This window comes from Salarias fasciatus, chromosome 23 (genome assembly GCF_902148845.1).
Source record: "Salarias fasciatus chromosome 23, fSalaFa1.1, whole genome shotgun sequence".
Lineage (NCBI taxonomy): Eukaryota > Metazoa > Chordata > Actinopteri > Blenniiformes > Blenniidae > Salarias > Salarias fasciatus.
In genome coordinates, this window is record NC_043766.1 from 2,568,161 (window position 1) to 2,640,249 (window position 72,089).

Below are 72,089 nucleotides of genomic sequence, written 5' to 3' on the forward strand. Positions count from 1 at the left end.
AAGGGAATGTTGTCAGCAGATGCTGGGATGGCCTTCTGGCTGTATGTATCTGGGAGGGTCAGAAAATCATTACAACCTAAGCTGCTTACTTCCAGATCGGCCACTATGTGACTACTAACAATTTTTTTCTCTCCCATGGTCTTCAGTAAGATGTTTGTTTTTCTGCCTGTGACACTAAGCTCTCTCATTAAGTCCTCAGTGGAGAAGCATGCAGTGCTTCCAGGGTCGAGAAAGGCATAGGTGGTTGTGACTGCTTGGTCCTTTTTGGTCTTGACTTGAACTGGAGCTATTGCCAAGATGCTCTCTGAATTCTTTGTACTACAAGTTGTCGTAGTCATACCTATGAAACCACTCACAATGGACTCAGGCAGTTTTTCTTCGTCATCACATGATTGTATTTCAGATTTTACTTCTATGTTTGCAGCATTGGTCTTTGACTTTATGTGTAAAACTGTAGGATGTAATTGTGCACAAACTTGGCAACTCAGTTTCTCCTTACATGAATTACTCATGTGACCCTGTTTTAGACAACTGAAACACAGACCTTTTGCTCGCAAGAAGTCAATCTTCTCCTTGTGAAGACATTTCTTCATCTTCTTGCATTGTTCCATTGTGTGTTCACTCCCATAACAGAAAAACAGGGTTTTGAAAATGCACATAGTTGATTACCATTGATTGTCATTTCTGACCTGGGCTTTGGAGACACCTGCTGGTGACTAGTGATAATTGCAGCTGTGGTGAAGCCTCTGCTGCTGACACTTCTTCTGTGCGACTTTTCATCTGGCTGACCTTTAGTCTGACCTTTGTAAACAATATCCTTTATGTCACCAAACAGTGGGTGCAAGGCTTCCTTCGCTTGCTTGTTGATGAAGTCCACGAGGTCGTTAAACTTGGCTCTACGATTTTCTCTGTCCTGGATTCCACAGACAAAAGTCCTCCACCTTTCCCTCAGTTTGTACGGCAGCTTTGCAATAATAGCACGCATGTTGACTGTATTGTCCAGCTCATCCATGTACTCCATATCAGTCATAGCATTGTGACATCCTGTTAGATAGAGCCCAAATGAATGGAAAGCCTCCCCATCATCAGATTTGATTGTTGGCCAGTTCAGAGCCTTGTTGATATACGCCACAGAAATCTTGTAGGTATTTCCGAAATGTTCCTCCAGAAGTCTTTTGGCTTCATAATATCCATACTCAGGCTCCATATGAAGACAACTCCTGATCAGTTCCCTTGGCTGTCCACTAGTGTACTGTTCCATATAGTACAATCTGTCTTTGCTGCTCTCTGTCTTGTCTTCTACTCCATGCTCAAATGCTCTGATGAACAGTCGATATTCCAGGGGATCTCCCTTGAACACTGGAATGCTCTGAGGTGGAAGGGTTGCCACTTTCTGTTGCTTAGTTAACATTTCAGCGACACCCTGTAAGGTGACTGTAGCTTCTGCTGTCTGGGTGCATCAGGCGATGTCTGGTTAATTTGTGTCATGTCACTGATGTGCAGAGCCTTTTGTCCATTTGTGGTGAGCACAGGAGTCTTTGTTTGCTTGGGTGCCAGTACATCTCTGGTCTTGTTCGAAGCCAAATAGGAGTTCATTCCGTCACGAGGTGATGTTTTGGATGCAAGCTCTTCAAACTCGTTCAAGATCTTAATCTTAGCATCAGTTTCTGCTAAAGCAGTTTGCATCTCAAGCTCTTCCTTTTCTCTTTTGAGTTTAGCTTCCTTTTCTTCCAATATTTGTTTCTGTTTTAGAGCAGATGCTTTAACCAACAACGCAGCTCGTTCCAATTCTGTTTTGAGCCGAGTAGATGAAGCAGAGGATGACCTCTGAGAGGATCGTCCAGAAAGTGCTTTGGAACCACGCTTTGATAATGAAACACATGCATTCGATACACTGTCTGATGGCTGCACCTCCTCATTACATTTTGCAGCTTCTGCAACACGTACATTGGCCTTTTCAATCCAACTCTTAGCTCTCTCAGAAAAATCCTTAAAAGCATCAGCCTTAGGTTCAAACCAGCTCACCTGGTCTCTGTTCATTTCCTCCTCAGAAATCACTTGGAAAAGCTCTTTAACTTTGGTGTGCAATTCACAGAACTCTCCAAACAGCTTGTTGAAATCCACCATTAACACAGTCTGAACTTTTGTGACATTATTATCATCTCCACTGTCCATTAATTGACATATCTGATTCATTTTGCCTGTTAACTTTCCAAGTTTAGCCTTGCGTATACTTACAGCACGATTTAACTTTTCCTCTATTGCCTTAGGTGTGACTTTAACCTCTCTAGCATCTACAATTGTAGCTGTTTCTTCCTCTTCAGCCTCCATGATTTCATGTGATAATAAGCACTGTATTCCAAAGCTTTATCATTTTCATCCACAAAGCAGCTTGTTTAACAGAAACGCCATGGACATCCAGCTGATTGATGCATAGAGTGGTAAATTTCCATTGTACTCACGACCACTTACACTTGAATCAGATGAAATCCGTTCCTTGTGGCGTAAAAGTCCATCCATGAACATCCATACATGTGAAAGGAGCTGGGTTTTCTTACAAATATGTTGGGTTCAGAATCCAATAGCCTTGGCTTACTCGTGAATATTTTATATGGGTAGGAAAAAACTTCCACAGTACTCCGGTGTAAAAATGAAAAAACAAAGTCTTTAATCCACAGTTCGTTATTTCTTCTTACAGGAGTATTCCAATCTAAGTCTTCCTAAACACGAAACAATTCTACGGTAAGAAAACCATGTTCCAACTTCCTCAATTCTCTTCTATGCCTGCTCTCTGCATGCAGCGTTTTTTTCATCCTTCTTAAAGCGACAGTAACCTATTTTACTACAACCAAAATACAATAACAAAACACTGTCTTTTAAATGTAATTATCTTTCAAATAAACATGAATTAAACCAAATCAATCTTAAACAGCATTTTAACAATATTTTCTTAAATTATTTATTCAATGAACTTAACTCTCAAACAAAAATGTGAATTGTGCTTACTTATTAACTTAAAACATGAATTTACATAACTTGGCTCCCACACATGCTGCCACATACCTACTCCACCCCAGAGGTGCCAAGGAGATGGACGCACATCCGCCCTGAATTTATCCCCTCCCACAAGACAGCCCAGCTGGTCACTGATTCCTGCCACAGCTGTGATGGAATTACCATAAGATTTAGTTTAGTTTAGTTTAGTTTAGCGTATTTGTTTCTTTCATTTAAAACACAAAAACAAAAAATGATGAAAATACATCAATCTCATCAGTTTGGACACAAAACAAATGAAAGAAAAGGAGCAGAAAGAAGAACAATCTTATTATATCTGCCCCTTTACATACAAATTATTTAAACTGATACTTAAGGTCCGTTAGGTCCTATTGGACCGTTAGGTCCAAACAGCCAATCCACCATTGTGGTGCTGATTATCAGTGTGTCACTGTATTAATAAGTCCAAGGCACTGTCCATGGTGCTGAAATAGCCAATCCACCATTTTTGTGAAGTTTATCAGTTGGTCATTGTATGATTAAAAATCCAAGGCGCTGTCCATGTTACTGAATCTGCTAATTCATCCTCTGGAACTCACTGAACCAACCTCTCTGTGACTGCTCCGACTTCCCCAACTTCAAGAAAGAACTCAAAACCCACCTGTTCAAAATTGCTTTTAATGTTTAATGTTATTTACTGTGGTTGATTTTATGCTGTTGTTTTTAATTTATTTTTCTGTATTGTGAAGCGCCTTTGAGTGACTTGAAAAGCACTATACAAATAAAATGTATTATTATTATTTTTTTATTTTTATTTTTTTTATTTTTTTTTTTTTGGTGCAGATTTTTAGTGGTTTGCTGTAATGATAACTTCAAGGCGCTGTCCACTGTACTGAAGTAGCCAAATGATAATTGTGATCATCAGTCAGTCAATGTTGATTGACAAATCGTACAAGCGCTGTTTTAGTAAGTGAAAGGCGCTGTCCATGGTGCTGAAATAGCCAATCCACTACTGTGGTGAAGATTATCAGTTGGTCATTGCTTTAAAGGGGCTGTATCATGCTTTTTTAGCTCGTCCAAACCCTAGAAATGGCATTAACATGGTAATAGTTTATTTTTGGCGCAAAGGAAAAGTCATTTTGTGTGAAATAAAAGATTTTCTGGGGCTAATTCTGAAACCCGGAAGAGAAAACGCTCAGTTTCACTGAAAATCCCGCCTCTCCCCCTGTGGACTTTGACTGACAGCTACTTCAACCAATCAGCGCTTCGTTAGCGTCTCTAAGGGTTAGCTTTAGCTCTTTAGCTCTAGCTTCTCTACACGGAAATACACGCGAAAATGTCTTTTCCTGTTAGAAACTCACCAAGCGCAGACCCTTCAGACCCTTCAGACCCTTCAGAGTCTTGCTCTTGCTTGACTGTTGCTTTCAGACGATGGTTAAAGTTTATCTCCGTAATCAGAGTTAGAAAAAAGCGGCAACGCTGATTACTGAGGGCCTGCAGGAGGGGGGCTCAGGGGAGCCATCTTCTCCGTGTGACGTGACCATGGGAAAACAGAGCGTTTTCACGGGTGCGGGAGGGGCTGCCTCTCTGAGCAGCACAACAACAAGGAAAGCTCAAACACACAGGCACGAAGGAAAAAAAACGCTTTGGGGGAGTTTTTGGTGAGTACATAACTATATAACAAGGTTAAAACATACAAAAAGTAAATTTTGCATTATACAGCCCCTTTAATAAGACAAAGGCGCTGTCCTTGGTGCTGAAATTGCCAATCCATCATTGCTCAGGCAGAAGGAAACATGATGAGGAGCTCCAGCAGTTATGCGTAAACAGTCACTCCTCCACCGGTTCAAACAATCAACTCTTACCCGTTACAGGAAGGTACCGTCAGTGTCTGCTCTATTTGGGATGCATTCTCCAAATATGGAATAAACCAGACATACTACTCAGTCAAAGTCATCAGATTTTGTTCTTACCTCACTATCTTTTCACTTTTCACAAGGTAAAATAAAAATTAAAAAAAAAAAAAATGCCAGCAGAGGAGCTGCACTTTTCTTTCATTTTTCCTCAAAAAAAGATAGACAGTCCTATTACTTTCCTGAGGTGTGAGTGTCAGGATGTACTCACACTCTGCTTCAGTGTGTAGCCGCTCTCACACCTGATGACAAAGCTGATCAGAGGGTGCCCAGGGACAATTCAGGGGCTCAGGCTCCCAAAATAGTGTTGGCACCCTGCGGACTTCTGCACTTGTGTGGGTTTTCACTGGGCAGTCCAGTTTCCCACGTTCATTAGAGGCATGGGTTTCAAACTGGCCGCCTCACCGGGAAACCTCAGCATCTCCGCCGGGCGGCCGCTCTGTTTCAGCGCCTGGACCAGCTTGCTGCACTGCGTGGTTTTCCCGACTTTGTCCACCCCTTCCAGGACGATGAGGGCTCCTCGTTTACCCGCCATGGCTCCGCCCGGCGCTCGGGACAGTTGCGCTACGGTGTACAGAGAAATAATGTTCAGAGAGGTTCTATCCGGGGGCAAACATCCCGCTGGCCGCCAGACGGGACGGGCTTTGCCCGCCTTTTCCTGAAATAGGTCGACATGAGGAAGTATTCATGACGTGTTTCCAGTTCCGGGTTCTCCACGCCATGGACGTGAAACTACTACTGCTGTCAGTTTTAATCGCATTGATCGCAATTTAATCGCATTGATCGCAATTAATCGTGATTAATTCATGGAGAACTGTCAACAATTAACTTTTTTAAAGTTGAGATTAATTGCAATGAAGAATCTAATCCTCATAAATCAGTCCCAATATCAGGAAAAAACACTATTATCCTCTAGTTCTTTTCTTTGACCCAATTGGCAGACCTCAATGGATTAATCGCAATTAAAATTGACAGCACTAGAAACTACACATATTACTTGAAGAAATGTACCTAATTTACGTAGATGTATCCATACAGCTTTATAAAAATTAAAGCTCTATTTTCAACCTTTTTTTGATCCAAGGTACATTTTTTTAATTGATATAATCACAAGGCACACCACCACCTGAAAATGTGGAAAAATGACACTCTGCAGCCTGTATTAACAGTATGAAGTCAGTATTGATGCACGATCGTGTCCATACAGATCATGTGCCCAGCTCTCAGCAGTATGTACTCACATACAACTGCTATTACATTTTAAAAAAAGAAAAACATCATCTGTCTGTTTGAAATACAAATCAAAACAAACTGACTAAATATGCAACATACCCTCTTGCAAAACACTTCCAACCCACTGCGCAAAGACAGGTTGAAACAACGCCTTTTTAGGGTCATTTTTGTACGTCCAGTATTGGTCCACTGAGGGTGCAGACTGTAACGCCAGATCACGTATTTTTCCCAACGTCTTCGGGAGTACAGCAGCAAATTATAAATTAAATTGAAATTGACTGCACTCTAACCACTGGGCTTGCAGTCTGAGGTTCAGGCATATTCTTTCAGTCAGTTCAGCATTTCATTACAGACGGGTGAAACATGGGATTCGAACTTATGACTTACTGTTCAGGGATCCTCAGCCTTACCTATTGAGCTATTAGCTTACAGCGTATGTCATCTGTAAACGGGAGGGTGACCACTAGTTTGCAGAAAACTGCTTATCCTGAAATACAGTGCAATATACACGAGACAAAGTGGTGGTTTTAAAAATGTTTTGTGTTTCACCAAAGTTAACAATTTGATGAAATTACATCCTAAATTTAACCACTTGGGCGGCTCTTTTATTAGACATAATTCTATCTTTACGAGACAATGAAAACAAACAGACTCAAAGAAAAAGAAATACAAGGTGGGGATTAAGATTCACATAAACACTTTTTCAATGGTAAATTTATCAACGTGTCTGGATGTTGAAATAACGTTTTTCAACTGAAATATTTCAGCAAAATTTTTAGAAGTCATGATTTTAAAAATACTGACGATTACATATACATCTAAAAAATGCTGATATTTCAATGCTGATTCCACAGTGAGTTCACGACATAACTTCAACCATTTAGTGTCAACCTTTTTTTGATGTTGAATTAATGTTTTTCATCAACTGACATTATTTCAACTAAATGTCAACATTTAAGGTCGGTTGAATGCCAGCTCGGTCATTATGACGTCAAAAAAAAGGTCCAATAAATCTTGGTCTGAATCTTGGACCTATTTTGTACGTTCTGCTGACATCTAGATTTGGTCCTTCACAGGTGTCCAGATCAGGTACAAATGTGAATGTCAGAATTACGTCTAAATGAGGTCCAATAATGACGTCTAAATTGGACCTGTTTTGTATGTTATGCTGACGTCTAAGTTTGGTCCTTCACAGTTGTCCAGATCAGGTACAAATGTGAACGTAGCTGTCATGCCTAAATGAGGTTCAATGATGACGTCTGAATCTTGGAGCTATTTTGTACGTTTTGCTGACGTCTAGATTTGGTCTTTGGATGACGTCCAAATTCTGAACTTCATTATGACGTCAAAAATAGTCCAATAATGACGTCTGAATTATGGATCCATTTTGTACGTTCTGCGGATGTTTAGATATGGTCTTTGACTGACAGAACCAAAAATGACCTGATCTGCACGTCTTCCTGACGTCAGATGTTTGGTGGGAAGTTTTACTTGGATTACCAATAGCACACATTTCTTTGATTGTGCTTGTATAAAATACCTTCCTTGAAAGCACATTTATAAATCAAATAATGTACATGAAAGTTACAGACATTCGAAAATCACGCAGGAATTAATATTAACAGTTCAAAGAACAAAGTCATTGAGTCCAAAATAAAGCTCAAAATGTTTTGTTCATACAAATTGTGAAAAGTAGTTAATCAGGTTGTAGGCTGTGAATTGTTCCTCAATAAAATTAAAATGACACACTGGAGAAAAGTAGTCCCAAAATAAAAGTAGCCCAAAATCCACATATTAACGATCTGATGTTTATTTGGAATTACTTAGTTAAACCTGGAGCACACACATCTCACTTCGATGGACAAGCAAATGTACTGTACTGTCAACACTTTACTTTCTCAGGAAGTTCAAACAGGCTGGTCTCCCTCGCCACCTGCTTTCCAGCTTCTTCCAGTTCCTTATTCAGAGCATTTTGATACCCTGCTGCTGAAAAATGACCAGATGTGGGATGAGGGTGGCAGAGCTCAATATTGGCTCCTCACTGCTGTCACAGACATTTAAACTAACAGACTGGAAAAGAAAGCCAGTCGCATTCCGAAAGACGCTACACATCTCCTCCAGACTGTTACAACTCCACTGTCACAAGGACAGAGACAGGAAATCCTCCCTGCCACAGGCCATCACTCTTTACAGTCACTCACACCTGGCTGACAGAGGAAACTCACACCGGTGTGCTGCATAGGTCCATTTTTCTGGATAGCACTCGTATTTATTAACCTTATTACCCAAGCATTCTTTATTTTTCTTTTCTCCTGCTCAGCACACTTCTCATATCTTCTATGCAGCAACATTTCTCATGTCCTTAATCTTTGACTCATTCGGCTGGACTCATTGTATATGTAAGTACTTTTGCTGGCTCTTGAAGGAGGCGGGCGCTTTTTCTATCGCTCCCTACTTGCTTCTCCCTCCCTCTTGTCTCTGCTTGCTGCACTCTTGTCTCGTCTGTTTTACTGGAGGAATCACTTGACATGGTTTTTCGAACTAACCAAATATCAACCGTGGAATTGATCAGCTGGTCTCTCTACGCAATTGATACGAGTTTTTCAAAAAAGAGCACAGGAGCGGGGATCCTGCCTGTCCGGACGGGACTCGGCATGCTGGGTATGTGATGGACGCCTGGGAGAAGTGGAGGGGTGTCACATGCCTGGCACCCCTGTCCGTCGAGGTCATTGTGGATGATTACATTTTCGGATTTATGATGATCGGTCTGCTGCTGATTGGCCGGTGCTGCGACCTGATCCTCTGGAGGATTAAGAAGACCGTCACCACAAAAGACGTCCAAGGGAGGACGGTCTTTTCAAATCAACGGGCAAAAGCTGAGGCTGAACTCTTTCGAAAGGTGGACAATTTGGGTTATGGACGATTGAGAAGCAAGTTGGATGTCACCATCACCAAGAGGGTTAAGTCAGCTTCTGTCTGAAATGTGGAGAACCGAGCAAAGGAAGGTCAAACGGCTCCTTCCACACCAAAACAAGATAACTTCTGATTATGTCTGGCGCCCCTGGAAGACTAAACAAATCTCCCTGAAGATTCAAGGACAGATTGATTGCTTTCTCTATTTTTCCCTCTCTCTCTCTCCCAGCTGCAACTCAAGTTAACTTTTGGACTGCTTCATTCAAGGCCATCCTGGCAACTACCATCCAAGCTGGAGCGCAAAGGGGAGGCGGGCCAAACCACACACACTACATGGACTGATGAACTGAAATGCCACATACATGCCACACACACTCCCTCTCCCACTTTCAACGTCTCCACCACACCTCTCTGCTGACAACTAGTGGTGACGACGTGTTGTGCTGACGTTATAGTTGTGACCACTGATCCGTTAGTCTGGTAGCAACTCGCATCACATGTCTTTTTATGTATGTGCGCAGGTTGGCTTTTTTTGGTCTCTCACTTCTAATCACGACTCCCTTCGGAACCGTGACCTGAATTGACGTATCTTTTTTTTACCACCACTCCTCCCCCCTACCCCCAATTTCTGTCTGAATTCCTTTAAACTCTGTTTCCTTTTCAAGACGGAGCGCTGTAATTGGCTGCCTGGGCGTCTTTAAAACCCAAGCAATTTTGTTGTAACTTGTAACTTCGGTAACTTGTTGCGATGACAATAAAGACTATTCTGATTCTGATTCTGATTCTGAAGTATGTGCGGGTGTGTATGTATGTGTACGTGTGTATATTACATATACTGTGTAAATTACCTATATAATTTCATTTTTTGTTTGCTTTCTGCAACACTGGAATTTCCCATGTTGGGATTAATAAAGTAATAAAGTACTTTACATCCTCCTCATTCCCTGTTCTCAGCCGGTACGATCAGGAAAAAGCCATGGGACACTAAAGACAAACGAAGTGAAGCACACCACAGCTTCTAACCTCCATCACTCCCTGCATCCACAGTCTCCTGACTTCACTGTCTTACACGACCTGTGACTGACCTACACTACATATATGTTGATGGTGTTTGGAAATGCAGCCATAAACTCTTCAATGTGTGTATTTCCATATCTGTTTTTAGAACAATGTTGTCGGGAATATGTTGACTTGTTGTCTTAACTGTGCTTACTGCTGTTGAAAACTTGATTTGCTCATTTGAGTTTCATTTTTTTCAAGTGGTGACAGACAGTAAAGAACTTCAATTTGACCTTCAATTAAAGCCCCACTTTCTACACATATCAGGTTGCAGGCAATAAGTAATTCTAGAGAGACCAAAACCCAGCCCAGGCCCAGATACAACATTACTGAAGGAGGATTACATGTTGATATATTAACATTAATTTCATTACCATTCATTTCCTGATACCTGTAGTTCTTCACAATGTGCACTAGACAGAGCCACAGCTGAAGTTTTACTTTGATAGACAATGTTGAATTTAGTGCAATCTCTGACTAAACGGAATGTGCCACGAGATTATGTCTTCTTCTTCTTGTCGTTTTATGGCGGGTGGCACTCAGCTTAAGAGGTGCATTTCTGCCACCTTCTGTGTCGGAGTGTGAACCAGAGTATCTACCCTGAATCTTCTCTACCTTCTTTCCACTAATAATAAACCTACAAAATAATGATCGGAGAGAAAAAAAAAAAAAAACACATACTATATTCTTAACATTATTCCAGCGTCATGCAGGAACTTAATTCACGTTTTCTGCTTCACGATAGTCATTGCATTTTTAAAATTAAACTCTCCTTGCCCCTGTCTTTGCAACTCTTGAATCACGAGATTATGTTCCGCCCGGTGGACATTAAATTCTAATTCCTAGTCGGACCGGTTTCAGTGACGGAGCAGTCGTATAAGAGCGTGAAAATCTCTAGCTGTGTCCGAAATCACTCACTCATTCCTTATTCCCTACTCACTACATAGGGAATAGTATGTAGTGGACTATATAGTGGACTATATAGTGAACGGTTTCGGACACTACTTCGCCCCACAGTTAATTACGTCATTAGTGTCACACGATTCTAACGTGCCGCGACTGCAGTGCTTTATGGGATATATTGCATCGTCTACTGACCATCGGCTGTCCACTAGATTTCACGGTGAATTGTGAGATACATTGAGTACAGTATGTAGGGAACATCGATGCTCACTAGACATTTGGACATCCCTACAAAATGGCGTATTCCCTATATAGTGCACTATATAGGGAATAGGGGGTGATTTCGGACACAGCCTCCGTCTGCAAGTAATTCCAAGTTGATGTATTGCATTCTGTGGTCCGTTTGTTGACCTGGCTGTGTCTGACCACCACTGTGTGTTTTTTAACATCACCAGTTTTAACCAGCGGGAAGCCCCGGTGAGAACAGTGAGGAGACGCTATCTTACTCCTGAAGTGGCTGCAGATTTTAAAGAGATCTTACAGAGCACTCCTGCAGTGATTTTACCTGCACCCTGTGATTTTATCGTTGACGATTTTAACAGTAAACTGAAGTCCAGTCTGGACTCAGTCGCTCCACTGTGGTGTGTTAGGAATCACCCACGGAAACGGAATATCCATTTTGATGGTCTTTATTCAACACACTTTTTCGGCTCCAACATGCTTCCGGATTTTCTCTTCTAATCTCGCGAGTGTCGCTACTCTAGTCTCGCGATAGACTGTATTATTTATCAGAACACTACATCTTCCCTCTTTTTAACAATGAACTTCCTGAAGGCAGACTTAAAAGAAAATAAATCATATCTACATCACTGTAGCTATACTATGTTGAAAGGTAACTTATCTCCACAAGTTAACATTGAGTATTCTCTTCTCTTAAATCACAATGCAAAAATAAACTTCTGCTGTATGTACTGTAAATTCAAAAATAATTAAAAAATAATTCACCCTTCCCTCTTTTTAAACAACAAAATCACCCCGTTCCCCGGAAATCAAAGTCAAGAGTTCAGGTAGACATCACATAGTCCTTCTGCCACACAGGTGGAGACCTGACGCGAGTCGACTTCACGGGAACATCAGGTGATGGCACTGCTGCCATGGGCTCTGGACCTGTGGGACGGGGGAAATGGGTGGTTATGGGAGCGGTGACTGGGACAGACACAGCCACCACCAGACTCGAATTTGGATTGGAGGGGGCGCTGAGGCTGACATCCCCAGTGAACTTCTTCACATGAGCGGCATTTCTCATTTTGGGTGGGCTGTAGGGCTGTTGGATTATGACTGCATTTCCTTTTTTACTGATGACTTCGTATGGCTGTGACTCAAAGTTTGGGTCTAGCTTGTTGGACTTGTGTTGGTTCTTGCAAAGAACGGTGTCTCCTGGTTTTATTTCCTGATCTTTGGCTCCTCTTCTCTGATCAGCAGCAATGTTGCGTTTCAACTTATTCAGAGCATCCTTGTCATGAATTTCTTCTGAAGCTGCGGCATGACGTTCCTCACTGTCAGCAGGCATACCCGTGAAGCTGGGCAGTTTGTCACGGACCTCTCTGTTCATCAACAGCTTTGCCGGGGACACTCCAGTGACAGTGTGAGGAGTGGTGCGGTAGTGAAACAGAAAACTCTTCAGTGTGACCCTCCAGTCTTTCTTTTCAATCTTGGCTATCTTCACTGATTTCAGAATTGTCCTGTTTAACCTTTCCACTTCCCCATTTGACTGAGGCCAGTATGGCACTTCTTTCAGTTGCTGGATGCCATGCGCAGTGAGGTAATCATGGAACTCTCAGGATGCAAATGGCTGTCCGTTATCACTTCTCAGATGCTTGGGGTAGCCATGAATCTGGAACATCATTTCGAGGGCATTAATCACATTGGTGGCGTTTGTGACTCTCATGTAAGCAACCTCAGGCCATCTGGAGTAATAATCAATGACAACAAGCAGGTAGTTACCTTCAGAGATGCTCAGTAGATCAACTGCTAGGTAAGTCCAGGGTTGGTCTGGTAAGGGTGTGCGCTCTAACTCTTCTGGTGGAGCGTTCTTGCCAATCACTTGACATGGGTAGCACTGCTTTACTTTCTTCTCGACCATTTTGTCCATCTCGGGCCACCAGACTTTAGTTTGCAGTCGGTTCTTTGTTCTTACAATCCCTTGATGTCCTTCATGTCCTAGCTCTAGAACATGTTCTTGCAGGCCCTCGGGAATCACAATCCTACTTCCTCGCATGACCAGCTGTCCAGCCGTCCAAAGTTCATCTTTGACCGCCTGGTATGCTGTGCCTTTAAAGTAGGTCCAGTCATTTTCCTGTATTGCTTGACGTAGCTTGGAGATGTTTGGATCATCTTTTGAAACCTGCTCGATCTCACGAGGTGTTAGAGCATGAGGTGTGGAATCTTTGATGACGCTGTAGATGTATTCATCTGTTTCTCTTTCCTCAGCTCTGTCGGAGCAGCCAACGGGTTGACGACTCAGGGGGTCGGCCTTGTTGGTTCGGCCGGGAATGTGGACTACCTGGTAGGTGAACTGCTGCAAGTACAGCAACCACCGTTCCACTCTGGCTGATGGAGGCAGTGAGTTTGGTGATAGCACTTTCACCAGCGCTTTGTGATCTGTGAGGATCTTGAATTCACATCCGATGAGGTACAAGCTGAACTTTCGACAGGCCCAGAATACTCCGAGAGCTTCTCTTTCGAACTGAGAGTAGCGTGTCTCAGTGGGTGTGAGTTTCCTGCTGGCGTAATACACTGGCTTCCAGACCCCATCTGTCTGTTGTTGCTCTAGAATAGCGTCTACGCCGATGGGGGAAGCATCACAGGTGATTCGGGTCGGTCTTCCAACTGAGTAGTATGCCATGACAGGGGCATCGATCAAAGCATCTTTAAGCCTGTCAAACGCACACTGTTCCTCCTCTTCCCATTTCCACTCAGCATCTTGCTTAGTGAGCTCCCAGAGAGACGCAGTTATTGTGGCGAACTGTGGGACGAACTTTGCACAGAACTGGGCCAATCCGAGGAAGCTGCGCATTTGTGACGCGTCAGTTGGTGGGGGAGCATGCGCGACTTTTTCACCTGACACTTTCAGGCCTTCTTGTGATAGGACATGACCCATGTAGTTGATGGATGTCAGTTTGATCTGGCACTTCTTCTCATTGACTGTCAGTCCTCTCTCAGCTAGCCGCTGCACCACGGTAGCCAGCCTTGTGTCATGTTCTGTTTCGGTGCTGCCAACTACAACTATGTCGTCCGACATGTTGTACGCGCCTGGGCAGTCTTTGATAACCTGGCTGATTATCTGTTGGAATTTTTCAGAGGCCATGTTCACTCCGAACAAAAGCCTTTTGTATCTGTAGAGTCCCCCAGGTGCAGCGAATGTGGTGATTTCTCTGGAGTCGGGGTGGAGCTCTACTTGGTGATAAGCCATGTTGAGGTCAATTTTGGAGAAGTACTTTCCACCGGCCATTTCCTGGATGGTCTCGTCGATGGTGGGCACTGGATGACGTTCACGGACGATGGCCGCATTGGCCCTCCTCATGTCAATGCAGATTCGCACATCTCCATGTTTGTGATCATTTTCTGGTTTTTTCTCCACAGTGACTAGTGGATTCACCCAATGAGCTGGTTCTGTCACTCGCTCAATGACGTCCAAGTCCACTAGCTCTTGTAATTTTTCAATGACGCGCTGTCGTCTGTTGAATGGAATCCTCCGCACGGGCTGAATCACAGGAGTGACTTTTGGGTCAATTTTAAGTCTGAGCTGGTAGTTCTTGAGTTTCCCCAGTCCAGTAAAGACCTGAGGGTACTTTGTACGTAGGCTTGACCATATGTCAGTTCCAGAACAGCTCAGGATGTTGGCGTCGATGCCGACTCTCAACAGTCCTAACTCTTTGCTGGTCCTGCTGCTTAAGAGTGATGCTTGTGCTTGTGGCACCACGAAGAATGACGCACTGGCATGTCGTGTTGTGTTTGGGACTTCAACTTCAAGTGTGCATTTTCCTAAGAGCGTGAGGGCTTGCTTGCTGGCATACGGATATAGTTTTGTAGAAGCAGGTTGCAGGCTGATTTCAGGCCTGGCCTTCTGTAGCCTTTTGAAGTCATGCACAGACAGCGTGTTGTGGTGAGCACCAGAGTCTATCACCATGGGTAAGATGTAACCGTTCAGGCGCAAATCTATGGTGTCCTCAGCTTTAGATATCTTGAATAGGTAGAGGTCTTCAGAGTCACTCCGTGAGCCGTTGCTTTCTCCTTCTTCTACCCTATGTTGGCCCTTTTTACTTCGGCATTTGCTTTGCTTTGGATCATCCTTGCTGCGACCTGAGTCTCTGCGGTGACCTTGTGCGCTTGGCTTGTCATTCTGGTTTGATTTGAATTTATCTTTGTGAAAACAGAGATCATCAAAGTGTCCCTTTTTCCCACAGTGGCTGCACTTGTGGTTCTTGGATCGGATGCATTCACAACCTATGTGTCCTTGCGCCCCACACTTGTAGCACCCAGACTGTGATGGTGCCTTGGGCTTAGGTTTGGGCTTTGCTCTGCCTGAGACATGGTTTGTGTTTGCTGGAGAACTGAGAATTAGTGCCTCCTTGTGGTGGTATGAGCCAATTACTTGAATAAGGCGTTCCAGTGTTAGATTTTCCTCTCTGTATAATTTGGCTTTTAACTCAGAACTTTTAATGTGCAAAAGTACCTTATCTCTTACATGGTTATCAGCTTCAGCGTCGAAGTTGCATGTTTTCACTTGTACTTTTAGACGTGTGATGAAATTATTTATTGTCTCACCAGCATTTGGCTCTGTTTCCCAGAACTTTGTACGGGCTTTTGGTATGTTCTCCCTCAATTCAAATGTGTTGTTGAACAGCTGGATGGCTACTTGAAATACATCTCGTGCAGGTTGCTGATCATGTTCGGGTTGGTGGGCTTTCTGCTCATCAGTGAAATTTTTCCATATCTCACGCAGTCCCTCTCCCCCTGTTAACAATAACACAGCTCTCTTCTGTTCAGCATTCACAACTCCTGATGCTGTGATGTATATCTCAAGTTCATCTTTCCACATTTGCCATCTTTGATGTAAAGTTTCAGGCTCGCCGACAGTATCTAATGGCTTCGGTGGTGTGAGCCCACCCAGCGCGACAGCCTGAGCCATATTCACTTCCGGGTTCAAACGAGGCTTCTAATGGGTTTTGTGAGCAGTAATTTTGGCATATGCACGCTCAATTCCGATGATTAAACGTTATGGCATCACACAGAAAACATGCTCCACTTCCCTGAAAGAATGCCGCCGCAGTTTCCAGTGAAGATCCGGAATTGAGGCTCCGACGTTCGGCGCACTGTCCCTGCACGGCCGTGAGCAGCAGATTTTTTTTTTCTGCCTTTTCATCCGACGACAGCTGAGAGGGCTTTTATTTCCGTCCTGCTATGCTGTCGGGCACATCCTCGTCGCCAGTTGTGGTGTGTTAGGAATCACCCATGGAAACGGAATATCCATTTTGATGGTCTTTATTCAACACACTTTTTCGGCTCCAACATGCTTCCGGATTTTCTCTTCTAATCTCGCGAGTGTCGCTACTCTAGTCTCGCGATAGACTGTATTATTTATCAGAACACTACATCCACTTTTAACCAAAACAGTCAAGGGCCATCCCAAACCCCCGTGGAGGAAAAACGATGCAATCATCAAACTGAAAAGAAACTGCAGGAGTGCTGAAAGAAGGTGGAGGAACTCCAATTTGACTGTACATCACCAGATTCTACGTCAACAACTCAAAATTTACAATAATGCTGCTAAACAGACCTGAACTTCCCACCTCTCTCAACTTATTTCAGACAATAAAGACAACCCCCGCTTCCTCTTCTCCACCTTCAACATTTTAACTGGCACTAATTTTAATAAAGCTTTTAAAGGGATACTTCAACATTTTGGCAAATTGGCCCATTTAGCACAACTCCTTAGTCATTTCGAACAGCATACTTACTCTTTTGGTGAGGGCGAGCTGTTGTTTATTCAGAGGTGAGTCGGGGAAGGTTTTCGGGACGGACACAATGGAAGTGAATGGTATTTTTGGTTCCTCTCATCAAACTCATCAAATGCACAATCCAACAACCCCAAAACACTTTGGTGGACACGTTATAATCCACACATTCACTACGCTGTGGAACACCAACAAATAATATTGTAGCGTTACGACATTGAAGCAAATACTGGGAAATACTTTTTCTTTTGCGATCACTACGCCCAGACGCCATGTTTAGTAAGTAGTTCCATCTTCGCATAAACCACTCAGTCTCGTAATTTTGCATTAATATTTCACAGCGTAGTGAATATGCGGATTAAAACGTGTCCACCAAAGTGTTTTGCGTTGTTTTTTTTTATTATCATGAAAAGTGCTATACAAATAAAGTTTGATTGATTGATTGATTGATTGATTGATTGATTGATTGATTACCTTGTCACGTTTGTAGTTATGGTTTATCGACCGAGTTATGTCTGTGGGAGAAGCATTTTTTTTTTTTTTTGCTGATTGCAATGCTGAATCTGTCCAGCAGAGGGCCCCAAGGCTGCACTTCAGGTTAATGAGAGGATTTGTTTACATCTCTTCTGTCACATGTAGTGTTTTTTACCTGTGTGATTGTTGGCTGCTGAGCTTTTTGAATGTTTGTTTTTGTCTCCGGTTTCCCATAGACATCATATAAGTAGACACCACGCTGAGGGTGGAGATCCTGGCATGGTGGATGGAGGGGCAGCGGTGCAGATACGGAGGGAAGAGGCTTTCTTTCATCTAAAAGTGGAATTATTCACTGAATTTTCCGCCGATTTCCAAACGGTTTGATTTGTTAAAAACGTCACGTATAGCTCTGACACAGGATGCTTGGATGTCTTAAAAACAAAATCCAACATAATATAACTGGAAAAGATGCCGGATAATTTGTCTCTCTTACGGATGTTCTAATGAAACCAGATACTAGAATCACTTTTCACTGGCAAAGTATATATAAAGAATAACATGGAGACAGCTGGTTTGTAAATAGTGAAATAAACCCAGACGGGGCAGATTGAATTTCTTCACTCCGGCTCCAGGTTCTTCTTATAAAATAAAGCTTGCTTTACATGTTACTGGTGCTTACAGCTTCTTACTGGAGAAATAACTAACCTGAGACCCTCTTTTGGCTGAAATACATTTATGCTGTTCTCACTAAAGCGCGTTTACTTCAGCTCAACAGCGAGCTAAACTCCACTCCAAAAATGACAGAGTCGTGTAGTAAAGTTGAACATTTACTGAAGGCTCTTCATTTCAACATGGACATGGAGTAAAAACTGAAATACACAAAATAAAACAATGTTACATGCCATCAGTCTCGAGTATTGCAGGCCAGAATTGGAAACACAAATACTTTTTATATGATGCAGAAACAATCACTTTTTACCACATTTTATCATCTGTTTTATCTTTCTGTAACTTATTAAACATGAAATATTACTCACGGCATTGCTTGAACGGAGTTGAGAGATGTTTTGAAAGAAGAGAGAGCTGAAAACATGGAGATTTTTACATCTTCTCTGTGAGTGTCTGAACACTTGCTATTTCTCTGAGAAAACGGCCCTTCAAAATAAGAACACTTCCGGAAAACCCGCATTTTCAAAATAAAAGTCAGATAAAGAAACATCTCTGAATAACAAGTAACAACACAACATTAAATACACAAATTTCGTAGTTCTCCTGATCATGTCTTCTAACAAACCATGAAAATTATCGATCTAAAAGCTGACATGAAATCATCACATTATTCATTCTGATACATTTTGAGCTTTAAGATATTTTATTTTCTCTGTTTTATTTTTTTTGGGGGGTTGAAATTTAAAAGATTGCATTTTTTATTTTTCCCAAAGGTGGCTGACTTCAGTGAACGCTAAACCTGACCTAAAGAAGGTGTTGAGAAGAAGATTGGAGGAAGATCAGACTGAATCTGGATGAGAGACACTGATGCTGGACGCCATGGCCAGAACTAAACATCATCAATAAACCAGTATTTTATAGTTCTAGTAGTTTATAGTAGTTTGTAGATGTGCAGATGGTTTTTATGAGACAGATGTTGCATCCAAGGCTTTACTGTTTATGGCATTTATCATGTTGAAACTCAGTATGAAACAAAATAAAACTTAATATAATTAATATGTTTGAGTTCATTTCATTCTGTTTATGTCTGTGTCCTCCATGGCTGATGTTTATAATAAACTACAACAGAATTTGAAAACTGATCGATTTATGACCACGTTTATAACGAGACATATCATTCCTTAATGTGCTGTGGAAGCGAGGTCCACCGTGCCAAGATGGCCGCCACGCAGGCACGTCGGCTCCAGTTCTCAGCAGTGTGAATGGGCCGTCTACGTATATGCCGTCTGTGTGTGGGACGACCTGAGATCCATCTCAATGACCCCAGCGGCTTGTCGGGACTCGGTCTGTGGGGTTTGGGCCCAAGTTGTGATGTTGTCCCACCCTGAGTCAGAGCGATCTCAATTATCTGTTATTTAAACAAGAAAATTCCAATAGACATTTTGACTTTGTGCCTGCAAGCTACTGCTGAATCTGTGTGTGTGTGTGTGTGTGTGTGTGTGTGTGTGATTGTATGACATACATGATCGTTGCCATGGAAGCCAATAGTTCCATTCAGCAGGCTGTGATGGAAATTTTTATGTATTTGATGTATGTGATGGTTATCAACTTTAAGTAGTCTTCCGCAGCAGACGGCCCCCTGGGATCCTCACACAACTATAGCTGAGAAGGGGGGAATGTCATTCCTGTCTGTCCTGTTATATGCTAAACAGATGTGTCTCCCCCTGACCGGGCGTAATCTCCAAAAGGTGTCTGTGGTCTGTATGCTGTTCTTCTCTGATGCATCGGCAGCCACACGGGGTTGAAGTGGGTTGGGTTGTTGGGGTTTTCTGTTCCTTTGTCACTTCATATGTTAAATATGTGTCCCTTCCTGACTGAAGGCAGCCTCGAAGACATGTTAATGACATTAACATGTCTGCCCCTGGCCACAGGGGTTCAGGGTGGCAGGACAGGGTATAAATATCAGCCTGTATCTCAGAATGGCAGAACTCACACTGACTGAGCAGCCCTGACTTCTCTCCTGTTGCAACTGGAATTAAAGGAATCATTAAGGAACTCATCGTTGGTGCATTTATTAATAGAATTTCCACAACAAGGCTCATTGCCGGTTTTTGACCATTTTCTCGGCTATGTTTCACCGAAACGCTGAGAAAAGTCATAACACACCATTCCTGGTATTTACACACGTTTTGATGTGACTTTTGTGGTGCGGATCCAAACAGTCTGAGACGTGCAGACACAAAGAAAAATGGGCAGTTATTGGTTAAAAGCAAAACTAACTTTATTTCACAGTCCTAAAACAATAGCTTGAAAAACATACCCGTCCTACAGCTATGTGGAAGTCGCTCAATAACTGAAATAACAGTCAAGGCGTTTGCCGTCAGGACAATCCACTGCACACCATTACCTCTGTCACAAATGGAGGGACAAGGTGAGCGGACTTTTCCTGAAAGAGAAGTAACATATCACTAACGCTGTGTTGTGATGAAATTTAATTAACTAATCGAAGCAGCAGCCTACCTCTCCAGCATGGGCTACAAAGTTTCCCCCCAAACTGGCTCCATCTGCTGTCATGCCTAAATCTCCCTCAGCTGCATGCCGCAGTCAGACCATGTCTCTACGCAGCCTCAAACCGAGGAGCACTCGTTGCTCACACCTGTAGTTAAACGGGAGCTGCTGTTCTCAAACATCACCTCAGTGGAAGCTGGTCTCAGGGCTGTGTCCCCATTGGCTGGGACTCAATTCCTGATGGGATTCAGCTGGTCTCACTCCACCAGGCAGCTTAAAGCCAGTGTGGCACAGCAACTCCAGCAGATCGCTGTAGGATCTACTTGAGGTGTGTTGTTTCACATGGTGCCTCCCAAAAAGATGCCACTGGACTGTAAAGAAGTGCCGAAGCCTCTAAAAAGTGACGCACCAGCAGAGAAGAAAGAGGAGACGAAGTCAGGTAAATGACGATCAACCAGTGTGATTACATGAAGCTCTGCAGTGTTTGTAGACTTTTAACCTCACAAAATGTTTTTCTTTTGAGATGCTGCAGCAGTGCGCAAACCTCCGGCTCATCCCTCCAGAGTGCTTATGATCAAGGAGGCAATTAAATCACTGGACTCGCGCAAAGGCGGTTCTTCCCAAGCGATTCAGTTACATCAAGCAGACGTACCCCTCGCTGGACCCGGTCCAGCTGAAGCACTTGGTGCGCAACAGCTTAAAAAAAGGACTAGAAAAAGACTCTTCAGTGAGGCCTGCTGACTCCACTGTCACTGCAGGAGCCATGGCGAAATTTAGGGTGAGATATCAGATCTGTAGCTACTTCCAGAGGCGTGCAACTTCTACTTAAATATTTGCTTTTTATCTTTCATGTCTTTCAGCTGGGCCCGGAAGTCAAGAAGTCCAAAGTGGAGAACACTGACCCAAATGTGAAAAAGGCTCCAAAAGCTGCCGAAGACGAACCAAAACCCAAGAAAGGAGGTATAGTTTCAATGCTAGAGATCAGTCTGCAGTGACAAGCTTGGGAAGTGTGTTGAAAGAAATCTTGTAAAATATTAAAAGGTGCCGTGAAGAAAAAGATGGAAGAAACTGTAAGTGAACAGACGACTTCATCTGAGGTGAGTGGTCTTCATCAGTGTTTTCTCTCATTTTATCTGCCAAGCCCGTTTTATCCAAAGAGTCAGAAGGGGGTAAAGGTCCTCTTTCGGACCGACCAGGCCTCAGCCGACAATCCAACTCGGGTTTTCTTCCTGCGTTGACCACGTCATTTCACTACACTCTCTTTTTTTTTTTTTTTTTAATTCTGGGAATAGATCAGATTAATGAAGTTTATGTCTCAATTGTGCTGAAGTTTGGATGGGCTTTCCTTCATTTAGGACTTGAGTTCTGCCAAATCTGAAGATGAACGTGTTCCCATTTCAAATGTGAAGAAAGCGCCGCAGAAGACTGCTGAGGGAGGGAGTGCTGCTGCCACCTTTGCCACCGCCGCCGCTTAAGCACCTGGGAGACGAAAGAAGAATCAGAAGAAAGAGGAATGGTCCCCAAAGTGTGCTGTTCAAGGCCCATTTGCAATCTGAAGCAGCATCCATACTTTGGAAATATGTAGTAATTTTGAAAGTTTAATTTAAATTTTTTTTTTATTACCTTTTTGTTATGTTATCAAGATACTGACATAAGGATGGGATCAGGGTTTAAGTTGATATATCTTTGTCTTAACAGGATCAGCTCATTCAAGTTTGTTTAAGACGTAAGAGTATAAAACTGCTACAGGAAATAAAGATTCTCAACAGTGGCTGACTATAATGGAGTCTGTGTATAATTTGTGTGACTTGTGGACACTGGATGCAAATAAGTTACACTTTTGATGTTCACCTTTGAAACGGCTAATTTATTTATTCCTAAAAAAAAAAAAACCTAAAAATGATTTCATTGTGACTAATAGAAACTGTGTGGAAGCACTGAGTCTTTTGAGCACTTAAGCTGCTCCTCAAGCATTTGTTCAGTTCATAGATTATTCTTCTGCAGTGGAAACGCCACGGGGACAGCAGGATGCAGTTGGCAGGTCGAAACGCCAATGTTTCTGATAAAACAATCCCATTTGCAGCAGGACCAGTGCTGTTGACTTCACATAATGTCCTCTAAATGAATGATTCAATACACCATTGTGCCAGACACTGTCCGGAAGTGTTAGGTTAGAACAAGTCCATGTTTCTATCAGTTTTTTTCCATTGGTAGGAAACCTTGACATAAGTTTTGGGAAGTTTAAAGGTTTGCTGAAAAAACAAAGTGTGAGATACGGGCCAGAGAGACCTCTCATCTGATCACGGTCCCCGAGCAGGTTCCCCAGCCTCGTCTCACACCCGGTACAGTGGTCGTCCTGTCTGCCGCACCACGTCCAGCACGAACAGACAGACTGGACCGCTGTACATTGGTGTAATGGCACAGATCCACTCCGGTTCCGGTCACACTGCAACCGATTCTTCAGGTGCATGATGGGAAATATGCAAATCAAAGTGATGTCAGAGAAAGCTGATTGGACAATTGAAAAAAAGCTCACTTCTTGCTCTTCACCGCATCTTCTATTGTTTTTTTTTTTTGTTTGTTTTTTTTTTTGGGGGGGGGGGTTATCCCGTCAATGTGTTCCGTATATATATTCCAGTACGGGGCCACATATTGAACTGTGAAGACATCTGTTTTAAACAGTATACTGGCTGTAAGACGTTGAGACACACCACCTCATTTAGTTAGCACTGTGATGCGCAAACAACAGCTGAGGACAGCATGCAAACAGAAAGAGATGGAGAGAAGTAAGCTGAAGACGTTAATATTGCTCGAACAGTGGATACAGATGCTGTACGGCACTTTCAATGTTCCTCTCCAAAACTGCTCGCGAAGTTCTTGTGTTCGTTGGTCCACACTGACAGTAAAATCGCACATTTGCTTTTATGTTTGTCCTCAATACAAATGTCCAGTCAAGGTTGTTGGCAGCACTCTGAATGTTCAATCAGACACAACTTTCAGAATAGATTTAGATTAGATTTTTATTTGTCGCACATACAAGTATGGCAGTGGCTCAGCATCTGTCAACCAGGCTCTACAAACACAAAATATTTTGTTTTAGACATCACATCAAATTGGTTGGATTTAAAGGCGTTCTGCCATTTCCACCCCATAAGGTGGCATTTCAGTTGCTTTTGCTTCATACTTGGAAATACTTCCACAGTGCTCACACTACAGCCACTGTGTGCTGCTGCTGCTTCCATGCACAAACACAACAGAACTGATGTGAAATAACGAGGCCAAAACATCTACAGTTATGTATACTTTGGGGGTTTAATGTGGTGGTCAGTGTGGGGGAAAAAAAACAAACCAACAAGAGAAAACACTGAAAAAGTAACATTGAAAACTAGGACTTCCTGAAACATCTGAGGAAAGGCACTATCAGTATCTGCCTGCTTAGAAAAACAAACCCTGTAATCACCCATGTTAGTTGCTCTTGATAATCTTCTCTCTTGTGCTTCTTTTAAACAGCTTTTTGTCACTAAAGGTGCAACATTTTGATCATTAAAATATTTTTGTGAAGCGTTAAAACACATGGAGACATTTCCAGTGAGCAGGTACTTCAGGATATCCGCCCCCCCCCCCCCCCCCCCCCCTAATTTGGTCCGAAAAACGTTCACTGCATATCACTATGGAATGTACAAATGCACCAATGTTAACCTACAAAATGCAAATAAGTACAGTTGCATCTCAAATCTAGTGTGAAGTGTGAAAAAATGACACAAACCAAACTCAGCTATGCCCCTTTTCCCTGGAAAATTCAACTCAAAAACAAGTTATACCTTGTAATATTGCTATTTCTGATGGTCCATTGTGTTTGGACTCAATAAGGACGAAATGTTAAACTACCACAACAGCAGCAGAAATTCAAGATTTAAAAGAAACCCTGGTGAAGATTCCTTTGTACAGTCCAACAGCCACTTTCTGTGAAAGGTCTCCTTATAAACACTGCGTCTCTTACAGTCTTGTTCTCCCAGTGTAGTTGACTTGAAATTCCTCTGAGCGCCCCCCATGCAGCTTCTTCAGTTTGCTTTGGGGTGAATCTTTTCATAGAAGAAGCTCTGGGCCAGGATGTAAAGTTCTCCATCTTTTTTTCTGACAGCATGTGCACGCACAAACTGAAAGTACTTCAGTACAAACTCGTAAAACTCATTTTCCAGTTTCCAGACGTCAGACTGCCGCAGCTTCTCCATCGTCTCTTTGGTAAGGGGTTTCTTGTCATTGGTCTTCCGAAGATGGGACTTGTTACCTGGAAGGACACCAAAAAGGTTGTTGATAAGATAACCAACAAACTGAGCACAGCTGGAGGCAGATACATTTCTGGGACGATTGTACTGGAAAACACTGAACTCTGGAGTCAAACCAGCTGTATGGAATCTAACAGCAAGCCAAGCAGCCTGACTTCACAGGTATTTGTTCTGGAGAATCTCTGAATCCTACTCTGACAGGATGCCTCCACTGAAACAGATCAATCAGCCAAATGACGACCCTGCAGGATATCGGAGCACGACGAGAATGTGGCAACACGTCAGGCTCAGAGAGAAATCTCCATCTGAGCCGGCAGGTTTTCCTCACTCCTCTCCGCAGTTTGGAGATTCTATTAAAATAAATGAAAATGATGTAAGACAGACTACAAATGCAGTCAGTACTCAGACACCTCCTGCTTAAAAGCCACATTCAGGGGGATGGCGAGGCTCCACTTTCACGGCCTGCGTTCATCCTGAAGGTCCTGATCAGGCGAGCTTTTCGCTCTTCTGTTCTGTCTGAGGGTTCTGTTCTCTCTGAGCTCGGCTCGGCGGTATACTCAGGATCGGTGCGTCCCCACTGCATGTGTCTCTACCTGTTCTGTAGAGTTCAGTGGCTCCCTTGAAGAATCGTGGCAGCGCTGCCTCCAGGATCATGACGAAGTCCTCCAGCTCCTCGGTCACTCCTACTAACAGGTACTGGTTCATCAGGTTGTATTTGGCCTGTTCCAAAGCCCAGCGGCTGCCGACATTCCTGAACAAACAAAACCCCCAAAAACCAAACAGCAAAAAGTAAAAATAAGTGTAGGAAATCATGTTTTTAATCAACTGCTGAAGGTATCTTCACAAAGAACAGTGACTGCTCCAACCACAGAAAATGGACAGAAACAATAAGATCAGAGGGTGTTTAAGATTGTGGTTACGAGTGTCATTCAGTGTTCAGTGAACCTTCACAAGCCATAAGGAAGCAGCCATGAGCAGTCAGTCCCGCTCTCTCACCAGCACTCTGAAACATGTCCGCAGAAAAAAGGGATCTGCATCCAGAGCTTCTCAGGTTTACAGTCAGGCCCTCCTGAAGACACGCACTCATCAAAGGTCTGAAACACAAAGGAAACGCCCGCTGTAAGTAAAGCACATCGCCACACAGTCACTGGTTCAGAAGGAAGAGCTGCTGATCGTCACCTGCTTGTCTCCCTGTTTCCTCCGTCGAAGGCCTCGCCTGTAGTCGTCACCAGAGCGGAGGAAGTAGTAGTACGACACCAGGCGCTCGATGGGATCCCGCACCACGTTTATATACAGCGGCTTATCCTTCACACCGTACCTGAACGAATAAGGCAAACCGGTCCCCAAACTGCAGCCTTTTATTTATCTATTGATTTAAACTTTTTCTTTCCCAGATCTGTGAGGCGAGTCTGCACAGCTGCATCATGGCAGCGAGAGTCGGGAGAAAGCTCTGGATTATTCTGAGTATGACTGTGTGTAAATACAAGACCAAGAGGCCTGTGGTGGAACCCGGTGAAATATGTGACGCATTTCTGAAAGGTGAAAACCCGACGACTGCTAAAGGATGGTGGCGTCCAGAAGGGCGTTTGACAGAAAGGAAAGTTTCTTGTGAGTATTGTTGCTTTGTTGTCTCTCTGAGCTGCGATTACTGTGGGTCGTGGCCACAAATGGCATCAATCAGTGGACCATATTACAAAAAGAAAAACAGAACTAATAAAAACTAAACTAGCAAATGTGCAGAATAAAATCATTTGAACTCAACTGAAATGGAAAGTGACCTTTTGTGGTTTTCTCTGACAAAAGGAAAATGTAATTTTCCACCATCACATACAGCAAAACTGGAGACCCGACATGGCCTGAACCACTGCAGGAAGTGATCATGTTCCTGTAACCTGTTCCATCAGTAAAACTGCAGCGTTATTAAGGAGGAGTGACAGTGGAGCAGAGCTGGACGACTCTCTCTGATCAGAGCTGACAATATATGAAGTGTATCCTCCAGACAAATACAAACTGACCATTTCTAAGTACTGTGAATACTATCACCACCAGCGGAGGTGAAAGATCTTACTTTGCGAAGTCCAGATAAGCCATGTGGCCGTGGTAGAAGCCGGGCTTCTTCTCTTTCCATGAGGTGATGTTTTTCACAAAACGAATCTGGAGATGACAGATTAAAACAAGCTCAATATGGAAAAGAGTAGCTGCAGTTTGGTGCTTGAGATGAATGTTAAAGTTCTGAAGTCACTGAAAGCTTCTACCAGATTGACATTTCAGTGAGACCGAGTCAGCTCAGCTGTCTTTCCCCAAATGAAACAGAAAGCAATGTGGGCCCAACAGTGACTGAGGAGGACTTCTGTAGACAAATTCAAGTTTTCCAGATTAGTGATGTTCAAAACCAGAGAGTTGAGCGCTGTGTATCCAGGCAGTGAAGTTTAAGACTAATAATACTGGCTCACAGTCGCATATCTCAACAAACCAGTCCAAGCTAAAAACAAAAATGAGGGGTTATTTGATTGTCATTAAAAAATTAAAAAAATGAAAATTCAAAGTTCTCTCTCTCAGGGTCAAGAAGGGATAAAAGCTGGCTGAATTTCAGCTTCTGTTTCTCGAGTTTTGGGAGATTGGTTGGCATCGCTGGGCGGAGTGCGGTCGCAGCTTCCTGGACGGTGGAGGGAAGACTGGAGCACAGTGAGAGCAGGACAGGTCGTCCCCCCACTGCTGGGGTCCACGGCTGCAGCAGGCCGGCTGCTCCTCGGCATGGCTCTATTCCAGACACATGATCGGTTCAGCAGGGAGCAGCTCTTTGTCATTATCGGTCAAACCATTGAAATATGGAATCTATCCAAAAGCTTATTGGCCGTGTTTCATATGTCTACGGAGGAAAAGTTATTTAGTGATCAATATCTATATAGTTTTATTACCCAGCCCTGCTCAGGGCGTGGTTAAAGCTTTGTCATCTGAAAGCAGAACTTTTCTGAAGCAGCACAGCAGCGTGCAGCCACGCCAGAGAAAGTGTGATTGAACCCTTTGTCTCTGCTGCATCAGAAGCACCAGGGTGAATGGAAACCAGCTGGTGTGGGAGCTGGAGTCCTACTTGTCCTGCTCGCTCACCTGGTCCTGCAGAGAGAGGACAGGGTTGTTTCGGGAGATGTTGACGTGCAGGACGTGGAACTGGTTTTTCCTGCAGAGGTCGTAGGCGATGTTGGTGAAGGACGTGCTGGCCGTCTTGGGCACTCTGTTGTAAATGATGACCGTGTTGTCTCCTCTGGCCGGCGGCGGCTGGTCCTCACCGACACGCCGCTCAGTCTCAGCCACCTCTCGCTTGAGGAGGACGCTCTCTGAGAGGGACGGAGAGCAGGACATGTGAGGACTCCTCAGAGACTGATGGCGGACACCATTATATTCTTGAAGAAAGTTGTGACCAGCGTTTTGAAATGGTAACACATTTAGCAGGAAGGTTATTATTCATGAACCGCCTCCCCCTATAGCGCTGCTGGCCAGTTAGCTGTTAATCATGTCAGTAAAAAGTTGAATTGATGTTTGTCTCATGGTACATGGCAGAAGCGGTCCCCCCTGGGAGATGTCTGCCTGGATCTACTGAGAAGCTCCCGGGAGGCCCAGAATCAGACTCCTCGCTGCGATCAGGTGTGGTGAAGCAGGACTGAAGTTCTCCAGACCGAACACCACCCGCTGTGTTTCTGCGACGCCTGTCAGGATGACTGCTCCACGGCCGGGAGCGTCTCACCGAGCTTCGCTCTCGACTCGTCCAGTTTCTGGATCTGATTCTCGATCAGCATCACGGCCACCCCGAACACCAGGACCGCCAGGAGCTGGATCTTCTGCGGCATCATGATCTTCCAGAGCCCCATCACACAGCCGGGGCGGCACCGTCTGCACCAGGATCCCCTGTTAACGACGCTGGACCGGCGAGAAACAGTCTGCTGTTAGCGCCTAATCCCCATTCTACTCGGATTAAGTCGAGCATGGCACATGTAGCGTGTTGTTGTTGTTAGCATAACAAAACAACATCAACCAGCATGCTACACCAACGCTGTTTGTGTCCATATGGGAAGAGCACCTGAGGCCGAGTCTGCATATCCGCCCGCGGACAATCAATCCCTGAAGTCCTGCATGGAGGCAGAGACGGAAAAAATAATCCGGACTAAGAAGTTTTCATCAGTTTGCTGCAGCACTTCCGCTTCTTCTCTGGCCGGACTCTACGGCCGTACACCAGTGATGAAGCTGAAAGGCTGCCACCTGCTGGACGCATCGCAGTACAACACGGGTGTTTCCACACGGATGCTTGTCAAGCGCGCACCTCAAATGGCAGTTCTCCACCAAAACAGATGGTGGCGCTAATTAATTCTAATTAGGTGTTGCAGTAGGATGACTGTACCTGCTGTCAGAAACCTGCACAAAGGTGAAGTACACTAAACTTTTAATTTCTTTTTCTGTATCTGTTTCTTGAACAGTTGTGTATTGTGACAGCAATAAAAAAAAACAGAATAATAGAAAAAAAATAAATTGATAATAATATAATAATAATAATAATAATAATAATAATAATAATAATAATAATAATAACAATAATAATAATAATAATAATAATAATAATAATAATAATAATAATAGAAAAAAGCTATTTTCAACAACTTCAACAGTTCAGTTGAAGTTGTTGAAAATTGCTTCCTGCCTAATTTAGTATTTAGTAAAAGCTCCAGGGATGAGAGGAGGGATGACAGTATTGAGACAGAGTCAGACCATGAAGGAGAGGTTCCACCAGCTGCTGGTATTGGAAGTGAAAATGGTCCACCACCTGACTCCTACATTTAACTTAACATTTAACTTTAACTTCCTAGGATTCGGTTATTTACTCACTCATTGAGTGGCTTTTTTTTACCTTCACCAACTGAGGATCATTTGATTAGTGACAGTGGAGATGAGGCAGTTCCACCAGAGATGCTCTGGATGCTCATAGTTTCTAACAATCTGCCAATCACGGTCCACGCAATTCCTGAAGTGCTACTTTTTAGATTTATTAGCTTTAAATGATTACAGTTTAACACAATTTCTCAATATCAGCACTGTATTTTTCTGAGATATCAAATCTTATTAGTGTCATAGTTTTATCATTTCTCTCTCTAAACTGACAGGTGAAAATAATAATGCAGCTCACAGACACAGCAGTGAAGCCAGGACTACCAGGTGATTTACATCCATACCCTCACAAACAAGAAGAAAGCACAGCCACAGCTGGCCATGTTTCCTGGAACTACGAGGGAAACTACAAGTGCGGGTGTCCAGGCGCCATCATTGCCACTTAGTGACTGTGGTCCAGATCAGCGGCATCAGGTCTGCATCAAGGCCTCCACCGTGTGGAGCTGGAGGCTGGCTGAGGCGCAGGACCAGCGTTGATGGTGAGGGGTCCACAGACATCCAGCGTGCTGATTTTCAAACCTGTCCTACAGGTGCTGCTCCTCTCTGTCTTAAACCCCATGTCTTGATCAGAGGGCTGTCTTTCCGTGGCTGCTGAGGAGGGTTGAGCCTCTGAACCAGGATCTCCATCCTCTATGGGTGGATGTACTGTCATCTGTTATTTCCTGACAGGGTCCCTCATGCATTCTGCTCAACACTTATGCAGCTGAAGCCAAGGTCCAAAAATCTGATTTAGAAAAAACAAAAAAAAAAAGCTGAAGTAAAGCAAAAGTAATCCTCCGCCAAGTAGACATCCGTCTGAGGAACAGTGTCAACACGTCCAGCCATTGGTCCTCCTGCTTCACTCTTCTGTCCTGTGCAGGGCGGTGCAGCAAATCTCTGAAGACTATGATATGGACAGGACACCAGTCCATCACTAGACACACACACACGCACACATGCACGCACACACACACACACACACACACACACACACATACACAAATCTTATTTATGTTCTAGATATTGAACACGCACTTCAGTAAAATAGGCTTATATATATATATATATATATATATATATATATATATATATATATATATATATATATATATATATATATATATATATATATATATATATATATATATATAAGAAGGATAAGAAGGAGGAAGGATGCTGCACCAACACCCATCCTCTCCCTGCCCTGACAGGCTGCTGCTGCTGCTGCTGGTGGTGGTGTTGCAGAAGTTGGCCAGTAGATGACGCCATAGTTCAGATAATGATACTAACACCTATTTGTTGAAGGAATGGCTGCGTTTTCATGAGTGAAAGTCCAAGTGAAAGGTTTAGAGCTACAAAAGCGATGGCTTCTCTCTGCAGGTGATATCTTTGGACAGTTGAATGAGAAACTTACATTTATTCCTGGAATAAAAGCTCTAATAGTTTGAAGTCCTGTGAGTTGCTGGGATCATAAATACCTGACTGAAAATGAAAAACAAGATAAGAAATTATGGCGTATTCTCAATAATATGTTGGGACGTAAAGAAAAATCTACTCCATCATTTCTCGACTCAGGAGGCCTCTTTCTAACAAAGCCAATGGAAATTGCCAATCACATAAATAATTATTTTTGTGATAAAATTATTGTTTTCAGAAGCAAAATTGGACAAACTGGTAATATAAAAGCAGAAACGCTTATAACAAATACTATTATGACAGGGAAAAATTGTACATTTGAACTTACTAGTGTAACCATTGAAGAAGTGAGGAAAATACTGCTGGAGTGTAAAGAAAAGCCAGCTGGAATAGACAATATTGCCTCAAAATTATTGAAAGTGGTTGCTAATACAGTTGCTGTCCCAATAGTGCACATTATAAATTTAAGTTTCAGGAGGCATGTTTATCCTTGTGTGTGGAAGACAGCTAAAATTGTGCCTCTGCCTAAAAGCTCAACTGCACCATTCTGTGGTCCTAACAGCAGACCGATCAGCCTGTTGCCTGCTGTGAGCTAAATTATGGAGAGGATTGTATTTGAACAAAACCAAAAATATTTCTCAAATAATAATTTAAACAGATTATCAACATGCATATCGGGCAGGCCATTCGACCACTACTGCTACGGCTCAGATGACAAGTGACTGGCTGACGGCATTAGATAATAGAAGGTTAGCAGGAGCTGTGCTTTTAGACTTCAGCTCAGCCTTTGATCTTATCGATCTCGACCTTCTGCTACGCAAAATGCAATGTTCCGGGTTCAGTTCAACAGCATTACTCTGGCTCCAGAGATATTTAGAAAATAGGAGTCAAAAAGTATTTTTCAACGGAAGTTTATCGTGTGGTAAAACTGTTTGTTGTGGTATACCACAAGGAAGTTGTTTAGGTCCACTCCTTTTCTCTATATACACAAATAGTACCTAATACCTTTAGTGTTACAAAAATCAAAAACAATGTACGCTGACGACTCTACTATTTATGCATCAGAAACTAAAATAGAAGATCTAGAAATTGCCTTGATGAGTGACTTCCAAATGGTAGCTGAGTGGGTTACAAACAATAAGTTTGTTGTAAATTTAGGCAAAACAAAGTGTATTGTATTTGGTGCCAGGAATATGCTGATGAATGAACCCAAACTGAGTCTGGTCATTACAGATGTCAATGTTGAGCAGGTACAAGAGACCAAACTTCTTGGAATAATTATAAATGACAAACTATCATGGTCTGAACATATTCAGACCTTAGTATATAAGATGGGCAGGAGTCTTTCAATGGTTCGTAGATGTTCTCGTCTGTTACCGCTCAGCATGATCTCTGATGTGATTAAAACACTTGTACTATCGCAATTAGATTGCTGTTCTGAAGTCTGGTCTTGTGCTGCCGAATCCGACCTGATGGCCTTACAAATAGTGCAGAACAGAGCAGCACGCTGTGCTCTTCAATGTCAACTCAGAACTAATGTGAACTGGATGCATAATGCTCTGTCTTGGCTAAAGATTAGGGAAAGATTTACAGCTTCACTGCTAAATCTGACTAGAAATATCATTACAACAGAATTGCCAATTGTACTTTATCAAACATTACACTTTAGTTGTGGAGTACACCATCATGAGACCAGACATGCTACAGAAGGTAGATCTGAATCACCCACAGTGAAAACAAATCATGGGAAAAAACACTGTTATGTACAGAGCCATGGCAGCTTGGAACAGTTTACCAAGACATGTCATTAATGCAAACAGTAAATGTCAGTTTAAAATCTTTTTGAAAAGGCACCTTCTTACAATGTAATGTCATAAATATTTGCAATTGTTGTAATCTTGATACATGAGTTAGGTATCTGTTGTACCACAGGAGTAGCAGTAGAGTAGGATCCGGGTTCCATTTTCAGGTATGGAGGGTGTGCCTCACATCAACGTGTTGTGAATGTGTATAACTGCATGTGCATTCCCTTTTTTCATTTTTTTCATTTGAGCGAGTGTGTGTGAATGGGCGTGAATGCTGGGAGTGAGGGAGGGAAAGGGGAATTGTTATCTGTTATATTGGTTATTTTGGTTAAACTGGTGTAATACTGTATGTGAGGAGCATGTATTGTCTCGTGGAGATGACTCCAGGAAGATTAGCTGTACCAGCTACAACTAATGGAGATCATAATAAATACAAATACAAATACAGAAGCCTGATGTAGTGTTGGTATGGTGAACTAAATACAAACTGGATCTCCTAAACAGGCCTTAATGCAGGAAATGCACATTATCCAAAACAAACCACAACTTCTGATTTGTGGAAGTTTAGATTTTTAGTTCTTTGAATTTCTTTCTTCAGTTAATAAGAGAGAAAACACCTGAAGGTGAAAACCCAGAAATTCATTAAATCTCAAACAATTAGAAAAAATGAAAACTTGCATAGTGAAATAGTGAGGGGCCTAAAAAAACCAAGGAGAGCTGAATTCACTGATGGCACCGCCCTCATGAGTATTTCTCCATCACTGAGACCAAACAACACAAGGAAAACTTCAGTATAAGACAGTTGTTTTTCTTTTTTGATGACTGGCTCAGAGAGTAGAGTCGCACATCGCCACTGGCCTCATTTTTTTGACAGTGATCTTCTGAAGAATTTACATTTCCAAATCCCGCCAGCTACATGGTTGTTTTCTGGCTGTCAGGGTGAAAAGTTTACCGACAAAGTACATATATAAGGAACAAAACAACACAGTAACTGGACATTTCACTCTGGTGAAGTTCAAATGAATCAATGTTTTAATTGTAAAGTCACAAAATGGCCAGCACCAGTAAATATTCTAAGATTGAAAGGCTGTGTGGTCGTCATGTTACTGAGCAGTTTGGGTCTATTTGATCAAAGATGCAGCATGTGAGGAAAAGCAGTCACTTTATTCAATTAGTGCGTAACAACGTCACAGTGGTTTTGTTTGTGGTGCGGCGCCGCAGGGCGGGAGATAACAGGTAAGTACTGCGGATAACCTGATGACCACTGCATTTTCCTCTGATAGCACTAATAGGATAAATAACAACACAACAAACAATAGAATGCGATTTGATTGTGATTTGTGTTGAATCATTTCCTTCTGCTGAATAACGTCATTTCACTTCATGCAGCAAAATGTCAAACTACAAAAACATGCATCATTACCATGAATAATAAAGGTGAACCAGTTTACATGTTAAAGTCATAATCAACTGTTGTATTTGAAATTCTAAACATTTCTCTTTCTGCAAAACTTTGCAGTGAATTAAACGCAATTCTTCTCTGCCTGACGTGACATCCAGTGTTCAGTAACCTGAAAACATGGTGGCTTCATGCTCCGCAGTCCTGATGGCCTCCAGCAAACCAGCCTCACTCCACAGTGTGCAATACCTGCATTAGGCCAGGTCATTTCACAAAACAGCTTTGAAATGAAGACATGGGTTGACTGAGCTGTTGCTTTTAAAAGTAGTTACATTTGATAACAAATGCATTGCTATGTATGAAATAATGACTTCTGTTAGATTTTCAAAGCATGTCTAATTCTTTTGAAAAATGACCTCTACAGCAGATACAGACCTGAAACTTGAACTGTGAGGCCTCTGGAAACTGTAAAGTCAGAATCTGCTGGGATCATTTCATAACCCTTTGCCAAACAGGAAGTAGCTTCAGGAAGGAGGCGGGGCTTCCAAATGATAAATGAGTTTCTGGCAGAGGTGTGATTACCTTCAAGAAATCTCACCTTATTTGGAGCAACTTTGACCAAGGTATAATGCTTGATATATTAACTAGACATTGCTGCGCCCTGTACAGGCAGCAGAAAGGACGTCCGGGGGTCAAACCATGTGAACAGGTGTCATGTGAACGGACCCCCAAAACTCAATGAAAGTTTAGCATTTCCACTTGAGAGCGTTGTCCCGTCAACAGGACGGACACAGAGGGTTTGATGTCTGGATCCCCCTGGTCGGAGTGTCCAGCGTCACATTTTCACAGTGATTTTTACTAATTCACAAAACAACAAATAGCTGAAATAACTAATCAAACAGATGTAAGTAAGACTGAGATGAAACATGGAAACAGCTGTTGAGAGTAAAATTCATACTTGTTTTTCCCATAAGACGTTTTGATTGACTTCTGAATGAGTTTGTTTAAAGGTGCATTAAGGAGTTTTTCAACTTTAATAATACTTATTTTCCACCATAAATATGTTACAAATGTTCAATTACGTGTACACTGTGCCCTGACATTCATTACAAGTACCGCTAACAGCGTTAAATTGTCACTTGAAAGTTGCAGTGCCGGTCCGGCACCAGCATTTTTTTGCTGAGAATTTGAGATGATGTGACGTAATGCACGCTCCCACTGGTCTGATTTCCTTAGGTTTCGTTTTGTCCGCCATTACTCCGCCAGAGGCTTAACGAGCAGCAACCGAGCAGTACTGAGGATGGATCTTCCAGAAAGTAAGAAAAGACCGGCTTCTAGCACTGCCACAACTCCACAGACCCCACCAGGCAAAACAAACTTAAATTTTACTCGAGCGCTACTAAAAGAGCGAGGAAGGAGTTCCCCTCTTCCGTGGACGTACATGGACACAAGCCACAGGCACGAGCTTTTCTCTAAGCTGCAGTTACGCCCAAGGCCTGCAGGGGCCGATGTTTCGCATAAAACGTGCAAACTCCTTAATGCACCTTTAAAGTCTGGATTCATTGGGCTAAGCTAGTATGATGACACATTTAACTTAAACTACATACAACCTGTAGGCGTTGCTTCTGTGACACTTGTAATATATTTAAATTCATAAAGCTATCCATTAACAGTGTTTAGTCTTTAAAAACTACATTCTGTTTTCTGTTTTCTTGTTCTGGGCCTGCTCCAAGATGGAGCCTGTCCATTCTTTAATTGGATTCGCGGTCTCCCTGTTTGTAAATTCATTCTATATTGCTTGATTTTTAGCAGATTCTGTCTGTGGAAACATGTAAATCAGGGATAGAATGGCTCATACAATCAGAATTGAGTTGATCTCTACAGACTGCCTATTACGTGCATATTTTGTGTTAGGAGTCATGGTAGTCTGATAAAATCAGACTTTCAGTGTCAGTGAACAGTTAGATTGAACAAAAGTTTCATAAAAGACACCAAAACGTTGTGTATAATGAGACAAGATCTTAACAAAGACTAGAAAAAGTGAACTTTTCATCAGGCTGATGTGGTTTTTTTACACGTAGTGGAATCTGTGGTTGGACCGCTGTTCGTCCACGCTGTGGGCTTTGAAGGGGTCGCTGGTTCATTCCGTCGTACCTGAAGAATGCCACCAAACACACCAGCAAATTACATAACACTGCAACACTGCAGATTGTTAAAAATAGTTCACAACATCTAATGTGATGTGAAGGTCGAAGGAGTAAAAACAAGCTTTTTGAGATAGATGTGATATTATTTCAATGCAAAACAAAAACGCAATACACAACGTGGGTCCATAAAAGGTACGACAATAAAAATGAAAAAACAAAACAAAACAAAACAAAACAAAACAAAACAAAACAAAACAAAACAAAACAAAACACCACACCACACTTGGTTTCCACATGCTCAACAGGAGTGGAAGAAAACTTATCTGGTCCAACACCTCAACTCTGAAAAGTTTCTAGTATTAAAAGCAATGGAATATTGAACACTTCTTTATACCATATGGTCCTAATATATTAGAAAAAAAAAACATAAGGTCCGTGGGGCAAAACCGGCTCGCAAGAGGCTCCAATTCCACCACACCAAACCACCAAGCAAACCGGAGCTGAAAACATTCTGACACGTCAATTATGTTGCCCGGACAGAGTATTGCAACAGTTTTTTGGAGATTTCAATGTAATTTTTACCAGAAAATATAATTAAAATTGGCTTTAAGTTGGGATTGTCCTCATTTTCTACATTTACTGTTTGGTTTTTGTGGATATAAAGACATTTTTGTCGCTTATACTCTGCACCACAACAAAGATAAATGTTAAAGTATAAACTTACAGGTTATTATGGCACTCTTTAACAGGTCTGGCCCACTGAAGGAGAAATTAGGCTGCATGTGGCCCCTGAACTAAAATGAGGTTGACAACCCTGCTGCAGAACGTTTTTCACACACTGATCCCCATGGGCAAATATAAGGTACTTTATAAAATAATATGGATCAATGCAAGTTGAATATAAATACACATATATTTAGAGATTAGTGATGACCGTTGTTTGTTGTCAGCAGCCATCCCTCGGCAGGCCACGAGACCCCCGATCATCAGGCCAGCAGCACCGGCCCATCCCACAAAGAGGGCGGGACCCAGTGTGTATCTGAGAAAGCAAGACAAACCAGCCGAAAACTTCCAGGTTTTTTTGTTTTTTTTTTTTTTTAGATCAAATTTCAGTTTTTCTTATCTGGGAGTCAGAGATCCCGTCAGTCCAACAACATTCATGTATCCATTGTCAACGTATGCTGGGAAGCCAAAACTTCGCACAATCAAGTTAGCGAAGGCTGACACCCCAGAAATGCCACAAACACCTGAAAATAAAGTCCCACATGGTGTGAAAACAGAATCACAGCCCAACAGTTACTACAAAGCACTCACACACCTGCGAGCAGAAACAGGATTCCAGCCGTCAGAGACATCGAGCCTCTCAGGTTTTCTTCCATGTTGCCCATTTTCAAGCACTGGAGTGCGAATATGCAGATCAGAACCCCGATAAGACCCAGAATAACGCCGACGATCATCAAGGCCCGGACAGCTTGGAGCCCAGCTGAAGACATAAAGGACACACGCTTAAGAAAATAATTTCACCTGCTGACCACACTAAGGCCCCAATGAGCCAACTATGTTTCCAGTGAAAACGCATCATTCTTATGTTCTCCTTTCAGAAAGGTTTTGCTTTTGCCACTTTGAAAGTGACGTCAGTTTACACGGAAATGGCAGAAAACTATGAGGAGCTATGTCCCTGTATTTATAAGATCATCCATTATATTTACAAAAAATCAATGTCAAAAATGCATTTCTCATGTTTTTTTTTAACACATGTATGGAGGCCCTAAAACGACAAACAGAAATATACTGATGATTAAATTCCCTCGAAACAAAAAAGCTCCATTAATAAATAACAGACTAAGTTATAGGATGACAAGATTAAATATGAAATACTATCATAATTATTATTATTTTTGGGATTATTTTTGGTGTATTTATTTTCAACATTATTAATTAAAAATATTTTTCAATCATATTCTTATAGCTCTAATAACAAAGCAGTCGATTTCATAAGTCAGTGAACTCATCTTCACTTCAAATTCTCAAGTTATACCTACAATTGTAAATCCTCAGAATGTGCACATTTTTGTTTAAAATTAATTTCAGTGAAGAGCACATTTGAACACTTTTTCCTGGAAAGTATTTATTTCATCGCTGCCACTTTGCCACAAAATGAACTCATTCATAGTCATAAATGCTTTAATCAAGTGAAAACACATAAAGAGAATCTGCTTTAGCCACTTCCGCATTTCCACAAAATGAAGAGAGAAGAGAAAGTGAAAAAGTCTCCTCAGTTGCTTTGATTGGTGATGGGAGGTCAACAGTCACTGAAAATTGCCACTCAGCATATTGTCTGATTTACAAAAGACAAGAGAGATCCTCATTGAAATAAAGAACTCACTTTTCTTCCCCCATCTTAAATATGAAAGCAAAACTAATTAAAGAGGTCTTCCTCTCTGCAATTAAATTACCTTCTAAGTTCAAGTTCCCTACAAAGGCGGTTCAAGGTGCTTCACAGGATGATAAAACCCAAGAACAAATCAAAAAGGTAAGTACACACAACCCCGTACATGCAGGAGCTACACAGATGTGAACTGAGACATAAATACTAATGCTAAGAAAGAGGTTTAAGCCTCAGCAATTATAAATATTACTCTTTGTACCGATTAAGCTCGACACACTCAAAGTTCAGTATCGATTAAAGTTGAAAAAACACTGCAGTTTATGTTATTTTCCCGCAGAGGGGACAGAAAAACTCATAAATCAAACACGCTATGTGGTGAAGCACATTCAACCAAACGCCATCTTTCAGTGTCCTGAGATATTGTACCTGTATTATTCTAGATTTAAGCCTTTAAGACCTTATGTACAATATGCTCTACACTACATTCAGCTGTTAAGTACAGAGTGTGGAAATGTACTTTACATTGTGTGACACGCTGGTAAAGCTTGTGCTTGCTCAGCTAAGCTTTGGATGTCTCATCAAATTTCCATTCGATTCTGGAGAGACACCATCTTTTCTGCTTTCGACTGCAGTTTTTACACAACTGGAGCGAGTGAAGGATGGAGGGAGGAGGGGAGGGAGGGTGTGGGGTGGAAAATGGAAAAAATCTGCCCTAAAACCCTTCCAAATATTCTAAAGTACCTTCCAAGGTCCTTTGGAAAATGTTCTCCTCTAATCCGACATGTGGAGGAATATTTGATAAAATGCCTTTTTTCTTTCCGCTCTTCCCTCGCCGAGAGCGATTCTCTTACCTGGCAGTGCCAGGATGTTGAGGAAGGACCGGCACCGTGCGGAGCTGTGCCGTGCCGCACGCCGTCCCAGCGCACGGCCTCCACGGAAACCTCATCAGGTGTTTGCCGAGGTCAGGAATGCCCAAATCATTTCAGCCAGTTTGACAATCTCTTCATGATGTGGTTATTCAGGTGAAAGACTAATTAGAAAGTAAAAGTAGGCCCTGAAATACTCTCTACACCCGAGTGGTGAAATTTCTCACCAAACGTAAACGTACCTGGCAGACCCAGAACGGTGAAGTACGGCCGGCACTCGGTGAACCCGGAGGTCTTCTGAACACAGGACTTCCCCAGGCCTGAAGACGAGAACACGGCCGTCACGGCGCTGTTGAACAGGTCCTCCGTGGCCCACTGGTCCATCCCCGTGGCAGCACCGATTCCCGCCACCCCCAGCAGGCCCAGGGTGAAGCCCACCATCTGAAACATGGTGGCGGCCATGTCTGCGGCCTTCTCGCCGAATCCCCTGTGCTGGGCCTGCTCCTCGGCTGTTCGAGCGTGAAAACGGCCGGTGTGAAGTCGAAAACAACAATCGACCCCTGATGTTTGCGCGCAGTCCATTCATGTCTGGGAAAGTAGCGGGGTGGAGCGTATCAGGGTCGGTGAATTAGAAACTGTATTATGTGAAATAACTCAGCATCTGTTAGAGATAGTCTTTTGAGTACAAATATATATAAAATACCATAGTTGAACTTACATTTTTTTTTCCTCTCCTATATGTACTCTGTACCCGCTGCCTGGAATTCACCCCAGAAAACTTTAAACCTAAAGGACTTCGTCTCTCAGGACTTTCAAAGACTTTGTTGGGAAACTGGAATCTGCGTCGTATCGTTCCTACTTCTGCTTTACATGATGGCCCTATTATTTGACTCTTACACTCTGATCTGTCTGTATTGGTTTTTATCTAGACTGATTTGTATTTTATGTGACCTCTGACCTCTCTGTACCTGTCTGTAATACTTGAAACAATGTTTTAAGCTGCTGTCTCGACTAAATTATTAAACAAATAAATAAATAAAAAGTGCATAAACACATGATGCAATACGTTAAAAAACAAAACAATGATCAAATATTTCACCATTTATGGCTTGAAAACTCTAAATTAGAACCATGTGTCGAGTTTCCAGACAATGGCTGGAGCGGGAAAACAGAGGAAAAAGCTGACAAGGGAAGATTGGATTGAGATGAAGGAAAAGTGTGCAGAAAAGCCGAGTGTGTACAAACCACAGGGCGAACCTGGAAGAAGATGAGCTACAGCAGCAGAAAACCACACTAAGTGTCAATTCCTGGTAAAAGAACACAAACTGTGACCCACAAACTACTTCCTGCTTCTCATTTTTACAGTTATTCAGCCATTGTTTTTATTATGCTTTCTGACAAACTGTTATTATGCAGTAACATATGGTGTCAAACCTGCAGTTCAAAGGTCAACACTGACCTGCAGGGAACTTTATTCAGGCCCATTAAACGACCAGACAAACACAATAATAATCAGGCAGTAACATCAATTTTCAGAGAAAAGTAGCAGCTCTTCTGGGGGATGCTTCACTTTAGTAGGAGTCGCTGGCATAACTGAGCACTGAGACGCAGCGCTGCGCTGGAGATAGCAGCAATGCCTCTGAGCCAGAGATCAGTGATGCAACAGTGACTACCTGATTGCAAGGGAAGTGGCGAAGTATTAAAAAGTTCATCAAAGTATGCAGTTGTTCTCATTTCCACCAAGACAAAAGCATGTTTGGAGTCTGAAGGTTTATTGTAGGTCAGTATGTGATCATTCTACTGGCCTTGGCCCAGCTGAGATCGCATTTGGCTGAATGCGGCTCCTGAACTAACACGAGCCGAACATCCTGCAGCAGATCCTGTTATGTGTCGGCAGGAGAGACATGCGAGATGTGAATATGGTTCTCCCATTTAACGCCGATTACTGCTGTCTGTCATCTAAGGCAGCACTTAGAGCATTTTACTGTGTTGATCCATTTAGCATAGTTCCCTGGGATAAGGGAAAAAGGCCGGTAGCCATGCAAACAGTCTCCCTGAAATAAAGCTTTCACCCACAAATGTTTTGCTTTTTATCAGTTTGCTCGACTGCTCTTAACGCAGCGTGCTGTGGACTCATTTGGAGTGTGACTCCCCACAAAACTACGTCTTACCTGGGAATGAAAGAGGTTTCATTTTAAGAGCTCAGCATTTGCAGATTAAATATTGTTCTCTGCTGCTGCCAGGCCAGTGAACGATAGGACGGTGCTGTTGAGGTCGGAGCGCCGTATCGCCGCCGCTCCAGCAGCCAGTCGGCCAAAAGTAAACACTGATATGATTGTAGTGACCTGAAACCAATTTGTGTTTGGCTGATATGTCGGGGAGAACATACGAGACGGCCGGACTGAATCGAAACCCAGCCGAGGATTAAAACACAGGCGGCGCCGCTCTGCATTCAGCTGCACAATAAACACTGAATTTTACCTCCGCTGCAAACTAGAAGACATATTCAAGAAGAACACGTCTCACTTCAGGTTCATATTACTCACAACTTCATAAATCTATGATTCATCCCCTTTTCAAACTGATTTGTTGTGAACTTATTTGAAGAAATGCAAAGTACAATATGAAGAGAGATATTTAAAAAGACCATTTCCTTAAATTCACAAAAAAAATTAAAATGTCTACTTTCGGTCACATTTAAAAAGTGTGTCTGAAGAAAATGTGAGTGTGTCCATGGAACCGTTTTCTTTGCCTCCTTGAGACAGATAGAGGCACACAAAAATCTCTATGAACCATATAGTTCAAAGAAAATAGAATAGAATAGAATAGAATAGAATAGAATAGAATAGAACAGCCTTTACAGCCATTATATATGCATAATGTATTAATGTATTAATGGTGATTCTGACTTTGGCAAAGACACTGTTTCTGCTTCTGTTTGTTTTTGTTCTGAGGCACCTGTAGCGCCCTCCAGGGGCCAGACGGAGGGACTGAGCTGTCCTTGGTGATGACTGGTGCTCTGCGGAGGCATTGGGACGTGCAGGCGTCCATCAGGGAACGGACAGGGCTTCTTAGGCCTCCTCCAGTGTCAAATTGTGACACAGGACATCAGAATAGGTGTTTAAACTCAGCTCTCGTGGACGTAACAGAACACTGAGACCCAGTCTGAGATATTGGTGATGCTGCCATGAAAGCTGAGTACGTGGTTGATATCAAACTAGTCTCAAAGCCATGCTGTTGCCAGGATTTTGTAAAGAAAAGTAAAAAAAAAAAAAGAAAAGACATGAAAAATAAAAAAGAAGAAGAAAGTAGCAGCTACAGGAGAACATTTTTGGGACATTTCACCGTATTTTGCACCAGAATGTTTTGTTACAGTCGGTCTCTCAGGTCACTTTCCACACAGGGAAACCCTGATAAGAGCATTGTGAGAGGCTCTTACGGCCGACCCGAGGTGATCGCTGTCTCTGGAAATGAAGGAAACCTGCTGTGTACTACACTAATGACTTTCGGTAGCTGCTGTGCAAAGCCATTTTTCCCCTAGCAGGCCGAACCGTAAGCAAACAAGTTTTCCCGCCTCTGCTGTTTACTTATAATGAGCCTGCCGACAGAAAGCCACTTGAAAACAGAGGCCACTTCACAGAGCTTTGTTCGGCAGAGATGTTTCCACTGCCCTGAAGGAAACTGTTTTCTCAGCTATCGGAGGAAACAGTGAGTGAAAGCTGAGTCCGTATGAGACTTTTCTTCAGGGGGTCAACTGATACAAACTGCATGAGCACAAAATATGGCATTTTCCCTTCAATGAGTATGAGAGAATATCTAGACATCCGTGTTCTATAGCAGTGTGCAGGCCCTGAAACACGGGTCCTATAATGTTTTGCAGCTTTGCATTCTTCAATACTCAGCATCCAGCTGTAATAACACCAGAATGCTGAAAGAAATTCAAGGTCCTTCCTTTGGAGCATGTGCTGATTATTGTCTGTCAAAGTTGAGTTCTTCGGTTTCTGAATCAGACGTTGTGGGAAAATCCATCCTTGTGTCATATTTTGATGAGAATGTAGATGTTATGGTTTTCTAGGATTCAGAAGATGTCATGATTTTCTGAATGGGCTGTGGCTTTGTCTAGTGTGGCACTGGCTGTTTTATGTGTTTGTTCAATGTCTGCATTCAGTGGATCCCTGCAAATACAAAGGAACAGACAGCTGCACTCCAGCACAGGCAACAGGTTGGTACAAACACCAAACCAACGCCACACACACAGAAAAACATGCAAACGCCACATCTAGAGGCCTTGAGCTTGACCCAATGATGTTTCAGCATGCTAAGAACACCACTGCTGGAGTTCAATAAAACATTCAAAACCTGAAAAAATACAAATTGTTTTCACAGTTCACACCACAATTCAGAATTTTATCAGCTCACACACTACTATCAGACTCATATAAGACTCAAGGTCTTCACACACACAAAGGATGCTTTAGCAGAAGACGGGCCCCGTTTACATGATTCAAGTGAAAATGCACTTCGAGCTCAGAAAAGTTTCAAAATGGGGCCAAATAGTTCAGTTATTCATTCACTGTCTTCATGCTTTCAGTGAAAAACCTATTTTCAGGTACTGTAGGCCATTTACATGATGACGATTTCAGCTGAGAGAGGCCAGTCCAGATTCTCCTGGTCCTGGTCCTGGTTCTGGTCCAGATTCTCCTGGTCCTGGTCCTGGTTCTGGTCCAGATTCTCCTGGTCCTGGTCCCGGTTCCGGTCCAGATTCTCCTGGACTAGGTAGTTTTAGAGCTGACAGTCACTGTAATGACAATCCAACTTGGAGGCCTGTCCACAGTGAAGTCCATGTTCTCCCATTGTTACTGTTTTTAGCTTATTGTTCTGCACGTGTTTTGTTTCATTACATAAACAGCCAACAGCGCCCACAAGTGGTCCCACAGAAAAACTACATTGTTTTCAGCTGTTTCAATGTAAACGGACCCATGTTACATTTACTCCAATATTTTTGTGTATTTTTACCTCCGCCAAGGAGGTTATGTACTCACGTCGGTTTGTTGGTTTGTTGGTTGGTTGGTCTGTTAGCAACATTACAGAAAAAGTAATGGACAGACTGCAATGAAACTTTGTGGAAAGGTGGGTCTTGGGCTAACTTAGAATCCATTCAGTTTTGGTGATGATCCGGATCACTGTCTGGATCCAGAAATGTTTTGAAGGATTCTTTATCATTGAGAGATAGGGAGTCTTTCACATAGTTGGGCAGGCCGGCCGACAGGGAGCCTGTGCGGCGTGGGCGTGCCGTGCCGCAAACAGCGTGGCGCGCGGCGCGGTGCGGTGACCGTAGCGGTGCGGCGCGCGTAGCGTTGTGGCGTGCGACGCGCGGAGGGGTGCAGCGTACCACGTGCGGCCGCGTGCGGCACGCTGCACCTACGCGCGCCCATGCCGCACGCTGCAGCGCTCCGCGCCGATCGCATGCCCGATCACAATGTTGTTTTATTATATATGGTGTTCTTATTGTTGTTGGTGACTGATTTGACCTGTGGCGGAGGTCTGCGCTCTCTGAGTGCCAAATTCTAGTTTTTAAAGAAAATATATAAAAATATACATTAAACTGTCATCATACATCTCTTTTTCTTAAAGCAAACATTTTACTTCTCTATATATTGTAAGTATAAAGCAGAGTGTGATAATGGATTCATAAACTATGAATGTAACAACAGTTGCCGACTATCTTCAATAACCAACAAAAAGCTTCTACTTGGGGAGTGCATCTCTAATCAATGCGCTATTGTGTGTTGGTGCTGGAAACTGAATGGTAAGTCTGACACTTTCTCAAAGACAATAGACTTTGCTGCAAAGCTGGAAGATGGAAGTTATGAAGAAAATGTGTTTCTTGTGGAGAGTGACTCTTCACTAATGCAGTGACTCCAACAGAAGGTCATACAGCCGGGCATGTAGGATAATCTGCCACTGTCATTTTCTCTGAGTTTTGTTACCAGAAAAAAAAAAAAGTTTGGGTGACAGACCATGAAAGAACATTTCCACGCCAACTTCTATTTTGAACTCCAGTCAAGAGCTCCATTACCACTACAGGCTACAATAAGAAAACACTAGAAAGAGATGTGTTGAAATGATGAAAGGCTGTCTCAGAAAATGGTAGAAAAATGGCCCATTTACTTTCTTCCTCTTTTTGGGAGCCTAAATGGATTTACAGTAATAATCGCGGCGATACCGGCAGCGGACACTAGAGGGCAGGGTGAGCGCAGGGAAGGCAGGCGGCTGGCTCACAGCAGGGAGGGAACTGGCTGGGAGTGTGATAAGAGGGCCTGAAGAGGAAGTGCTGCTCCTCTCTGGGCCTCGGGAACTTCTGCAGAATAAGAGCAGGTCAGGAGGGGGGCAGTGGAAGGAGAGGGGGTGTAGAGGGAGGGGGTCGGAGTGAATTATCCCCCACCTGTGACTGCATACGAAAGGAATCAGTCTGAATTAACAGTTTGGTGAGGAAAAGAAAGAAAGAAAGGAGCTGGTTTTAATGTGAGCCAGAAGCCGCCGCCACCGCCCTCCCCAGCTTCAAACCTCCATAACAATGGCTGCTACCTGGGCAGCGAGCACAGACTGCCCCACTCTCTCACCCGCCCCGTCCTCCGTCTTCCCTCCTCCTTCCAGCAAATCTGCTGCATTTGAAGAATGAGAGAAAACTTCAAAAATCCCCGAGCAATTAACCAATCACAGTCCAGCAGGACAGTGTGACAGAGTGCACACATCATTGGTCGACAGGCTCGCATCCGTTATGCTTTCAGTGGGGCGAGATCTAAATTAGAGAGCCAATTAACTCTGCTAATAGCTCTCTCCTATTTAATCTGGAAGACAATGGGGATTGAAGAAGAAGCTTTTACAATATCCTCTTTCTGCCACCATTCTGAGGGCCTGCGTTTGCCTCCTTGTTTTCACTTCAATTAGCCTAGTGCTTTCTATGATTAAGTACCTATAATTATTTTTCAATTAAGGCTTTGATCTGCTGTGTACTGTATACAGCTCCTCAGCGTGGCGGGAAGAATGAGGATGAAACAGTAAATTTGTTCCCTTCTGTGTTGTGTTGATGAGAGTGCAAGTGAGATTAAGCTTGCAGCGGCTGCCGAGAGAAGCTGCCGCAACGCGCAGAGCTCCATCCACATCCTTTTTCCAGCGTTTCACTCCACTTTTTTGTTTTCTTTTCTGACATATCTCTGCAGTGGGGAAGCTGTTTTTATTTTCCACACAGTGGTCGGCGCTCCTGCCTCAGAATGAAAAGGCTGTGGGCCTGTTTGTGCACACATTTCCTTCTGAGTTTCATTGGCGACTCTATAAGATGCCCTTTTCCTGTCTCCCTGCGTTGACCTGTCCAGGCCTGAATTAACCCCTTGCTGGCTATTATTGACTCCATGTGACCCTGGATTGAGTAGAGCGGGGCAGATGGGTGTCTTAACACAGAACCTCATGGGATTTTTATTAACCTCTGCTGGTTCTGCAGGAGAAAAGAAGCAGAACTTAAGTCAAAACTGGCCATTCAAAGAAAGAAAACTGTGATTCTTATAACCATTGAAGGTTTTTCTTTCATAATGATTATTTTAAGAATTAGCTGTTTTAATTTGATAAGTATTTAATGGGCAAAGAGCCATATTGGGTCACGTTTGTTTCTCTACTAAACAATTTTCAGTGTGAGTGTAAGATGTAATTAGAGAATCTTTTAGAGAATAATATATACTTAGAATAAATTATTAATATATGGAAATATCTGAGGGTACTTAAAGTTCATTTAAAGTTAATTTTTATACTGGAAATGCTAACATATATGGGATTTAGTCAGTTTAACTTTTCAACAGGGTATGATTGGTGTCTAATGGAAGCACATTGTCACAATGACTTTAACTTCTTGGAGTAAATCAAACACCTCTAAAAACAATGCGTTAAAATGTTCATATTCTTCCGAGTGTCCTATAACGGGTTAATTTTATTCATCATTTACTCATCCCTCAGTCATCTCCGGTTCCCAACACGTTCCTCTGTAAATATGAATAAATGCAGAGGCCAGGGAGCTTGTTTTGTTTCAGCAGTATGAATTTTGATAAGTGAACCACTTTGTGTTGAAAACTTTTCCTGTATGAAAACCTCTATGGAAAGTGATTTTGCGAGATTGATTATTTTTTGTACAGTAAATACCTGAGTAGTTCACAGCTGCCAAAGGTTCCTTTTTTCACAACAACTCACAAAACAGTATTTAATTATGTGCTTTGAAATATGTGCGCTTCCCGCCTATGTATGTCTGTTGTATCTGTAGATTTATATATGTATATGTATATATATATATACTTGGGAGGGTACGACTCTGTTTTAAAGAATGGTCAAACTTAGAATGATTGTTTCTTTTGAAAATATTTCATTAAGGTTTTTTTTTTTTCTTTTGTATTTACACTTGGTAAATGGTTGTATTTGATCTGCAATTATTTGTGAAATTTTTGTATTTATATTTTGATTAAGTGAAATGGTTGTATTGAATTTTGCTTTTTTTTTGTGATATGTTAACAAATCTTGACAAATTGTCATTTATTTTATGTTGATAGGGGCAGACATCATAAGTCTCACTTCTTTCTGTTCCTTTTCATTTCTTTCTTTTAAAAAAGAATGAAACAAATAAAATCAATCAATCAATCAATATACATATATATATATATATATATATATATATATATATATATATAGTGTGTGTGTGTATACATATATAATATATATAGATATATATAGATATAGATAGATATAGATAGATAGATAGATAGATAGATATATGTACTGTATATATATATAATGTAGTGCAGTCAGTTTGCATCCCTGCTGAATGCATCCTTTATCAACAGGATAACTCCACAATTACTATGTGGTGTTTCAGCCCATGCACTGATTAATACTGTCAAATAAATATAAGTACAACATTTCTATCTGGAGTGAAGTAGTGCAGGTACACAAATACCTTTCAAGTTGATGTGTACCAGCGTATGTGTGCGCGCGCGCGCGTGTGTGTGTGTGTGTGTGTGTGTGTGTGTGTGTGTGTGTGTGTGTGTGTGTGTGTGTGTGTGTGTGTGTGTGCACGCACCTTGACAGTTTCCTAAAAAGAACACAGAGGACTGCTGTTGGTTGTTGCACCAAAGGCGGAGGTGAAGATGGGTAAAGATGCCAGTGAAACAAACAAAACAAGCAAAAGTGCTTGATCCTCTCAAGCGCAACAAGGTACTTAATAACACTTATTATAATTCCTCTGTTTACCTTTTGCTACCTGACTTGGGAGCGAGATCAAAAGCAGGCTGACGTGCAGGGTAAAATGACAGTCTGGGTTAATTATCTGTAAAGCTGCAGGGATTAAAGGCATTCACAGTAAAATGCAGCCCTCAGGGAGGTGGAAAGGTAAAACATGTTTTCAGGAGGAAAGGCCTGGGATCAGAGGAGCTGTGTGAATATGTAGGTACACATCGTATTCCATTCATTGAGATTTTCACAGATACAGAAGTATAATAGTGTCTATTCTGTCTGGTAAATGTCATGTGAGGTTTCTTTACAACGCCAGACAGCAGTCTGTAATACATGATATCTTCAGGATAGAACAGACAATTTCCGACTTATTCTGTGTCTCAAAGTTGTGGTTCGCAGTTTGCATAGTCAGAAAAAATCATCAGCTCCACCATAGATCAGGAGGAAATGTGAGATTTCAGTAAAAAACAACAGGTCCAGTCTGTTTACAGTCTGTTCACTCAGTTCAGGTTTACATGACTCTGTTCTGACAACGATGTCTTTTCCACAGACTGTCAACTCTAAAATTAGGATAAAAACTCCTCCACATGATGGGAAGATGAAAAGACTCTGTTCAATAACATCCAAAGACAAAACTTATCATCTTCAGATCAGAGAAATAACGACACTACCATTTGGTTTAACTTAAAACCTTGATTGAGGCAAACATTAAAACCTTTTTTCAAGATACCACAAAGCTAGCTGGTAAAACAGCCTCGTCAGCAACGTTTCCATTCTTTCTTCCTGTTTTCATTTACTGGAAAAAAAAACAACCCAGCAGAATGAACCTTTTTTCACAAAGTAACTTTAGAGCGTAATGAGATGTCAGTCTGACCTTCTGCAGGTCTGAGGGTCTCTCAGCTCACTTCCCCGGGACAGGTGTGTAAAAGAATCTGCATTGCATTTAATTAAGGCAATAAATATGCGGTTTACACATCTGTCACGCAGTTTTCCAAAGTAGCCTGAAAGCTTAAAGCTCCTTCCTGTCCCCGTGCTCGTCCTCTCTCTGTGTTGCTGCTCGGCGCAGGAAACTTCACTTCATAAATCGTAGAGATGTTCTTTTATTAAATAAAAAGTACAATGCCCGTTCTGGACCGATTCTTAATTTCTTGTGTTTAAGCTGACGTCTTGTGTTTCAAAGTTCTCTCCCTCAGCTGAAGGAGGGTGAGAATCAGAAATCCACCGAGAGGCCAGTAATTAACTCCTTTGCTGTAATTAAAACAGCAGTCTCTAAAGGGTGTCGGGCTCCTAATGAGTTGTGACATTTTCGAGGCTCCAAGTACCCAAAACTGTGCCGTCACCAGACGCTACCTGCAGAGAGGGGCATCGCAGCTGGGGAAGGACAGAGAGGAAGGAAAGAAAGAAAGAAAAGAGGAGGATGGGATGCTTTCACTGCCCAGGAAGTGTAGAGAGAGGAGGAAATAATGAAATATCACGCCTTTGTGAAAAATAAAAAATAAAAATGGGAGGTGCAGGTAGTGGGGAGGATGGTGGGCAGGGCGCGAGGGGGGGCAGGAATTGTGTCTGAAACATTTTGTATGACCTCCTCCCTCGCCCATCCATCAGGCGGGCTGGCTCATTATTCTAACTAGCCAGTTCTTTTCTTCTGTTGCGGGACGCCATCAGCTGCAATCTGCATGCCAATTATCGGCCAGACCCCTTGATACCCCTGCATGGAAAATGATCTGTCAAGGAAAAAAAAAGAAGGGGGAAAAAAAGAAAAACGAAAAAGCGAGAAGGCTCGTGCACTGTAGCCGCAATCTCTTTACCCCCTCCCCTCCCTCCTTTTTACACTCTATTCCTCTCTCGCCGCTCCCCCTGTACAGGCAGTGACAGGGCTTCCTAGAAAATTAATCTATGGAAAGAGAAGAAAAAAATTATAAATGTAGCTATTCTCCCACTCCGGCCGCTCAGTTCTCTGGGCTCCGGAGGGCAGGGGAAGTAGAGTTTGTGATAATTGCCAGGGAGAGGGGGGCGATAACAAAGGGACACTCTTCCCCCTGAATGTTAGACTAAGGGCAAGAGGAGCGGTCATGAAGCAGCCATCATGCTTTTATGCTCCCAGGTATGCTTCCATTTTTTCTCTCCCCTCCCTTTTCATTCCCATCTATTTCATCATCAAATTACAGAGGAGATGAGCTGCCACTCCTGATCACTCTCTTGATCTCTTAACTGTGCCGGATAGGCAGAACCGGGAATATAGAAATTTGATGTCAATGGGCCACGCGGTAATCACTTACAGCCACATGAACTGTGCGCCCCGATCGCAAACAAAGCCCGGATACACCGAAGAGTCACAAATGACGACTTGGCTAAACCCGGCCTGCTTCAGGGGGCAGCTGTCATCTTTACCCATCGCCACAGCGGGCGTCCATTAAAACCTGCCGGTTGGCTCCACCCGGAGCGCTTCACGGTCGTTACAGAAATACAAACTTACAACAAACAGTTAGATATATCGCACAATTATTTGGCTCTTCATTTGAGCCAAATAACTTTCACCACACTACTTTTGGCTGAAATGAGAATAAAAGCTAATTTCTGATGTGTTTATTTTAACGTCATTCGGCATGATTCTGATTGAGTTGTGTTATGTATGTCACCTTTTAAAGACGTAGTCTTGTCAAACCACATATCTGTTGCAAACACTAACAAGGAAGACAAGGAAATATTTTGAGTTACGTAGAAGTTTTCACTCAACAGCTGAAGAGCTGCTGTCTCTCTGCTGTTGGTCTAGTCAGCTGTTAGCATTAGCCTAAACTGTTTTATTTTTTTTTGTTTTTTTAATGGAGGAGTGCTTTATCCTAAAATCACTTCTGAGAACAGCTTCAATTTAACTCACTTCAGTTCAATCTTTAATTGTCACTGTCATCATGAATATAATGTGTTTGGAGCATCCATACGCAGCATGGAAATTAAATTAGTGTAAAACTGGAGCTGGACCCTTCTCCCAGTTCCAAAACCCCCCACTGTGTAAAATCAGCACACTATACACAACGACACACAATAAATAACAATAATTCAGTGCCAGCACAGATGAAACAAACAGTAGCACTGCTCTGTATCTCATGATGCATTGGTATTCCAAAATAAACATTAGTTTTCCTGTTTAAGAGGCATCTGCTTCATTTCAGCAGTTTTTGTTACTGCGTGTAACACACGCTCCTGCACAGTCAGGTTTGAACATAACTGCAGGAGCAAAACCATAAACACAATTTTGGACACTTAGAAATAATTGGAAAATAAACATTTCAATCATAGAGAGTCCAGATAACTTCAATATTTGCACAATATATATAAATTGTGTTATCAGCCACATATGTAACCTGTTGAAATTAATTTAAATGGACCGCAATCAAGTATTACTTAACATTCGTAGCTCAAAAAACCTCTAAAAATTTAATAGTATCAAAGTTTCTTAAAAATATTATTTACACATTATTACAATATGACATTCAGCAAGATACATGCAAATAAAAATATGATATGAATAAATATTGCTCATTCAGTCTTTTTCAGTAGTTTAGTGTGCAAAATGCTGTTAAATTTTCCTGCTTTTCCTCCAGAATTCAAATTGAAAGCATAAATCAGGTGAAAAAAATTAAATTTACAAAATTGAGAGGCAACAAAACACAGTAGTGCATATAGAACTACGTCAGTATTTTGCATGACTATATAATCTGGAATTCTTGAATTCTCAAAACTTATAATTAAATTTAGTCATTTTCCCAATGAAAGGTGAACGGAAGAATTACATTTCATTAAATGTACACCTCTGACTGGCATTGAAACAAAAAAATATCGTTTTTTATTTGTGCTATTTTATTGTGAATTAGTTTTTATAAGAAATTCTTCAAAAATCTGCACAAAGTCTGAGACGTTTCACATTCCTCTGTTATTTTCCAACAGCAGAAAAATACCTCACAGCCTGTCCTGAAAGTTAGTATGAACATAAACACTCAGAAAGTGACTGAAATTAAACCGACCTGTAATCGGAAAACTGTCGTTTGTTTCATACATATTGTTTCAGCTTTCCATTTGTCTGTATTGATGGATTATATAACTTTTAACGAAAAATATTCTGTTTTAAACCAACATGTTTTAAGTACCCTGCATTTAAAGTGTATTCCCTCGGCATCCTCATTTTAAATGAATAATTCCTCACCAGCGCAGATAAACCATTCATGAAAAATACCCTACACTTGAAGCTCGGGTCAGATGTTCAATGTTTTTTTTTAAAGTTTTCACTCAAGTGTAAAAATCCACTGTAAAATGAGCTCTGGACAGTTACATTCATAAATCATAATATAATGACAGATACTTTTGGGAGGTGCAGTGTTCTGCAGGTTAAACACGAGTGAGTTAAACATTGCAACACACGTGTTTTAGCAAAAGGACAAACTTGGTTATGTCAGTTCAAATCAAATCAAATCAAATCAGTCAGTCAAACATCAGTCGAGTACAGATTTGATAATCGTTCACATGCTAAACACTGTTAGCATGTGTTATGTGCAGAGTCGTGCAGAGACCTAGCTTTTTCTCAGGAAATGCCACTGCTCTGAAATTTAATGAAAGCTTTGTCACGATTCTTCATTAGGTTAGAATAACTGCAGAACTGAGGGATTGCATGGAGAAATCCTCAACGTTCCCACTGTGCAGAGTCACAGTTATGATGAGTCACGGATGCAAACGCGGGTCTGTCGCTCTCTGGAGGGAGGATTTATTCACTTTTAATCGTGACTGTATTTCCCTCTCTTTCCAGCCTTGTTTGGGGACACGATTCAGTAAATTGCGACTTCTGAATGGCTCAAGCGATCAAACAAAGGGACATAATGCCAACAACACAAAGTTTGCCGTCTATCCTTAAAAGCCAAATCCCTGTCGTCCAATTCCTTACGAGATGAGGCAATGAATCTGCGAGAATGACAGCCGAGGATGAAAAAAGAAAAGAGAAACTCAAAGCCAACGTGATCCTGATTCCCAGCACTGAAGCCAGGAGAAGAACAGTCACTCGGCAGAAGCAGTGGAGAATTGGGTTTGCTCTGTCTGCCTTTGTGGTGCATGTGTGTGAGCTTTGATTAAAGACAGAAGATTCTTTAAGCACATTAGGGCCATTTTGTCCAATTGTTTCACGCCCTCTTCCATATCCACCCGCACAAAAGATACAGACTGCAGCACAAAGCGATGCTCACCCTCTTTACTCTTCTCTATCACACTGAGCAGGCCCAGCGCAGGCACAAACAGGCAAGGACCAGAGGAATTATGCTCTTGTGCGGCGCGAGTAGCAGCAGAAGCCTCAGTGTAATGTCTTATCACTTAAAGGGCAGATGAAGTATTGAAACACAAAGGCAAAGGAAACAAAGGAACCATGTAGTTTCATGTTTGGAGCCTCAAAAAAGGAGACATTTTTAAGTAACAGTCAGTAATCAGACACACAGATCTGATTAAGAACTCTCACAGGGACGACTATAATATCTCTGTAACGCACTGGGATGTCGCTGCGCTGATAGGGTCAGTCCTCCTATAGCCCGCAGTGCTCTCCTATAAAATATGTGCTGCATTAAACTAACAGCGCTGTGCGTTTCATTTGCAATCATCCCTTAAATTTAAAATCTCAGGGTCTGACGCGGACATGCGGGGAACAAAACTGCACTTCAATATTCACAGAGAAGAGAAAATGACTCTGTTAGCATACTCAGTGAGAGAGCTGAACCCAGGCCAACCAGCCACCATACCCTAGAGTAATAATTAAGAATCCTGTCGCTGAGTTGTCAGTACTCAATTACACCTCCTGTTCATTCGGGCGCACGATCTGACTGCAAGCAAAACGAAGACACTGGAGCTGTCATCAGAGATGGAGAAAAGAGGAAAATGACTGAAATGAAGATTACTGTGGAGTGGGGATTTTGAGCAGGGTTTAACAGTCTCTGTCAGGAGGTGAGTGCTGAATGCGAGTGACCAAACGCCCTCCCAAACATGAAACCATTATTGCCGATTACACAGACCAGGGACTTTGGAGGTGCATTAATTGAAGCTTTGGCTCGCATCAGTTTCCAATTACTTTTATGCTAGCCTACGGTTAATGCGGTGACAATGGATGGGAGGAAAAGACGCTCCACAGACGGAGGAGTGGGGATGAAATGAGGGAGGTTGGTGTTGTCGCCAAGCGTGAATATAGTCAGCTGTGAGAGGCAGAGAGACGGCAGTGCTGCTCCAGTGCTGCCGGCTCTGGGAATATTCAATATACAGCAGCAGCTGAGGCCAAACACCAACAGCTAAACGCAGTTTGGAATCCTGTCCTACAGGAGCCAGTTCAAAGTTGGCATACAAGTAAAGATTTACACACCACTAAACTGAAGGGGATGCGCCGCCCATGTTCAATTCCTTCTGTAAAGTCAGTATAGTTACGTGCAATGTAGGCCCTGCGTTTGCAAGCAGAGCTGGATAACAAAGCAAAATTAGCTTAAAAGCATGAAAATAGAGGAGGTAGGAAAGTTTATACAACATGTGGCCAATACTATATCTAATGCAGAGATGGTTCAACAATGCAGGAAACATCTATGTAGCAGCAGTAATTCCTTTAACTTTTTAATTTCTGTGAAGACATTCCTTAAAAAAACAACTGGAGCATGGCTCTGCTAATAACATAATCATCACACATGTGAATTCATTATAGATGTGATAGAGATGAATACATGTAAATAGATGCTATAAAAAAAAACAGTGAAACAACAGTTGCGAAACTAAATATTAAGATTTCTCAGACAGTCCGGCACATTAGTGAACAACTCAACAAACAAATTTAATCATAAAAACAAGCCAACTATTTGTTTTCACTTCACAAAATGGAGTCTGTGCACTGCCATCTCCAGCCACGGCTGGCATAACAGACCAATAAAAGCCTGATTGGGGCTATCTGGCACTCTGGACACATCAGCATATCCACGTATAATTGACTCAGAGGTCAGTCATAATACCACAGCCTGCATCCGCCCCGGGCCGGGGCCCCCAGCGGCCTGGGCCCCCCCAGCCCCCCCTGGAGCTCCGCCCCTGGCCACACTGGGAACATTAGCATAACTTCATGTTCTGCATTTGCAGTAACCCACCTGGATGGGACCACTTCATCAATCTTTTGTTTCTCCATATTCCTGCTCCATACCTGCAGAAGCACAATATCAGCACCCTTGACGTCTTTTAAATATGACCCTGAAAAAAAACCCCACAGAAAATGGATGTAAGAAAATGCTATTACTAATCATTACCATAGATTTTAAAAAGAAAATGTTGTGGAATCTTGTTTATGGCAGGTTTTCCATTAAGTATCAATGTCTGTGGGGGAGAAAATACCAATATCAATAAAACTATGAAGAAAGACAGACATATCTAATATAAAAATATATATTTAAAAAATGTTTATTAATTTAAACCTTGAATAACATCTCTGTGATGTAGAGCTTTTCAAAGTTCTGCTGTTACTGATAAATAAAATCACTGTTAGAGGGAGCACCCTCTACTGCTGTAATGTTGCTCTTAATAAAACAGCTTCTTGGCTTTCAAGTGAGGTTGGAACCTCATTAGGAAAATCTTTAGTTGGTAATTATCAGAATAGAATAGAGCAGAATACAACAGAGTAGAATAGGGGAACATTGTTACAGTGATGCTTCACACAGTAAATTACAGGAAATAGTGAATAAAATAAAAATTGATTTGAAAAAATTTGGTATATATCATTTTATGTCATTATACCAGAATATTCAATACTTAAATCCAATAGGATATAAAATATTAAACAGTACCGTTATGAAATTAAACAAATGAACACCATTAGAGATGCTTCAATAACACTTTTTTAAAGGAGCAGGGTTAGGGTCTAAAAGTAAACCGAGTACTAACCTTGGACTGCTGGACGCTGGACTTTCTTTTAGCGCCTCATTGGATTGATATTAAACAAACTGAGATGCTGAGGAGTATTTTGGACGCTTGTTGACTTTCCATATCTTTCTTTCAGTCGAGATGTTCATCTTGGCCTCTCTCAGTGGTCCTGCTTGGTTTGGTTTTCACATTATTCCCATTCCATCTGAAGCTTTTCCTGTGTTCTGCTGTCATTTCTCACCTTCACAAGTTTCTCTCACAGGCTTTTATCTGAGCTCCACATCCATAAGGTATCTGAACACACTGATGATTGTTAAACTCCTTCGAAACAACAAGCAAAGCGCTGAAACAGGAACCTCAGGATCCTGCTCATCTAAATAACGAGACCTTAGTAAAACCAAATTTACTTAAATCAAGGACAGTACTTGTACTGGTTGAACAGTAACAATCTTTAACATTTTACAGAATTTAAAAAACCAGCCCCCTGAACTCTGACACCAAACAAGCAGGAGGTTTTAGTTTCATGTGCAACTTTCATTCATGCTATCATTTCCTGTATGTCTTTTTGGTATAATTTGGAAAACTTATTGCTGGGACAAAGCCCCCCCCCCCCCCCATCTGGTAACGCACCATGATTACTTGGGAGACAACTGGTCTGATTCAGTCTGAAAACCCAGCAGTTTATTCTCGATGGGTTGCCGGGAGACAGAAATGGTGCAGAGAGACTCACCATGCAGTGTGTGCCTTGCTTAAGGGCACAGCGGCTGCCAAGCTTCTCTCCACTGGTAAGAGAGAGAGAGAGAGAGGGAGAGAGAGAGAGAGAGAGAGAGAGAGAGAAGTTCCAGCTGGAGTTTTCACACTGACCTAGTTTAGCTGCTTCTTTTCCCACTGAACACTGAAGTGGCTGTAATTATTAGCTCCGCAGAGGGCCACGTTTAATACCCTAATGTATTATTACCTGGATTTGCTACAAACAGATTAAACAGAAGCAAGAAAGGCTTAGGTAATTTGATAATTGCTTTCGGCACCTGCGTTTTGTTCTCCCCTCCCCTGCTAGAGAGCAGAGGATCCCCGAGCTGAGTTTTCCCGGCTTTACGGAGGAGCGGCTCGGCGTCCCACTGTGCCGCGCTCTGGAAACGGGCGCGTCTGCACCACATTTGGCCCTGCTCAGCACGTCTCCGATTCAGGCCGCATCCAGATCTTTATCACTTTATGAATTAAACCTTGATTTTTTTTTTTCTGTCCACTCAGCAAGAGAGCTCCACCTCGTTTTCACACTCTGGACAGGCAATCCGCCGAGGTATGCAAGGGGAACACCAACTCCACGCCCCCACCCCTCCACTCCTTTCTTCTTCTTCTTTTTAGTGGTGATGGTCTCAAAATAGCAATAAAGGTTCTTGACACTGATTTATATTTATTTATTTCATTTTTCAGCTCTCCGCTGATTCAAAGCCTTTCTGTTTCGACCTGGTCTCTGTGGATTCTTCAACACGAGGCGGTTGGGGAGAAGAGAGAGAGAGAGAGAGAGAGAGAGAGAGAGAGAGAGAGAGAGAGAGAGAGAGAGAGAGAGAGAGAGAGAGAGAGAGAGAGAGAGAGAGAGAAAATTAAAATCCATCAGCTAATGTGTCGCCTGGTAATGAAATAAGAATCTGACACTCTCTCGCATTGAAATGCAAAAGAGGTGTCCTGGCGTTACCCTGGCAATTTATCATAAAAGCCAGTGAATTTCTACTTAATATACATGAGGTACAGTGAATTATTACAGGGCTTGCCATTATAACAAACTTCTCAAAGTGTCCAGACAAAAAGGGTCAAGTATATTATTTTCCCTTACGTCACTCGGACGGATGGTCTAAATGGCTTTCTGAAGTTGGGGAATTTCATACTTTCTTTGAATATGTTTTATACTTTGTCCCATTTTGCACAAAGCAGCCCTTTTTACCCTCTGTTCCCTTTTCTGGGGGAGAGAAAATGGAAGAGAGAGGGAACAGAGAGCCAGGGCCAGAAATGTCACCTGCTAGTATCTGAGTGCTTTTCCTCGGCTCTAATTCATCTCTGCCAGCAGCATGTCTCCGGTTCTCCTTATTCTTCTCAGCTGCACCCAAATGAGCCCACTGATTCAGCCAGCCATCAAACTCCAGGCTTTTTTGCTGAAATAAGAGAGGCAGCAGAAGTAACGGTAGACACAACAAGTACCACAAACCTCCGACAAACCCCCAAACCTCTCGTGATTAATCATTTGTTCCTAATCTGGCGATTCCGCCTGGTTAAAATAATCAATGGTGAACAAAGCCTGTGATTGATATGTGAGCCGGCTGCATTTAAGAAGTGTCGTCACGCAGGGACAATAGTGAATAATGCTCAATAATATCAAGTGTGCTGTACGGCACGCCGTGATGGATGGGCTTCATGGAGCGACGGCCTCACACAGTTTATGTATCTGTCAGATGAGTGATTAATGGAAAGGAAGGCAATATCACCTCAAACAGGATCCGTGTTTGTGTTCCCAAGAACCTCCACCGTCGCCGCCGCTACATCCAGCGCATGATAGCCAAATGGCCAAATAGCCAGAGTCGTAAGTGATAACAAAGCTCCGATTTGTGCTGCCGTCGATTTCAAAGGAGCATAAACTACTGTGTGTGTGCATGTGTGTGTGTGTGTGTGTGTGCACAAAAACTCTTGTTTTTTCAATACATACCTCTAAATACATTGCTACTAAATTTATTAAAACTGTATAAATAAGTCATACAGCCAAACTCTCCATATAAAATTACGGATTATAGCTGAACGGCATATGATAAAACTATACATATTTTAAATGCATTCAGTCTAACAGATGTATTCAAACGTTATGTGTGATACAGATGTAGTCAGTCAATGCGTTAATGCTGAATACACATCTATTTTTATCTGGATACACTCAAAAAGTAAGAACAGCTAAATGATCAATCTGTTCATCAGGTTTATTCGGAGCGAGGTGTGATGGGTGACCCAACACGAGGCCCGGGGAATGCAAGACTACATTAAAAATTACAAAGTCAAGTGTTTTGTCCCAGACTGAGAACTGTCACATCAACATATATGATGCATGCAGTCACTGATAATGTATAATTTATGACACATTTTCACTGCGGCGTGCATAATGCCATTATCATACTGGAGAATGTCTTTAGGTTTCCCTCGGGTCCATCTCAACGAATCACCATGTTTCAAGCAAACCAGGGCCAAAGATTAATGATAAACATGACAAGGACAAATTAGAATATGTGGACGTTAGCATGTGCGAGTCACACTGAATATCCTGCAGCTAAATAAATAGACATGCGTTCTGATCTATTCCCTGTAGTACAATTTCTATAACTGTTCCTATCAGCCACTTTATAAACCAGTAAAGTGTGCGTTTTCACAGTGACAGCAGATTCAGCTGTCACTTGTAATAATGCTGCCAACGCAGAGTGAGTGATTAGTGGTTATACATCCGTCCGCGATGCTAAACTGACTCTTAGCCAAAGTACAAGTAGTGGCGGTATTGTTCAGCCATCCTGCACACTCTGCTTAAAAAAAAAAAAAAAAAAAACAACAACACAAAATCAGTGTAACACACAACAAACAAACTAAAACAAAACAAAAAATGTCTTGGCATTGTGTATTATTGCACCGTCCTCTGTCCCTAATAAGTCAAAATTATATATAAGCAGCTCTCAAAGCCATATTCAAATTGCTTCAATCACAACATTTACTTGAATAATTCACGATCAATGTCCAACATTTCATTCACTGAAAGTAAATGATGGCTGAACAGTGGTTAGCACTGCCAGACACAGCATGGATCCCCAGTTTGATTCCAGCTCTGTGGTGTCTGCATGTTCTCCCTGTGTCGATGCTGATTTCCTCCCTGAAATATGCTCGTTAGGGCAGTTTACGACAAAGAGATCATTTAGACAACATTTTCAAGTAAAAAAGGAAACTTTCATTGGTGCTCGTCGTTTTGATAATGGCTGCCACAGCAGAATGTTTCAAAAACACTCAGCTCCATTGGCGAGTAATTCTCCTGATCCTGGTTCTGGTCCTGGTCCAGACTCTCCTGGACTTAGTCATTTAAGAGTTGACAGTCACTGTCGTAGCAATCAAACTTGGTCCATCCGACTGTCCGTGTTGTTCCGCTGTTAATGTTGGTGGTGAATGGCTCCCAGCAGCAAGTGGCTGGTTTCATTACAAAAGCAAACGTTACAGTGTGAAGGTGAAACTTTTCTGAAACTGAGACAGACAATTATGCATTTTCATTTGAAACGTTGTATAAACGGAGCTTGAATTGCTCGTAGGTGTGTGTCTGGATGCAGCCCGTCATAATGTTTGTCACAGCAGAGGTAAATCTACCCGTTTTCTTCCAGAACAACAGTACTGACTGCTCAGAGTAACTTTCAGGAGGCATTTCATCTCAATTCAATACGGTGGTGTACATATAGACAAATTAATCACATTTTAATTAGTCAGTTGGTGATAAGCATTTACAGCCACCGTCTACAGTGCTGCTAAAACAACACTGAGCCAGTTCAGGCTGCTCGTCCTGCTTTCACAGTTAACATGTTAGAAGGTTTAAAAAAAACACTCATACTGTTGAAATTGCTACCAAAAGGGTTTTTGCTGCACTTGATGCTCACAGTTTACTCAAAGATCAGTTAAAATTGTATTTCAATTGAGATGCTTTATCACGCCCTGAGTCATTTCTCTTCAACAATCAGTGGAACCAAAATAACTTAAACAGACAAAAGTTGCTTCGTCTTAAAAAGAAACACCAGAACAATTCATTAAATGCAGTGATGTTGTATTCGTGGTTACACACATACTTTATAAGATGCCAATAGTTTAAAATGCACCGACCGGACGTAGCATTATGACCAGCTGAAGAAGAAAGCCTTCTTCCCTTCCGGATATTCTCTCCACTGCTCTCCTGTCAGAACCATCTTTAGCTTCTGCAGCACTTTGAGTTTCAGTAGTTCGTCGGTTGGATTGCGACACACAGGTCAGCCTTCATTCCCCACGTATATCAATAAGTGCTGACAGTCGGATCCGCTGCTACCCCTTCCTCGGATCACTTTTGATAGATGCTGATCACTTTCAGAAAAAAAAACCTAACATAAGCTCCAGTTTGGGAGACGCTCTGACCCAGTCCTCAATAAATCACAATATGGCTCTTCTCAAACGACTCAAAGCCTCACGTCAACTTTTGTGCTTCTAATACATCAACTTTGGGACAAACTGTTCATTCAGTGCCTGATATATTCCACCCAGGTGCCATGATAAAGAGATTATCCGTGTTGTTCACTTCAACTGTCAGCGGTCAGAACAAATGCTTCAACAACAGCAAAAATGACCAACCAAATTGTATTATTTTTGTTCATTCTGCAAAAGCTTCATGATTTAAAATATTGAGTTAAGATTTTGGTTGTATTCATCTCATTTTAGCTGACAGGAGTCTTTTTTATTTACTCATGTAACAATATTGTTCATTAGTTCCACTTAGCAAATAATGCTGAAATAAACTGCACAGGACTGGTGCATTACAGAGAGGCTGAAGTGCTGCTTCACATATTCCCCCATTGATATATTTGATTACATACATTATGCAATTAAAACCATTTGTGTTTTTGCAACCATATGGCCAAATGCATTAAAAAAAACCATATTTAAGTATTGCTTGAAAACTAAAGCATGATGTTTTTAGATGCAAGCCCTTAGTAGTGTATAAAATGTATAAAATATAACACCGCCACACATTTTTTATCATTTATGACACAAAATATGCCAGATTTAAAATTTTTATTAAACAAACACAAGCGCCTTTGTTTACGCCTGACTTTAAAAAGTCATTAAGATAAAAGGAAAAATCTTGAAACAATCCAAAATAACAGCATTGAATATTCCAATTTCCTAGTATTTCAACATGCCGCTCGAAGAGTTACCCGATAGTGTCCATACTTCTTCGATACCGTCTTATCTCACTCAAGGTCGTGTGGGGGGCTTCAACTAATCCCTCCTAACGCCGGTGAAAACGGGTCACCGTCCATCACAAGGAAAACCTGTGGGACATTTTAAAAATTAACCTCAAATGCATGTCTTTGAACTGGAAATATATTCATATAAAACCCACACACGCACAGGGAGAACATGCAAACTCTGCACAGAAAGGGCCCAAACCAAGAATGAAATAGGAGATATTCTCACTTTGAGATGACAGAGATAACTGCCTCACCACCGTACAGCCCTGAGCGAGAGCAGCTATCTACCGCCGGGTCAGAAACGCTCATGCTCCTCAGCAGCAGGAGGAATCTCTGGGTTCATGCAGCAGGCGCCTGTTCAGAGAGGTGGCGTTATTGTTTTTGAAAGGGAGCATAAATCCCAATAACTATCAGCAGTGAGTGCCGAGCCATTAGCCTCCCTCCTGAGTGACTGTCACATCCAATGGAGAAGCCACTCCCCCACCCTCCACCCGAGTCCCCAGAGACGGATGTCCCCGCCGCCGCACGGCATGCTGGCTCATTTCTGCCCCGGTACAGAAGTCAGTGCTGATTAAAATATCCACACTGGTTCCCTTATTTCTATTACCAATTCACTCGGCCCGGCCCGGACCCTCTCAATTAAAGCGCCGGGGCCCAGATGAATGGAGATGAGGGGGTGAATGGTAGCTGACAGAATTACAAACGCTCACAGTCACAATTTATCCTCCTGACAATTAGGAGCAATTTGTTTCATGCTAACTCATCCTTAAGGTTTCAAAAGGTCTTATTTGATATCAACAGGAGTGGCTGCAGCTGTCACAATCCCCTAAGTGCCGCTCTCTGTTTTGATTATCCACAGTCGGCTGCACTTTACAGTACATGTAATGGTTCTCTCAGCTCTGCTCTTACACCTAAATTAAATGGGTCTGAGGTGTGTTTATGCAGGCTACGGTGAGATTAAGTCAAGAACTCAGCCTCCAGGAGAGAACTTACTTAAGATCTCTTTCTTCTTAACGCACCAGATCTGTTGCAGCTTCACAATTAGATTCACAATGGTAATTATTATAACAGGTTTTAAGGCAACACAGGGAAGCATAAGCTTTTTTTCTTGACAACCTTTAAACTCAGGCTGCAGGGGGAAGTGAGAAACGATGGCGACTTTGGAGCATGGGAGCGTCTTAGGAGCTGCGACAATACGAGAACAGCTCGCAATGACAGAGCCACTTTCTTTAGCGGAACCGCTAAAACTTCTGTGGCGATATTCTATTGTGCTTTGAAAAAGGGCTTTTGAAATGCATTAGCACTACACACTTTCTGAAGAAAGAGCAAGCACGGATTTGAAACAGCAAAGCAACAACAAAAAAAGAGAGAGCCAGAGAAAAAAGTAATAAATAAATAAAAATAGGATGCAATCTGTTTTTTTTTTTTTTTTTTTTTAAGAGATTCGCTCGGCCCCTTTGAGATCTCTCTTTCATTGTTTGCTGACGACTTGATGCTGCAAAGTTCTATCTATTTTCTCCCCCCCTTCTCCTCTCTCTTCTTTTTCTTGTGCCGAAGCAAATTTGTTTTCAGGCTCCATAAAATAGCCTTTTCTTATTTCAAGCAGCAGTGTATGAAGTGGAAAATCTTTCACATAATATATCCTTAAAAGCACATTACTGTGTCCCATACACCGTTAAGAGTTAAGAACACAGTTAATATTTACAGTTGGGAAAAAAGAAAGAAAGGAGAGAAAAAAAAAGAAATGGGAGAAAGGAAAGGATTTTGCTAGGGAATAAAACACCCCCACCCACGTATACACACTCACTCTCAGTGCAGCAGTTGAACAATTGCTATTCACAATCCTATCCTTAATGCCTAAGACCAACATAAAAGAGGGGAGTTTAAGAATATAGGGATAAGCCCTTTCAGCTTTTCTAAGTCTTAAGGCTGGTTTATGCTCCATGAATACTGAGCATCGGCAGCCAGTGCTGTTGCCACTCTAAATAGATATTACAATGATTTGGGAACAATGCATTCGACTGATTCCCTCAGACACAAAAATACATATATGTGTATATATAGTGAATAGGAGGCAAAACATTAGCGCTCCCTGACAATACAAGCATTTCTTGATGTAGAAGGGTAGAGCAAGATTAATGTCTGAGCCAGAGAAAAGGCGAGATACCACTTTGGGTGTTTGCTGGGAAAGCTGCGGCGGGAAGATGCTTTGAGAGTCTAAATCCGCCCCCCCACCCCCCCTTGACTACAATGCGGGGCTGCTGATACAACCAACAGACACGGGGTCACCTCCCCTCGGGGAGACAATGTGGTGTGTGTGTCTGTGTTTGCGTGTGTGTGTGTAAGATGGGGGGGGCACAACAACAACAAAAACAACAAAACCAAAGCAACGGGGACCATAATGGCACTGAGCGGAAGATGAGGAGAAAGGAACAAGGTGGTGAAGAGGGTGGGAGGGACGGGGGTAAGGTGGTAAGGTCGGGAAAGAAAGAAGATGCAATTTGCAAGCTTTCCCCCCCCCCCCCCTCTTGATTACTTTTTCTAATAAGGGCGGAGGTCTGCGGAATGTCAGCAGGAGAAAGTGACCAGAGAGAAACCCCGAACAATCCCCGCAGGAGCTGCACTTTGGCGCGAGTCACTGAAGACATGCGAGTGTCCCGTTCCTCAAACAGGGTGGTGTTGCGTGATTTGAAGAGAGAGGCCATCTCGCAGGCAGCACAAGAGAGGTATGGATAAGCGGGCCTTTTTTTTTTTTTTTTTTTTTTTGCCACTTAAGCTTTCCAAACGGCCTCGGGGCTCCAGAACAACTCCGACCCTTGTGTCTCCTCTCCCAATCCAAGATTAGCCTGTCTTCTTGTCTTAATCCAGCAGAAACGCCGCATCCTGACTCCAACACCTCTCCACAATTACTGCACTCCGTAATCCCCTGCCTGCCTCCATTTTCCCTACCGCTTTAAGAGGGGTAAAAGATCAGGGGTGAGCACTCATCCTCGAGCCCTCCCCTATGCCTCTCACCATGGCAGTTAAGTGTCTGTGGAAATCACAGAATGAGTAAGCCTTGTGACAGCTTATTAATACTTCTCTCTTTTCTTGGGGGGTGGTAGTGGGGGTTTACCAATGGTCAGTCCTTAAGTATACTGTACTGGATTAAAAGGATTTGCTTGTAGCTCAGGTTGGCTTCTTGCAAAGAGGTATTTCCAGTGTGATTCCTCCCGCTCGGTTCGTACTAAGATGTCACTTGAAGGGTCTTGAGTCGCATTGTGTGCCCGGCTGATGGTCTATGAGATATAATGTTGGAACATGAGGCTAAGGTCTTTTTCATGGTCACTGCCTCCTATGATTTCAAGAGGCACTTGATCCTCTTTGGGGCAGTGAGCAGTAGGGAAAAAAAAAAGAAGAAGAAGAAGAAGCAGAAGAAGCAGAAGAAGAAGCGGCACTCAAGTCCGGTTGTTGAAATACGGTGAGACGAAGTGAGCGAGCAGGCTCTTTATTCGGGCAAAACTTTGATAGTTTTTACTGTTGTTCCAAAGAATGACCACCGCAGTTCTCTTCCACTTAAAGCTGCTGTTCGCCGCAGTGTACACAGCTGAGCAACAATGACTGTGGCGCTTACAGAGATGTGCTTAAATGAATCATCCTGCTGGCTTAGCATAGCTTGGCTGCCTCTGTGCTCTGGATGTCTTTAATGCGTTTGCTTGCCTGCAGGCCCTCCCGATTCTTTCTCCCTGCTTTCTCTGCTTTCTAGCCTGGATAGATTATATGTTTTTTTTTCTCCCTCTCTCTTCTTCTTTTTTAAATATTTATTTATTTCAAAAGCTAAATGGACTTGAATCGATCAATACTTCATTGTGCGTGTGACGAAAGCCTCGCAGGAGGGTGGGGGCACCGAATACGACAGATGTTACAATTCAGATTTGCCTTTCATTCTTTTTCAAGTAAACACAATGGCATATCGAAAGGCATTTCAAACGCTGTTTTAAATTGATTTAAGTTAGCTCCTTGTCATAAAGCCGTGTGTTCACAAGTATCACAAAGATGACTGGGAACGGAGAAAGAGAGGGAAAAAGAAAGCTGCCTCCTCCAAGGAGTCTAAGCCATTGTAGGCTTCTACCCAAGCCTTAGATTTAAAAAGGGACCAAGCCTGGACAGATTTGCTCAGAAGTCTTTTCAGAAGATATATTTTTTTTTTCTCTTTTCTTGAGCCGGAGATAGTCATCATGGAGAATAAACAACTTACTTTGAGAGAAGGGAGGGACATGAAAGAATATGGAGGCAAAAATGTCCCACTGGTAACGAAATCAAGGAAAATAGAAGGGCATCAGAATCCTCTGAGCCTCCGTATCAAATGTCCCACCCGATCTGGAATTCACAATAAAAAAGACAGCACTTGTGCATAATATAACGATTGACATGACATATCACTACAGCAGGGGAAGTAAAATAGGGAAAGGAGAGAGCCTTTTATGTTCAGAAAATATGATATGATTAGGGGCTTTTGACGCTGGGAGCTACTCATATTTTTTTTTCTTCCCAGCATCAAAAGGTGAGATCATAAGTTTTCTAAATTTCTCGTCTCCATCATATCTCTCAATATCTTCAAAAATTATTACTGCTGCATAACTGAATTAATCGACACAAGTACAATTGAGCTGGAACCTCAGTTGCCCTAGCTACAGGGACAATACTGGTGGGTTTTCATCAAGTCTCATCTGTTCCATTTAGTCCAGACATGATTTTTTGGGGAGTCTCTAATCCTGCCATGCCTCATTCAGACGAGAGCGCTGACCGCAAATACGCCGCATCCTCCAACCAGTGATAGATGGAGGAGGAAGGAGGAGAAAGAAAAGAGCTTCTTGGAATGGGGAGGTAGTGGAGCTGGTGGTGATGGGGGGGGGGGGGGGGGGGGGGGGGGGTCTTCACTTCTGCAAGGGAGCCCGAGCCTCAGAGAGAGAACAAAACATGCAATTAGAGTGGCAGTGCACTGTGAAGTGGTCATTACTAGAGCTAATGAGCGCCCTATCTGTCCGCACATTAAAGTGCTTGCTAACGAGGGCTTGTTCATCATTGCACGAACACAAGTCATCGCATAATCCTATCTCCTGTCCTCTCGTCCCCTGGAGCAGGCAGAGGAGGCTCATTTGGGCAAGGCGGGCAGACAAAAGGATCCAAACAAGGATTTGGCTTGGAGAGCGGGCGATTTGAAGCACTTCAAACTTGACTGGAACAGTCGTCTCTCGGTAGTTTTTCCACTTTGCAGATCTTCTCTTGTTACCTTCCAAAGAGATTACCCACATTTTGCTCTTCAAATACATGTCTGAGGGTCTTATCAGGGCGCTGAAAACAAGACAATGATATGCTTTCAGTGTGGCTGACACAACTTCAGGCAAAGATAGACTTCCTTTGAGGACTTCGCCCAAGTTTCAGGAACTCAGCTTCCTTGGCTGGCCACAAGAGGGCACTGCTGCCATGGATTTTCTCCCCTCCAAATCCTGCTCTTTCTGCTGCTGTAGCTGCTGTGTGGCATCCCATACTGTACGCCGATAAAGGAAAGACAACTGATAGTTGCATCAGATAAAAGGGAAGGGAGCGCACTCCATAGGGTTCTCAGATTCTTAAACACTTGTTATCTGTTTGATTCATTCCTGATTGCAAAATATTTCAAATCCTCCCACGGGGCAAGCAAACTCACGCTTAAACCACCCCACACACACACACACACACACACACACACACACACACACACACACACACACCATACGCCCCCATTATTTCTCTGAGCCAACTCAACTCCCAGAGGTGTCCTTCGGGAAAAGAGGGAAAAGAGGGAGTTTGGGGAAAGAAAGAAAGAAAGAAAGAAAGAAAGAAAGAAAGAAAGAAAGAAAGAAAGAAAGAAAGAAAGAAAGAAAGTTTAGTCTGTTACTGTCTCTCCAAGCAGAAACGAAAAGACTTGTCATAATATAAGAGTGAAATCTTTGGACATTTAAGCCCCAAAAACAGTAAGAACAGATTTACTGTACAGACACGTGTGTGTGTGTGTGTGTGTGTGTGTGTGTGTGTGTGTGTGTGTGTGTGTGTGTGTGCGTGCGCACGCACAAAAAGAGTCAACACAAGCTTTTTTTGAATAACAGAGCCTGACACTGCGCTGAATACATCTGTATTCAAAGAAAAGAATGAAAGAAAAATAAGGAGATGAATTTGGATTCATTTTTCTTCTACCCCTGTTTGTTTCCTTCCCTGTCTCCACGGGGCAATGTTCTGGCAGTCACAATCGGATGAACAAGTTTTTTGTCCCCCCCCCCTCCGCCATTGTTGAGCCTCAAACGCTCCACTGTGACTCATTTCGTACCCTGTAATTATGTCGGGGGGAGAAAAAACACTTTAATTCTCCTTAATTGTGTAAAGCATGTGCTAAAAAAGAGAGAGCAAGGAAAAAGAGAGCCCAGTGTTGACTGACAAAGTGTTTAACCTTGGGCAGTGATATCCCAGTAAAAACCACAACTCTTCAACATTTTAAGATAAACGACAGAGAGAAGGTGCTAAACAGGCTTAGTGACATTTTCCGATTTTAATTTTGATTCCATCAGGTCGATTTCCTCCTTTCTCTCTTTCTCTCTCCTTGACATGAATGTTTTAATGAGAATAATGCTATTAATAAAATCTAATTGTTACAGGGTACTGTGGCAGGCTTCGTGGAAGGAGCGTATCTGCAGTGCATCTCCAGAGGGCTTCTGATTACTTCCTCCCTATTCATCACTTTTGTCGCCCGGCCCCGGAGGCATCAATATACAACTGTCATGTATCCACGAGAAGGCAAATCAGTCAGCTTCCATTGCACAAAGCCACTAATGCAATTTAATTGTTCATTACTTTATCATACTATTAGATCTAGCAAGCAGATTAAGAGGTGTCTGATTCCAGGTAAAACTGTGTTTTCGTGAGAGATTAACATCTTACAAACCTGTTGCTGTCGCAATCTTTTGTGTGCGTGCGTGGTGTGTGTGTGTCTGTGTGTGTATGACACAATAGCATGCGATATAGTCTATCAACTGTACAGATGTGTCTGTGTGTTGTATGCATAGATAGATAAATACACAAACACGCACACACAGATGCGCAGCAGTGAGATGAGATCTGAAGCATCAGAGGGTTTAGCTGTGAGTAGCATGGCCCCCAAGGGACTGCGAGCTGTGCCTGTGCAAACAAGTGGACCTCACTCCACCAGAGAGAGAGAGAGAGAGAGAGAGAGAGAGAGAGAGAGAGAGAGAGAGAGAGAGAGAGAGGAAACAGGGGAAGACAATCAAGATCAGCAGCCAGGATAATCTCTGTTCAGGACGCTACATTGCATTTAGGCTGAAATGTCAGACTATCCATCTTTTTTTTTAAAATTTATTTATTTGTTTAATCTGGGCATGTTTGTTCAGCAAATGCACCACCAAAGCAGGTAACTGATGGAGGCCAAGGCCAGGGGGGTGAGGACTGGGAAGTGACATGCTAACTGACCAGGAATGGTTGAGTTTTTTCTTCTTCTTCGTCTTCTTGCTGGATTGAACAAAAATAAATTCTCTATTTAATAAAACACCTCAGACACAAAAATCTGCACAACCAATTTCAAAGCACACATTTTGGGGTTGGCCTCATCTCAAGTGCGCCAGGCCGCCATCTCACTGCCACCGCACAAATGATGCTTAACCACAATTAACCCAGAGGGGCATGCAGCGGACGCCAGGAAGCATTCAATCTCACTTTCATATCGCCCATAAGTTAGAAGTTATGAGATTGTCTTGGCTCCTCTCTCATCAAGCATCAATAATTGAGGCGGCCGCTGGGACACATTGCGCATTGTTGTCACATGGAGGAGGAAGAGGAGGCGGAGGCGGAGGAGGAGGAGGAGGGCAGTCGATCGAAGAACGGACCCCCTTTGCGTGGATTCTGGAGGAGAGGTTCAACCCACCGGTGCTTTGCTTGACCCGACCGATCCTCCATTATTTATTACAGCAAAAAGGATCCTGGTGGACGGGTTAGGGAGGTCAGTCCACATTTAGTGCTTCCTTCAAACACGTCCTCGTGGTTTAGATTGAGCATTTCGCGCTACGATGCCTGGCCAACACGTGCCCTGATTTGATATTAATATCAATCTTCTTTTTACCCTTCTCTACATTGAGATTAGCACTCCTCCTTTCTATTCCCCACACCCATCTGATACTCATTTTGGTCGAGGGAGGACCGTCTGAAAGGGACCTTGATCCGACAGAATATGTCACTCTAGAATGGACACATTTGCTCACTTAGTTTATGAGACGCAAATCAGCTACTTAGACACTGAACTGTTCTGTATTTGTAGGCTGAGACAGACAACGAAGTAAAGCGGTGAACAGGAAGAGTTCATACCTACTTCTGAAAAGGTTAAATCCTCTAATTGTTGCACCTTTAGGGGTAAAACGGTACACACTATTTTAAATGTTTAGTATCATGGACACTGTACCTTTCAATTAATAAAGTCAGATGAAACCTATTAATTTTGTGAAGGTAACCTTGACCATGTCTTTTAGTTAGGGTAGATTTTAACTGGAAGAGTCAGCCTTGCTTCAGTGATGCTCGGATGATTTCATTCACCTGTGAATACCTTCGATAAGGCAGCTCAGTCGTTACTGTCATGTTTCAGTAAGATCGGAGGTTAAATGTACATTTGTTCTGGAATGTAAGAGGAAGTTTTGCACTATAGTCTTGAACCACTGGGATACAACCATATACTGTATGTGTAGGCTTCTCGGCAGCTTCGGCTTTACTGAAAAAAAAAATAAAAAAGAACTAGAAATGACATGAAATGCAGAGCAAGCATCAAATCAAAAGACAGCTTCTGTCCCGTGGCCAAAGGTTACACCAGAAGCCCCGGGGCAGCAGCCTTGACCACACCACATCAGTCGGAGCTGTCATCCCACCATTGTTCCGCCCTGACACCAGCGTCCCACTCAGACATGAGCGGGGTCAAAGTTCACGCCTCCGACAC

The 72,089-nt window shown here is 42.5% G+C and overlaps 2 protein-coding genes across 4 annotated transcripts; both read right to left on the bottom strand.

Annotated features, from left to right (window-relative positions):
- Positions 1–23,717: 23,717 nt before the first annotated feature.
- hs2st1b (heparan sulfate 2-O-sulfotransferase 1b) lies at positions 23,718–29,171 on the bottom strand. Of its 3 annotated transcripts, XM_030082855.1 has the most exons (8): positions 29,045–29,171; positions 28,712–28,884; positions 28,078–28,304; positions 27,038–27,123; positions 26,149–26,287; positions 25,966–26,063; positions 25,563–25,720; positions 23,718–24,971 (listed from the first exon to the last, which is right to left on the bottom strand). In XM_030082855.1, the coding sequence occupies exons 2-8, from the start codon at positions 28,833–28,835 to the stop codon at positions 24,745–24,747; spliced, it is 1,059 nt and encodes a 352-aa protein (XP_029938715.1). In that variant the 5' UTR covers positions 28,836–28,884; positions 29,045–29,171; the 3' UTR covers positions 23,718–24,744. The 3 variants fall into 3 exon arrangements, with proteins under 3 accessions (XP_029938715.1, XP_029938716.1, XP_029938719.1); XM_030082856.1 differs by lacking the exon at positions 29,045–29,171 and having other exon boundaries at positions 28,712–28,978; XM_030082859.1 differs by lacking the exons at positions 23,718–24,971; positions 25,563–25,720 and having other exon boundaries at positions 25,962–26,063.
- An 8,156-nt stretch (positions 29,172–37,327) lies between these two features.
- On the bottom strand, positions 37,328–40,367 carry LOC115381975 (claudin-18-like). The gene is made up of 5 exons (XM_030083620.1): positions 40,148–40,367; positions 37,969–38,133; positions 37,803–37,897; positions 37,585–37,718; positions 37,328–37,334 (listed from the first exon to the last, which is right to left on the bottom strand). The coding sequence occupies exons 1-5, from the start codon at positions 40,365–40,367 to the stop codon at positions 37,328–37,330; spliced, it is 621 nt and encodes a 206-aa protein (XP_029939480.1).
- Positions 40,368–72,089: the final 31,722 nt, after the last annotated feature.

Coding starts and splice junctions, on each gene's coding strand:
- LOC115381975 (XM_030083620.1), bottom strand. CDS start 40,367: ATGGCCGCCACCATGTTTCAGATGGTGGGCTTCACCCTGGGCCTGCTG. Junction 38,134..40,147: donor CACCGTTCTGGGTCTGCCAG/GTACGTTTACGT, acceptor TTATGTCTTCAG/CTGGGCTCCAAGCTGTCCGG. Junction 37,898..37,968: donor AATCCTGTTTCTGCTCGCAG/GTGTGTGAGTGC, acceptor CTTTATTTTCAG/GTGTTTGTGGCATTTCTGGG.
- hs2st1b (XM_030082855.1), bottom strand. CDS start 28,835: ATGGGGCTCTGGAAGATCATGATGCCGCAGAAGATCCAGCTCCTGGCG. Junction 27,124..28,077: donor TCCTCTCTCTGCAGGACCAG/GTGAGCGAGCAG, acceptor TGTCATCTCCAG/ATTCGTTTTGTGAAAAACAT. Junction 24,972..25,562: donor CACTGAACTCTACAGAACAG/GTAGAGACACAT, acceptor GTGTCCTTCCAG/GTAACAAGTCCCATCTTCGG.